At 36.9% G+C, this 66,085-nt stretch overlaps 6 protein-coding genes across 7 annotated transcripts; 4 read left to right on the forward strand and 2 right to left on the reverse strand.

Annotated features, from left to right (window-relative positions):
- Positions 1–200: 200 nt before the first annotated feature.
- On the reverse strand, positions 201–13,316 carry rab22a (RAB22A, member RAS oncogene family). The gene is made up of 7 exons (XM_079627434.1): positions 12,958–13,316; positions 12,232–12,311; positions 10,174–10,255; positions 7,025–7,096; positions 6,470–6,576; positions 5,031–5,140; positions 201–3,841 (listed from the first exon to the last, which is right to left on the reverse strand). Exons 1-7 carry the CDS (start codon positions 12,991–12,993, stop codon positions 3,741–3,743), a joined length of 588 nt encoding a protein of 195 aa, XP_079483560.1. The 5' UTR covers positions 12,994–13,316; the 3' UTR covers positions 201–3,740.
- Positions 13,317–13,795: 479 nt separating this feature from the next.
- On the forward strand, positions 13,796–28,896 carry ppp4r1l (protein phosphatase 4, regulatory subunit 1-like). Its single transcript, XM_079628733.1, has 20 exons — positions 13,796–14,086; positions 14,899–14,943; positions 15,936–16,065; positions 16,813–16,919; positions 17,016–17,158; positions 17,556–17,702; positions 17,953–18,060; positions 19,215–19,280; positions 19,479–19,637; positions 19,939–20,063; positions 20,701–21,149; positions 21,238–21,455; positions 22,307–22,393; positions 22,585–22,770; positions 23,090–23,251; positions 23,759–23,859; positions 23,948–24,068; positions 24,712–24,846; positions 25,239–25,380; positions 26,304–28,896. The coding sequence occupies exons 1-20, from the start codon at positions 14,080–14,082 to the stop codon at positions 26,447–26,449; spliced, it is 2,784 nt and encodes a 927-aa protein (XP_079484859.1). The 5' UTR covers positions 13,796–14,079; the 3' UTR covers positions 26,450–28,896.
- Positions 28,897–30,189: 1,293 nt separating this feature from the next.
- Positions 30,190–33,036, forward strand: rps26l (ribosomal protein S26, like). Its single transcript, XM_079628734.1, has 4 exons — positions 30,190–30,264; positions 31,986–32,163; positions 32,265–32,395; positions 32,938–33,036. Exons 1-4 carry the CDS (start codon positions 30,208–30,210, stop codon positions 32,971–32,973), a joined length of 402 nt encoding a protein of 133 aa, XP_079484860.1. The 5' UTR covers positions 30,190–30,207; the 3' UTR covers positions 32,974–33,036.
- A 4,970-nt stretch (positions 33,037–38,006) lies between these two features.
- Positions 38,007–40,959, forward strand: rplp2 (ribosomal protein, large P2). Its single transcript, XM_079628496.1, has 6 exons — positions 38,007–38,081; positions 38,520–38,644; positions 39,503–39,626; positions 39,956–40,004; positions 40,108–40,209; positions 40,828–40,959. Exons 1-6 carry the CDS (start codon positions 38,022–38,024, stop codon positions 40,902–40,904), a joined length of 537 nt encoding a protein of 178 aa, XP_079484622.1. The 5' UTR covers positions 38,007–38,021; the 3' UTR covers positions 40,905–40,959.
- A 782-nt stretch (positions 40,960–41,741) lies between these two features.
- LOC307007257 (uncharacterized protein) lies at positions 41,742–51,758 on the forward strand. Of its 2 annotated transcripts, none has more exons than XM_079629050.1 (5): positions 41,742–41,885; positions 42,336–42,576; positions 50,175–50,307; positions 50,427–50,549; positions 50,655–51,758. In XM_079629050.1, exons 2-5 carry the CDS (start codon positions 42,384–42,386, stop codon positions 51,145–51,147), a joined length of 942 nt encoding a protein of 313 aa, XP_079485176.1. In that variant the 5' UTR covers positions 41,742–41,885; positions 42,336–42,383; the 3' UTR covers positions 51,148–51,758. The 2 variants fall into 2 exon arrangements, with proteins under 2 accessions (XP_079485176.1, XP_079485177.1); XM_079629051.1 differs by having other exon boundaries at positions 50,196–50,307; positions 50,655–51,729.
- A 257-nt stretch (positions 51,759–52,015) lies between these two features.
- On the reverse strand, positions 52,016–56,306 carry LOC307007192 (uncharacterized protein). Its single transcript, XM_079628947.1, has 5 exons — positions 56,161–56,306; positions 54,849–55,656; positions 54,586–54,729; positions 53,631–53,701; positions 52,016–53,465 (listed from the first exon to the last, which is right to left on the reverse strand). Exons 2-5 carry the CDS (start codon positions 55,645–55,647, stop codon positions 53,130–53,132), a joined length of 1,350 nt encoding a protein of 449 aa, XP_079485073.1. The 5' UTR covers positions 55,648–55,656; positions 56,161–56,306; the 3' UTR covers positions 52,016–53,129.
- Positions 56,307–66,085: the final 9,779 nt, after the last annotated feature.

Consider the following 66,085-nt stretch of genomic DNA (forward strand, 5'->3'; position numbering starts at 1 on the left):
AGACACATACCACAAGTGTCATATGTATATATATAGCCCATGGGCCATGCAGGAGAAACTATATAGCACTCCTGCGAACAGATTCTCAATCCCTCTGAACTGATTCCTAACTAAGACTTAGGAGTAACTTGTCTCCGGTCTGAATCAGCAACAAACCAAACAAACCCAATGTGTATGTTGATAAAGCATAAAAATCAAAATGGATTTTGTATAATTTTATTACTAATAAAGAGCTAAACATTTCCCTTTTGCACATTCACAAATGAACAAATTAATGTTATTTTCAAGCCTTCTTTGCATGACATAACAATAAAAGAGACAAGCTCAATGGCAAAAACAATTAATGATTAGGTTAAATTACTTTTGTAAATACTGAAATACAATGGTAAGTGGTAAAGTAACATTGCCTATATCAATTCATTTACAGAATTCATCCAATGTGTGGTACATACAAGGACGTAAAGTACATAACGAGAATTTCACAACTTTCTTAGGGCCAGCCCAAGACTGTTGGCTCTGTTCTTCCACCTAAACCACACCAGACGGCACATTTTCCTGTCCGACCGACTCAAGCATGTAGTTCCATTCAAAGGCATTAATGCAAAGCCCGTGCTCCCCAGCAAGAGGACAAGCAATTCAGAAAGTCCTTTCCAATTGGCCAGGAATTCAAGAACTTCAAGAGGACTAAATTAGACATTTGGTCTCACTGTGGACCACAGGCTTTGTACAAGACAAACAAACAGCTGCTCTACAACATTTAGAGCTAGCAATGCATTTCCATACATTGTAAAGGCCCTTCAGTGAGTTTATTAACATGTGACATTAGTTGAGCTGCTTCCTTCTTCAATTAGTTTGACATGAGAGAAATAAAATAAAAGAATCAACTTGAATGACTTTCTCTGTGTAAACATCAATAGAGAATGCTTAGGACTGTCATTTTTCAAGTCGTTTCAACTAGGACGAAAGACACACGGGAATTTTGAAAAAAGTGCATTTTTTTCCCCAAGTATTGTTCCAAATATGCCCCTTTTTAATTTAACAAGCGGTCTCCTAAAGGAAAATAGTGTTGTGCTAAAATTCACGGATTAACTACAATTACTGTAATAAGTCTATAAATCTCTCTGCTATTATTACTGACAGCACATATTTTGGAGGGGAAAAGTATTATTATTGCACTTGTGAATTCCTGAAAACATCATAGCGCATTGGCAGCACTGCATATAGAATCACAGGATAAAGGACGGGAATTGAAACTCGAGATTGCCCATAATATCCACTCTGATCCAATAAACACATTCTATGACTCCAATATGCCAATATAATGTGTCAAAAGCACATGTAATAATATCCATTCATTTTTTTTTTTTAAAGTACCATCAAAAGCCACATACTAACTTCTAAAAACAACATGAGATGGTGTCACGTGTTATACTGAAGTGTACATTTAGATGAATCACATTTTAAGTACATAAAACTTGGTCATTGTGGGGTATTCAGTTGATAAATCATAACATATTTATTCTATATTCACAAATGCAAAATTTGTGACAGAAAATCTTACATTTTGGCTGAATCGACTTAAATTCTACATGTGTAGAAAAAGAGCCACTCAACCACATTGTGTTATAACGCTCTTGAACGAATAGTGTGTACATTAATCCAAATCTTTCAAAGGTATAAGTTTCTCAGATTGTCAAAAAAATAAGACTTTTTGTTTCTTCAATGAAACTGACGCCAGAGCTCTTGAGGAAATATTTAGGCTGAAAAATTGAGTGACAGCAAAGAAGAGTTATTTAATTTGGGGTCAATTCAAAGAAGAATATCTGGTATAATTACTTCCCCTTTGCTTGTTTTTTTTTTTTTTTTAGACGTCTTGCTCTTTCTGAAACAAGACTAGTTTCCAGATACGCTCCTTTTTTATCCCTGTCCAGATAGTAAAGGCATGTTGGATGTGCAGGCCAAAAGTTATTCAGTAAAAGAATGAGAAAGATGAAAAATGTTTACGAGACAATTAGGGCATTTGGCAAGACCTCTCAAAATCACTCAATCCAGTAAAAAGAAAAGAAAAAGAAAAGTCATGAAAAAGAACAGCAAGGGAGCCGAAGAGACCGACTGCCAACTAACACAAATGGTTAAAATGCAATTTCAGAAACTATTTGGACATACTGTACACTTCACAAAGTCCAGGACAAAAGCCTAAAGCGCACCGTATACAAAATTCCTGCATTTGGCTCCTTCCCACTAACCTTAAAGCTCTGATATGGAAAACATGCGGACAGTTGGAATAGTTATCACATCTAACACTTTGAAACTGCTATTCTTGTCGGCATTCTAGAAGACTGGCCAACTTTCCCTCAAAGCGTGAGGGTTGAACTTCACTAATGCCCTGATTATGCACTGCAAGCAGCAACAATGGTCAGACACTGTAAAACATTAAAGTCTATTCCGACTGCTTATTAGTCCAAGAGCAGGCTGGATCTGTAGCTAGAAATCTGGCAACAGAGGATGTGGCAAATTGGAGCAAGAAACGTGTTACTATTGTTTATCTCGACTAGCAAATGGATAAAATATGCAGATGGTTGTGTTGAACTCATGCATCAACATCACTGATCTGCTACTACGGAATCGTTACTATGTCACAAAAAATGTACAGGACTACAAAATTGCAAAGATTTGGCACATTCTTCATATATAACTTCATAAACTCATCTCAAAATGGCCAAGGCTCAGATATCTCTTGTTATCAATTATCATTGAACCATAAAATCCCAGAGTTATTTTTATCTGTATTTTTAGTACTACCACTGAATTCAATTAGATTTTTTCCTATTCGAAATATAGGAAAGACAGAAGCGCATTCAGCTTTATATCCTATGCAACAGGAATACAACACTGATATTTCTATAATAGTAAATATTAAATATGGGTTTGAGTAAATCTCATGTCACATTTACCCCCAAAATCACAAGAAAAATATAATGAGGTCTATTTTTAGGAGCATTAAAAAAATAGTCCTAACAACAGACTTTAAATTGACTTACAAAATATAATTTCAGGTTTTCTTTTTTCATTTGATTTGAGTGAAATGTGACCTGGGTATTTTTATGACAGGTTTCATGCGATTCGCCCATTTATATATTTTTTTATTTTTATCATATATATCAAAGATGTGCAAAAATAGTGAGACAAGAAAGCTGTGTTGCTTGCATGGAGTGCTGAAACTCTTCAAATGTACAGAAGGACAGACAATAGCTTTACTTGAACTTTATAGAGTTTTGCAGCGGTTTTTGCAAGAATGAACGAGAGAGAGAGAGAGAGAGAGAGAGAGAGAGATGAGAGAGAGAGAGAGAGAGAGAGAGAGAGAGAGAGAGAGAGAGGAGAGAGAGAGAGAGAGAGAGAGAGAGAGAGAGAGAGAGAGAGAGAGGGGACAGGACAGTATCTGATCTGTTAAGCAGGTGTTTTCTTTGCTGTCTGATTTTGGGCAGTAATCTAGAACAGAAATGGATCCCCAAGGACATCTGAACGGGGGCTGAAGAGCGTCTTTTTTCAAAAAAGTGACCATTGCATCGGGATTCAGACAATAAATCTCATTACATTATTAACAGAACTTCTTATTTGGCTCCAAAAGGAAGTTACATAACTTCCCCTGTAACATCACATTCTTCATTTGCTATTCTCCTTGTTTAGTATTAGAAAGAAATTGAGGCTGGAGAGGATCTGGCCAAACTGTTTACGACGCGTCAGCAGCAAGTACGTTCCCTGGTCGACTCTGATGGTTGACGACGAAGTTTGAAGCCCTTGACTGCAGACCCATCTGCATCTATAACTGGGATCCTTTGACCTGTAAAGGAAATGAAATAAAAATTAAAAGGAGCATAATAACATTAGCCACGTTTACATGGACACCTTTCAATCGGAATTATTGATAAATCCGATCTTAGTGTTTACATGAACGCTAAATGAAGTGATTGCGTTACTTGTGTTGTAATATGTCATCAAGCTTTAAGCTTTTACCCTTTTCATCTCCGTAAGTGATGAACTTTTTGAGTGCCGTAACTCTGTCTGACGCACGGAGATGAAAAGGGTATGTATGGACTTATCTAACTCTACGGTGAATAACCTAAAGTCCCAAAAAGTCACCGTGTTCTTTTCATATTTATCTATTCGGGTCCTAATTAGGAGACGCGAGCACATGAACCGTTGTGCCGTGCTGCTTATTAAGCAGTAAAAACGCCCCTTTCCCCGCCCCAAAACAAGGCGCCTGTGGATGAGAGTCTGAAACAAGGACTGGTGCGACGTTGTCCTGTTCCACTTCAAAGATGATGAGTGGAAGGAGAATTTTAGAATGACACAACAGTCACTATTAAGACACTTTATTCAACAACAACAACAGCTCATTCTGTGCATCATACGTCATTACGCCATTTCTACGTCATTGACCACGCGCAGTACTTCCCAGTTTCAGGTTTCAATCCAACATGTCATCTCAATCAGATTACAAAATGTTTAAACCACCACATACAATCCGAATTAAATTTTAATCGGAATTTGGCCAATTTATTCTGACCCTTCGGATTATTAGGGTCCATGTAAACACAGCAATTGACAATAAAAATATGCATGAGGCAACAATGATTTGCCATTTCAGTGCCTGTACAAAAGTCACAAGCATGGTGTCACGCCTGTTCCTTGACGGGCAACTGCCAAGATCCATGGTAAAAGATCTGTATCCACTGTAACCCATCCACTGCCCTGGGTCCAAGTGGCGAGAACAAGTATCCACAGAAGCACTATTCTCACCACCATCAGGATCAATTATAGATCATGCATTCATTATCATTTTAATAATAAATGGTGTTGCAATAAACAGCATTTATTAAAACTAAACCTGCCTGTGATCAAGCTCAAGCTAGAGAAGATGATAACATTTAAAATCACAGGGCTCTGAATGAGTGCTTCTAGATTGTGTGTTAAATTGGCCTTGTTAATGACACAATGCACCGATGATGACTAGTTAATATTATACTCACTTATTTGAATGAAGACTTCATTGATGTTAATGGCATTTTTGGCACTGGTTTCAACAAATATGGCATGAATGGAGTCAGCATAGTCCTTGGCATCTTTCTCTGAAACCTCTCTGGAAAGCAAAAGGACAAAGCAACAGAAAATGGGTGAAATAAGAGAGTGGAGTAACAAATGTGAGTAATATAGAGCAGAAGCAGTATTACAACTCTAATACCACACTAATAAGTAATCAGTTTAATAAATGAAGAATTCTGATCATTTCAAAACTCTCAAAAAGTGTGGCATGTTATTACTATTATTATTGATATTTGAGACTAGAAGGATTTAAACCGATACCGTGGTTGAGTGAGAGATTATCTGAGTGGGATGATGGTGGTGTATAACTAGCACAGGGCAGCATGTTGGAGGTAAACATTTGTGTGCTGGTTCTCTGTGCACCTGTCACCTGATCACAGGTGCTGATCAGATTGCACCCGTGCTACACATATCAGGGCGGTCACACTGACAATGGATCAATTTTCCATTGACGCTTTGCTCTCTTAGATTAACCGCCAAGGCGGCGGTGATGTTTTCTTTAAACATTTCGATTAACTAGATTTTTGTTGGTTGTGGGTGGTTGCTAGGGTGTTCTGAGTGGCTGCATACTAGCCCTATAGATATATGTGGTGAAAGTGAAAGACTATGGGATTTTTGCCCGCTTTTGCCCGAAGTGAAAAATCGCACATCCAATAAAATATCTAACCCCAAGTATGAGTAAAAGTAATGCTTTTAGTTTATGCTTTATGCTTGAAATACTATTAAGATCTACAAGGGGTGATGTTATCAGTAAGTACATTTCCATGATGATGTTTAAAAGCAACAGATTTTTTCTTTTTTTACATTTGGAGGAAACCTTTTAAACTTGAAGCAAAAAATATGTAAAGAAACAATGATGGCTGTGGATCACCGAGAACAGCACCAGTTGCTCTAGAAAAATAAATATCTAAGCATTATGTGCCAGACAGAACAATTGCAAGAATTTTCCCTGATATTTATTGCCTGAATGGCTTGCGGTGCGAACGCTATTCCTCAGATTCAGTGTCTCGGTCTTTATGGTTTCGAGAAGTAAAATACAACCACAATGACAGCTGACTAACACTGCCAAAGAAAGCAATGGTGAACCAAGACATATCATTGGACCTGTGGGAAGAGTGAAGCAATTTAAAGTGGAAAGATAAATTACAGACCGCTGAAGAGTGGATTTCTTTTTCATCACAAGTTATGCTTATGGTAACGGTACGTGTGCGAGCTTGTTTTCAATGAGTCGAGACAAGTTGACAGCAAATATGCGGGTCTTTTCCCGACGTCAAATTGAGTTGACAGCCATTGCGGGTGCATCCCTTCAAGCTGAATAGAGATGACAGGATGTGAAGTCTTTTGTGGCAAGGACGCTGGAATTCACCTGGCATCAGAGAGATCACATTTGTTGCCAGCGATAGCCACCACTATGTTGGGTGGTCCGTGCTGGCGAAGCTCCTTCACCCAGTTCTTCAACGTCTGGAATGATTCCTAAGTGAGAGATGAAGAGATATTCAAGACAAGCAAACTTTTATGTCATCTACTGCCCCTCATGTTGCTCGAAACCTGCGTGGTCACATTTATTCAGTAGAAAACAAAAGGAGTCACCTAGTCCTAGCGGACGGTCTTCAATTCATTGAACATGAATGGAAGCACAAAAAAAAAGTCTATATGACTTGTGCACTAAATTTCAAGTCTTCTAAAGCCATACGATAGCTTTGTGTGAGGAACAGACTGACATTTAACCCACTACTCACTGAAAGTCTTACCTCAGCCCATAACTCCTTTACTGTTCCATGGAAAAAAAGATCTTACGTAGTTCGAGTGACATGAAGTTGAGTAGATGATGACAGAACTTTCATTTTCGGGTGAACTATGCCTTTAATAGCTTTACCAGCAGAACGATTTGTGTAGTCATAATGAAGAAATGTTTCATTACCTCTTTAGTGATGTCATACACAATGATAGCTGCAGCAGAGCCCCTGTAGTACATGGGAGCCAGGGCACGAAACTAAGAGCGAAACAGATAACATGCAGATGTTAGAGAGAAATAATGGCCGAAACTTTAAAAAGGGGGAAAAAAAGCAAGACTTAGTCATCACTGATAACAACCCAACATCCCTTCTGAGAGGCCGAGCGGACAATCTTTTCCTGCATTATGTTTATTTTCAGAGCTTTAAAAGAATTTGTACGCTTTGGCAGAGGTCTCCTTCGAGTTTCACGCTCACACACACATACACACACACGTTATTCCAACTTGTTCCTTTCAAACAGAACAAACAGGCAGCGGTTAGGGAAACCCGTGGTGAAAAACCCTAGAAGTGAGCCACCGTTAAAACCTAAAGGAGAATTGTGTTTCAGACGGACATGCCAAGGGAGCTTGAGAAGAGGAACTGCAAGGAAAGGCATATCAACACATGTGGGAGCCATCAGGGGAAAGATGAGCGCAACGTGTCAGAAGAAGTTAGCGTTTAATCATTATAAAATAGCATAGTTGGTTTGTTTGACCCCGGTCATCAAAAATAGACAAAAAAAATCCTCTGATTAATAAAAACAAGCTGGATCCAGTATGCCATTCCACTGAAAAAAAGACCTAAAAGAAGGGGGAAAGTGCATTATAAAATGAATGATTAAGAGAGAGGGTAGAGAGAGAAGACGTGATGAGAAACCCTGGCAGGTTTTTTTTTTTTTTTACATACTTTCTAAAGTTTAGGCTTGTGAAATAATCTTAAAATCATGGAGTTTAGAAATTTTACAGTTTTGGTTAAAGGTTATGAGCTGCAAATTGGTACACATTAACATGTTTGTGCTCATTTACGGCATGAGCTGCTAACAGTTTACCATCAATAAAAGTGAATACAGCAAAATGCATAATTGTACATACATTGTAAATAATATACAGAGGACCCAAAACCACTTGGACCCAAAAGCTTGAGGTGCTCAACTGGTTTTGCTGATCAATGAATCACTACTAAGTGAGACAAATTATTTAACAATTATTTATAACTATACTCCACAAACTAATTTATACAAAGTTTATTTAATTTATAAAAACAAATCAAATTGGATTTTAGTTAAGACAACAGGCCAGAGGAATGCTTAATCCATCTTTTTTTGCCAATAAAATTAGTAAATCAAGTTTGACTGACACGGTTTCTCGCATTTAAAGCTGTTTTTGGCTAAGTTTGCAGCACAAGGAAGAGGAAACGCTTCAGTTTAGCTTTTGACTAAAATTGCAGGATGTCTCCTTAGACATATTCCAGGATTCCAGACTGTGTGGTCCCTCTCCAACTCTCCTCCTGCATTTTCTCTCATCCAACTTCCTCCGGTCACTCACTACCTCTTCAAATGTATCTTGCCGTTAAGTCGACTATTCAATTTTAAAGATCTCGTGAAATCACTTTACTAGCTATAATATGGATTTTTTTTCCACCCATTTTGAATCAACCGTTCAAAAGTTTGGAGCACGATAAGATTCTTTCATTTTCTTAAAATAAGTTTCTTATGCTTACCAAGTCTGCATTTATTTGATCAAAAATACAGTCCTTTTAATGTGTTTTGAAATGTAATTTATTCCTGTGCTGGCAAAGCTGAATTTTCAGCATCTTTACACCAGTCTTCAGTCACATGATCCTTCAGAAATCATTCTAATATCCTGATTTGGTGCTCAAGGAACATTTATTATAATTATTTATTGGAAATACATTTTTGTAATAATGTAAAAGTCTTTACGATATCTTTTGATCCATTGAATGCACCTCCAAAGCCACTAAATCAAAACAAGTACAAAACAAGCCATGTTTCTACAATGCTGTTCTGAAAAGCAATGTGCCGGATAATTATCTAATCAAGAGCTTGACAGCCAGTGAAAAGCCAGATCACAGCTCCCGGCGGAGTACAGGAAACTGTGGACAGAACTGTCTTCTCTTCACAAAATCACAATAGAGCTTGAAGTTAGAAAAGAAGGAGGGAGGAAGGAAGAGAGACAGATTTTGGCTTCAGCTGTTTTTCTCAAACTCTTATCTCTGACAAGGCCTAACATTTCATCCCATCAGGCTCTGGAGCATCCCGAACAAAGAAAAGGAAAGAAAACTTGACCTCTTTAACCACTCAAACGCCACAATGATGAACTTGCACCATCTTTACCGGTGGGAATACATCAAAGCGCTAAACAGGTCCAGATGAGGGTAAAGAGGCTCGATAAGTCAGACTTTCCCATATGCTCAGACCTTCATATGCAATGGGAGACAAATATCTAAGACAGATTTTATTTTTGTTATAAATTATATCAGCAAAACAATATGAGTGAAGATTGGAAATATGTGGCCTTGTCTATATTTTGAACAAAGAACTGAACGTGACAAACCCCACAAATTTGTTTCATTTGACCAAGAAACACGTGCAGAATATATAGCGCAAACCTCAGTAAATCACCTTGCATGATTCATTTAAAAAACTCTTCTCCCATAAATTTTGCATCTGAAAGGGAAACTCAAACAAATGCATATGCAATAAGTTAATCTGCAAAAATAACCCTCTATACGCCTTTTCAGCGCAAATTTTCACTGCGTGTCTTTAGTAAATCCTGACAGTAGTTTTTTTTAACAGCAAAAGAGGGTTTGCGTGGGCGCAAGCTGTTAGTAAATCTGGCCTATGGTATGATACTATTTTTTCTAACAGCTTGTGTGGGCCGCTTGGCATTCTACATTTAGCTTCACATAACATCACAGACAAACATGAGAGGAGATCATATTCCAAACAGCCTCAAGACTGCCGTCAAATTGAGAGTGGTGATAAACATCTCAAAATATGAGATGTCATCCGTACTCTTCAGTTGTCTCTCCTAACGTAGAACGTTTTGGGGGAGAAGAGCGTATCTAGCTATACGAAGAAAACCAGCCCCTTTCGAATGACATTAAACTCTCTCTCGCTCAAATGTATGCCTACATAATAGTAAGAGAAGAGCATGCAATACTGCCCTCTGTCTGAACTATAAAGACACTGCAAAAACAAAAAGTGAAACAGCTTGTTTGTCACCCAAGTGTGTGTGTGTGTGTGTGTGTGTGTAGTGATTGTTGCTGTGATTACCCTTTCTTGTCCTGCTGTGTCCCATATCAGGAATTTGTGAAGCTCATTTTGGTACTGCACAGTCTTTGTCATAAATGATGCCCTGAAAATAAAATGCACATGATCAATGATAATTTTGAGCACACACTATACAAATAGGTCTGCATGGAATCTTATACATCTACAGATCTCATGTATTAAATATTTGGCAAATTTTACAATGCATTTAGCTGCCAATAAGACTCTAAGATCTTTTTTTACAATATAAGAAAATGTGTAGATGTCATGTGGACCTACTTATAGACATCTTTAGAAATTTTACAAGTGTTTTGCCAGGTGCACTGCAGATACACACAAGTTGTTTTATGTTCTTTATATGTGTTGTTATGCCCCTGTCAACTTAAAAATCAGGTTTTCTGTTATGCATTGAAACATCAATTAGAATTGGTTAAAATAACAATATGCAAACATATTTTTTAGGGCTGGGAATTGACATAAATTTCACGATTTGATTATTTTGATTTACAAGATTTAATATTGATTAATTGGGGCCTATCAGGTACAGGCACAAATTTCCTCAAGAATAAAATATCTCCTCAACTAATGCAGTAAACTATACAGGGAACCCTAGTTGGTGCATCAATATTAAAGGTTGAAATTAAATGATTTGAAGGCTAAATTACACATAGCCTAAAGAAGCTTTCATAATAATAACATTATAATACATTTCTAATGAATAATACGTTTTTTTTATATATATAAACATTTAAATGGTGGCTGTCATAAAAATATGACATTCATTAAAAATTATATTATAACGTACATTAAATATTGAAGAACAAGTTGAGTTATTGAGTTAAATATTGAGTTATTTTTCTAGCTTACCATAATGAGTTTTTGGACACTGAATGGCTTTCTGAGGTAAATGTAACATTACGTGATATATTGTTTACAAGCTGTTTAATAGACGTCTTTCCGCGGTTGAAACACTGATTGATTGAGCGACTACATGTGACATGATACAGATTTCGGTAAGCTGTACTGTATCTTTCAACATACCTTCTGATGTTCATTCATGTTTAATTGAATTAGGAACTCCAAGGCACTCGAAATGTGTGAAAAAAAGTTAAAAAGCCTTTATTTTATGAATGGCTCTAAACATTAAAAATGGTGACATATCCACCTACGCGTTGCGGCTACATGCCTTCGTCAGGGTGTGTCAGGGTTCATTCATGTTTATTTTGTGCTATAACTAGAAGTCAAGAGGAAGAAATACATTTCATAATAAATTTGACAGAATTAGAAAGCTGAGACTTTTTTTCCTATCAGAAGTAATGAAGCACAAAGCTTATTATAATTTATTGGATGGAAAGCGCACTACAAAACTTTATTCGTTCATCATCTGAAAACAACACTGAAAAATCGGTTCTTCAAACGTCTAGTAAAACTGTGTGTTACGGATTCACAGAAGTTGAATTATTGCTGCATAATATTCAGCTATTATTGAAATTGGAAAACTAAATTTTAGGAACTTTAGAAAAGCATGATTTCCCTTTTAGCAATATTACCATCGTTTGTGGGCTAGCAGGGAACTGACAGGCCCAGAAATTACTGGCAAGACTGGGACAGCAGAAAAATCTTTATTGTTGAGCCCTAAAATGTGTGTCAATTGAATTTAGACTTATGTAACTGAATTAAAAGGGGTCACATGTTAAATATTTAACACACTTGTGATGCAACTTGCATTATACAATCAATGCTGAATATTAAATCACTTAAAGGAAAGAGAATCTGTATTAAATTCAGACTTCTCAGCACCAACAGGGAAGTCCCATATGCGGGTTAACCGATCTTGTTTTCTTATTTAAGAGATTGAATTATTATTTCTGACTCTAATCCAGAGGACATTTCAACACACTAAGTATCAATTTGTTTTGCCTGAAACATCTTCCATTTCAGTGCATGTCATGGCTTGCTGTGTTTGCTATGTGCAAATTCTTCAAAACTTGCAGGTTTTTTCTTATTTCACAGTGCATCACAGTCAGACCTCCCAGTAAGCATGTTTTGCAGTAAACTTACCCAATTGTCGGATTGATGTTGGGATCAAAACTATCCTCCACAAACCTCCACACGATACTTGACTTTCCAACTCCTGTATCCTAAGACACAAGATAAAATTCACATATATAATCATATATATATTATATATATATATAGTTTCTTATTAAACACAATTCACTTTTGATGCAGTTTTCCATAATAAAAAATACAATTAAAAAGTATATATTTGTTTTTTTGTCAAATGTTCTGGGTTTGAGTATAATAAAACAATCACAAAAACTTGTATATGAAGTGTAGAATGTCACACTGCCAGATTCTGCTTGACATGTCATGTTAACTACCCGTTTACAAATAATCATATGACTAAAAGGACACATTTATTGTCAATATATTTAAGTAATTATAGGTAATAGTGCAAAAATTGTCAAATGAAATCCGTAAGTAGTAAATACACCCTATATGTATCTACTGAACAAACAAATATAACTCTCTAGGCATTTATCATCCACTTCTGAATGGGTGGTTAAATACGTCATCATCCCACAAATGTTACTGTTGTAATACTTTAGAAATCTCCAAAGCTTGCACAACAGGTAAAACCACTGACACACTTTATTGAAAGTTATAGCATACAATAACAGTTATGATCGATCATCAAAAGAGAAATAAAAACATAAAATATTGCACCAAAACTGCAATCCATAATAGCAACGTCGAGTCGTAAAAAGTGAATATAAATCTTACCCCAAGAAGGCATACTTTCAACTCTCTTAGCGACATGATGACCTCCAAACTAATGAAAACTTCCCAATCATTCCAAATAGTTTCATAAACCTGATCAGCAACTATTTCTATTTGACGTATGAAAAAAACCCCCACAATCTCTATCTATACACTAGTGTCGGATATCCACTGCTTTATGACTGTATAAGAAGGCGACGTGGAATACTGACATAACGCGTAAAGCTTCTTATGATATGAGGACTGAGATGGTATATTAATGATCGATTAGTTGCGATATTAGCTGCTCGCTGATCGCCATCTTGAACTCCGGTTGACGAGTCTAGTTATGGGAAGTCATTCCCAAGAATCGGTTCTTTCGAACGGTTCGCTTCATTGAACCGTTCAAAAACTGTTTTTCCAACGTAATTACGTCATAGCGTGGAAAAACATATTACACGTTTAAATAAAACCAATAAAACACAAAACAATAAACGCTTAAATAAGGCCCTACTGACCATATAAAGGTACATATGGCTGTTTTTACACGTTCTATTGTGTTTTTAAATCAGTTTTAATTTATCGTAATTTCATGTAGGCTACCAAATTCATGATTACACTTCAGCAACTTTACATATTCATACCTCCATCAATGTGGCTAGGTGAATCTTAATAACATATATTTAATATTAAATAAAATGTACACATTTAAATTTAGTAATAATTGTAGCTATGCCTTCATGATCCTTTGAATAAAAAACTGAGTGCCAAACGAGAATTACCACTGAGAATAATTTTGTTGAAAATTATGTTGTAATCCTGATTCAACGTTTTAAAAACGAACCAGTCCCGTTTTGTGAACCAGTACAATGGATTCACTCAAAAGATCCGACTCATATGAACAGTTCATTGACGAATCGGACGTCGCTAGACTAGTCACGTGATCGACATTGTCTTATTTTTTTTCTCATCGAGCGTTCGGTTGAGCGATACAAATATTTACGGTATTTTCGCGCGTAAAAGAGTTTTGTTTCGATGAGTTTATCCCTGTTTTTTAAGTATTTGATCTTCATATAAATGCCGGGATTGAAATAAGAGCAGGAAATCTTTTGAGGAAGTGGAGTGACAGCCCCGCTGTAAATCAAGATGGCAGGTAACGTGCTTTAGTACATTTATTTAGAGCTTTATGGGGCGGTTTAAAGAGAATCGGCCCTGTTATCGCTGTTGGCTGTAATGACGCGTAATGCCTTGGGAACATTTTTGGTGTATTTTAGACCAAAGGCCATGAGCCTAGTGAAATTTTAAGTGGATTAACACTAGTTGCGAGTTGTGGAGCTAGCAGGACATACTGGGATATTATAAAAGTACTGTGATTAGGAACTTTTGGCCAACAAGACAATATATGTTGTATTAAATACATGATGATGGAAAATATACTGTACTTTTCAGTAAATAGTGAAGAAAACATCGCTGAGTTGACAGGAGCTTGACTGTCAGTTTGTTAGCCAACCTGACCGGGGTCGTTTCCCGGATAACACGTTTTGTTAGCTAGTCACCTTTTGAAATGCATTAATAATGTGCCACAACATAAGACATGTTTGTATTTTACTGCAGACTACAGTATAAAAAGTGTTTGACAGACATAGTCGCCTGGTAAACGGGTAATTTGTTGTAGTCACCTGAGTTGACATTTTAGTCAGATAAGCTAACACTACGACAAATGCATAGGCTGTGTGTGTCAAAACCTAGAGAGCTGTCTACCTATACAGCGTTTTGGGGTATTATGGGAGTGTTTCTGGACTGAAAAGCCCAACAAATGCAAGTCTAGCTGCTAGTTAGATAGCTGACTAGTGAGGCACAGCCCAACTTCATGTGTAACAGTAGTATGGCTAGAAACTGTCAGTTTTATTGAGAATCTACTGTACACTTGTCAGTCTTTAAACATTGTTATTTGTGTTTCCACAGGTCTGTCTTTATATTTTGAAGACGGTCATGATGATTTGGATGACTGTGAGTATACAGAACTCGTCAGCAACTTTACAGATCAACATCTCTCTATCAGTGTGGCTGGGTGAATCTTAGAAAACCTCTCAAGAACATGTCTAGGTCATGTGTCACCACACAACCAAAATAAGAGTTTTTCCCCTTAATCAAGTCCATTTTAGAATCATTGCAATTTTTAGGTTATTTTCAATTAAAATTAAGCTAATTTCCCCCTGAAAATCATATTATAATGGCATACATATTAGTGCTGTCAAATCAATTAATCGCATCTAATAAGTTTGCTTATATAATATATGTGTGTGTGTATATATTATTATATTTGTATATTATTTGTGCGTGTGTGTGTTTAAATATGTAAATGTATATATGTATAATGTAAATACACACACACACACACACACACATGTGTGTATATATATAAACACAAACATTAGATGTGATTAATTGCGATTAATCGATTTGACAGCACTGAAATATATAAAATGTATGTACTTTCTTAATTCTGATTTAAATAGGAAATTGAGTGCACAGTGAGAGAATTGTCATTAAAAGTAATAGGAATTAAACAAATAAAACCTTAATATTTTAATAGAAAATGAGCTTAATTGTCATGAAAATGTCAACAGCAAAACAAAAATCAACAACAAAAATCTTAATTAACCAAATATAAATTTATGTTAAATGCTTTTGAGATCTTTCCCAGTTGTTGTTCACTATATAGTTGAAGTGAAGTCAGTGTGATCTTTGCTGGCAGAAACAGACAGCATGTAATGAAATCCCTTTAACTGTTCTTGCTGTAAAATAAAGAATTTCTCATTAAACAAATTCCCCTTTTTAATATGATCTGCTGTCACTCTGAATTTCTGTCTGTATTTTAAAGGGATTCCTGGTTTGAATGTAAAAGATCTCACATTTGATGCCACCATGAGGCTTGTAGCAACAAACTGAACATTAAATTATACTTGGTCATTAACTGTCGGTATGAATCTGTCTTGCAGTTGGATTCGATGACTATGGTTCAGAGTGTGATGGGATTCGGATTACAGCATTCCTGGATTCAGGCCAGGATAATCTCACCCCTCTGGGTCGGCTGGAGAAATATGCTTTCAGTGAAAACGTCTTCAACAGGTGAGATGTCTTCAACTATGAGGCATGTTATGTGAGACGGATTTCAGTTTCTTTTTTCTCTTGTCATGCCATATTAAATGTTTATTTAGGAGTACTGTAGTAAAAAATGTCCCACTTGAATTTAAGTGAGATTTGATACCAAAAATACAACTTTTTATGGTACAATGGTGGAAAATAACATTTTTCAATACACAATAAAATGTTTCTATATATCCTAATCATTTGTTAAGAAACATGTATTCATTACTTTAATGAGCTCATTGTTTGTGCCTTAAAATAATACATTATTAGCTAACTGTGTGATTTGTAAATGTACATTTATGAAATGCATTACTTTGACAGTCACCTCTGATAACAGATCACTCTAAATTGTAACGTGGACATGCATTTTCTGTAAAGCTGCTTTGAAACTTATGTATTGTGAAAATCGCTATACAAATAAATATTAATTTAATTTAATTGAAAATAACTAAAAAAATTATGACAGAATAAAAATGTTTGGGTGAACTATCCCTTTAAGTGCTTAAAGCGAACCTGACATGACATTGTGCCCGAAATACTTGTAAGTAGCCAGGCATGTCATTGTAAAAGAACTTGGCTTAGACTTGGAAATGCTATAAACATTATTCTAGGATTAAAAATTGAGCTGTCATTTTTTTCCCCAAATAGTTTTGTGCTTCTAAATTGTGAAGGCTCATGTCATGTGGTCTATTATGGTGTACTTAATAGCATGATGTTTATTTTCAGGCAAATTGTGGCTCGTGGATTGCTGGATGTGCTCCGGGAGTTCAGTGATAATGAAAATGACTTCATCAGCGTCATGGAAACGGTTGCCAGGATGTCTGAGGATGGAGGTTTGTTTGTGTGGCTTTTACCTGTATTTGACTTGTCTAGTGTGTTCGTAATACGTAATGTGTACATAATATCATAAACGTATTGTGATGTTACAGAACCGACAGTGCGAGCAGAATTGATGGAGCAGGTACCAAACATTGCCATGTTCCTCCATGAAAATCGCCCCAATTTCCCAGAAGCCTTCTCACGGTACCTTGTTCCCATTGTGGTCCGGTATCTCACAGACCCTAATAACCAGGTAAGTTTCACTTTGAAAAACTGGTTGTTTTTGAGTTGTTCTTCTGAATAGAAGGAAGGTTGACAAACATCATGGCTTTTGAGTAGGAGTGGGTCAAGGTGGTCGACTAGTCTGACAACAACTGACTAGTAAGCAATGTTCCCATTATTATGCTTAATAGGGTTCTGTTTTTTTAATGAAGACTTTGATAATTGTGTGTAGGATTCATTTGTTAAATATCTGTTATTTTCATATTAAAGTGTGGTGTTTTGGGGTCTATATGTCCTTAAGGAATGCATATGATTACTATTGGAAATAAAGCCTAAAGCCTTATTATTCAGGGTTTCCTTAACACTAACTAATCGATTAGTCATTCAGACAACCCATTGAGCCGGTTTTGTCTGTGCTTTTCCCTTAGGTGCGAAAGACGAGCCAGGCCGCTTTGCTGGTGCTACTTGAACAGGGTCTGATGAGTAAGGCAGATATGGAGGGAAAGGTCTGCCCTGTGCTTCTCGAGCTCACTGAACCCAGTAGTGACGACGATTATAAGATCGAGGCTGTAGCGGTGAGTCTTTGTGTTAAAGAGAATGCCTCACTGATTACTGGCAGCGGATAATACTCATCGTAAAAATATGTAAACCATGAGCTTTCACAGAACTGAAGAGATTATATTTCCTGTCATAACTACATTCCTTCTGTGATGGAATGCTTTTCTGTATACCGTCTGCATGTTACTGTGCTACCGGTAATTGTTTTATGGGGTTGGGATGAACTTTCATGTTTTGATCTTGATGGTGGATAATGTCTTGTTGCAGATAATGTGCAAGTTGGTGACCATGTTGACTAAAGACACGGTGGAACACCTTTTATTGCTGCGCTTTTGTGAACTCTGCTGTGACGTCAGGCTATTTCAAGTCCGCAAGGTAATACTCTCAAAATATTCCATAATCCTTTAAAGAACTGTTTTATGAGATGTCTTTGCAATAATTGAGTTAAATTAAAAAATAACTAAATATAATCAATAGATATGCAGTTCAAAATGAAGTCTAAGTATTTGTCATTCTGTGATTTGTTAAATGTCAGTGGAAGTGTGAGTGTGTGTACATTGATGATCACCTTGGGATCAAAAGTAAATGCAAAAATGTAGTTTAAAAAAAATCACACTTTTGCAGCATTTGTTTGGAGATGCCACTTTTTTATTTGTTGCTAAAATACACTATCATTGAAAAGTTTGTGGTCAGTAAGGTTTAAAAAAATTTTTTTGCTAATGTCTGATGCTTGCTGAGGCTGCATATATTTGATCTAAAGTACAGTAAAATTGTGATTTTTAAAATACAATTTTGATGCAAAGCTGATTTTTCAGCATCATTACTCCAGTCTTCAGTCACATGATCCTTCAGAAATCAATCTAAATTGCTGATTTGCTGCTCAAGAAACGTTTATTATTATTACCAATGTTAAAATCAGTTGTGCTGCTTAATATTTTTGTATAAACCATGATACATTTTTCTTTGACTGGAAAGTTCAAAGGTTAAAAAAAATTAACATTATAAATGGCTTTACTTTAACTGTTTTTACTATCAATTTAATGCATCATTGCTGAATGAAAGTATTAATTTATTTAAAAAAAAGAAGTCTTGCTGACCCAAACTTTTGAACTGTAGTGTGAATTTCAGTATATTTCTGTTTTACAAAAGTGTGGAAATTCCAAGTCCATGCATGATTATATCAGTATCATGAGACAAATAAGTAACAATTGAGAACACAATGGATAGAAATGAGCCTTGGCACAATAAAGCTGTTCTCTGGTCAAAACGAGCTGATCAAAACAATGCTGCCTAATGTTGAATGTGTTTGTGACTTCTGTCTTTCAAATAACTTCAGTTATGAAGCTTAGGCCTATATTGTGTAGAAAAGGTTGTGAAAAATGTTAATCTACTTTTGAAACTCATGCTGGGTTGGCAGAAAGCAATGCTGCTTGAGTTGCACCAGGCTTCTGCTTACAACATAACAGAAGACTGAATTTGACCTCATTGCAAATGTCTAAACCCTCTTTTTTTTTCTTTCTCACCACCAGGTCTGTGCAGCAAACTTTGGCGAGTTCTGTTCTATTGTTGGCCAGGAAGCCACAGAGAAACTACTGGTGAGACCTCTGCAGCTTTCCTTTTGTGCCTGTATTTATGACAATATTGCTGTCACAGTGGGCCAAAATGAGTGTTAGACCCCAAAAAACATCCTTAATCTTATTAAAGCCTTAAAGTTAGTTTGGTCTTTATGTTGAACTTTGTTTACACGACATGCAAATGTGTTAAGCAGCACGATCTCTTTGTTCTGACTTCAGATGCCGAAGTTTTTCGACTTGTGCTCGGACAGTCTGTGGGGTATTCGGAAAGCCTGTGCCGAGTGCTTCATGGTTGTTTCAAACTGCACTTCTCCAGAAGTGCGACGTACTAAATTGTCCCCCTTGTTCATCAACCTCATTAGTGATCAGTCACGCTGGGTAAGAGCAAAGACACACACACACACACACACACACACACACTAACACTGTGTTCTAACATGCTGTGCCTCAGCATCTAATTTCTGTCCTCTCTGAAAGTAAACATGGTTATTTTATGTTTAGTATGCAGCTTATGTGGAGTAAGATTTTGGACCCTGTGAGATTTCTGACTTTCTGTTTTACACTTATGTTAGACAATCTTTATTACGTTTTAGAAATTAGATCTGGACAAAGAGGTGTGGAGAATGGATGAATCTGTTTTTTAAAGGGAAGGGAACCTCTCTCTTTTTTCCCTTTTCAGGTACGCCAGGCTGCGTTCCAGTCTCTAGGTCGTTTCATCTCCACGTTTGCCAACCCTTCTATCACAGGATTGCATTTCTGTGAGGATGGAACGCTCTGCGAGATACCGAAGATCTCCTCAGAGAGGTAAGCGCACATGGTTTCTTCACTGTGGTTGTGTTTGTAGGGAAAACTACTTGGGTTTGTTGTCAACTAGTTGTTGTAGTTTATTATCAATCCACTTAACTGGAAAGTCTGTATGATTAGGCTGGTTTTTGGTTCACCTGACCCCTATTGGACTGTTTCCTAGTTACTTCTTTAAATAGTTACCTAATGTTCAAAAGGTAAAGGTCAGTGTGATTTATTTTATTAAGAAAAATTAATACTTTTATTTTGCAAGGTTGCATTAAATTAATCAAAAGTGACAGTAAAGATTTACATTGTTACAAACAAAATAAAAAATTGGTAAAAAAAAAGTGTTTCTTGAACAGCAAATCAGCATATTAGAATAATTTCTGAAGGATCATGTGACAAATTCAGCTTTGCATCACAGGAATAAATTACATTTTAAAATATATTAAAATAGAAAAGTTATTTTAAATTGTAATAATATTTCACAATATTACAGTTTACTGTATTTTTCATCCTATAAATGCAGCCTAGATGAGCATAAGATGCATTTTTTTAAATCTTACCGACCTCAAACTTTTGACCAGTAGTGTAGAGATCTTAGTCACTTTTTTTTTATGTTTACAAAACTAAATGAACCCTCTTGTCGTTGTAGCCACAGACAGGACGTGACCACCAGCAATTCGAGTAACATCCGCAATGCCTCCATTGATGGTTGTTCAGACAGTCTCATTCAGCCCCGTTCAGAGCAGCTACAATCCACCTCAGACACAGCAGTTCCCCCATCACGTCCTCCAGAAGGCCACTCTTATAGCACCAGCCAGAACCAGCCTGAATGCTCAACCCCTTCGTCCCACCAGAAGATGGACGACTGCACAATGTTCAACTCATTCACCTTCTGGAGACCCCCACTACCTGACATTACCCAAGACCTGCGGCTACTACAAGGAGAGAAAAGAGATGTGGCGAAAGAAAAAGAAGAGACCATGAGAGGGGGGAAAGAAAACTTGCCAAGTTTAGATGCACAAGGCCCAGCCACCAGCTCCCAGATCCAGAAAGTTTTGGACCGTCTTCAGCCCCACCTCGATGATCCTGATGTTCAAGGTGATTGTGAAAAGAGCTCATGTTCTTTTGCTCTTTTCCGAGTAGGGAATTGTAGTTATTCACTCCCCCGTTTGCTTTCCACTCGCAGCTCAAGTGCAGGTGTTGTCCGCTGCGCTGAAAGCCGCTCAATTAGAGAGTCAAACAGAAGATGCTGATGAGTCTGTGTCAGAGAGTAATGGTTCCACAGGCTCCCCGACGTCTGATGAGCTCAGTGCCATGAGTGAACTCTCACTGACAGACACACAGATCTCAGACTCTCCCTCCACTTCGCCTGTGCTGGTAGATGACTCTGAACACAGCAGTGAGGTGAGAGGATAATGTCAAAGAAAATCAAATGAATTTTAGCCATTTAACAATTATAACATTTTAAAAAGTGATCCATTACATTTTTACATTTAAAGTTGTATTACATTTAATTAATGTTATTATAATACTTTACTTTTTTTAAATGTTGGCATTCAAATTTATATATTTTGTAATAATAATATTATTAATAATAATAATGCAGGTTCATGTACAGTCATTTCATTAAAATACTCAGTTACACTTTATTGTAAGGTGTGCTTGTTTCAGTGAAATTATACATTTAGGTATTGGTACCGGTAATATGAATTAACTACATGTACTTTAGGGCTAGGATTAGGGTTTTGTTTAGAGTTAGTTGCATGTAAGTATGCACCATTTATAGTTATTACTATAGTAACTACATGTAACATTTAACAAGGACACTTTAAAAAATTTTTACCAAATATTTAATCTTCAGACTTTATTATTAATAATAAATCAATTATTATTACATACTTTATAAATGTAATGGATTTTTTTTAATGTTAGAACTGTCCATAGATTCATTTTGAATTCAATTAATAAAATATTTCCTGAGTAAAGCCTTCAAATGAAGAATCTACATTTAGGCAGGAAAATACAAATATTCCATGTAATCTGTCAATTAATATGAGGTCGTAACAATTATCAAAGGAGAGTAATGTTGTTTTAAATGGTTTTGATGCTGCTTCCACTGTTTGACATGGCAAATCCCCTTCTGCAGTTTTATGTAAATCTGTTTATGCAAATGTCATTAGAAGGAAGTTCTGGCACAGTACCGTAACTACAGTAGAGAGTTCATTATACATGTATTTGTGTGTGTGTGCGTACAGGAATCAGACCTAATAGAAAATGTGGAGGAAGAAAAAGACACCAACTCACAAGTTAAAACATGCGAAGAGGAGAAGTCTAAAGTCCAGGTAATGTACTTTTACCATTACAAATCTCATGGCTTTACATTGGCCTTATTTTTCAACTAGTTGTACAAATTGCAATCATTGATGAAAAAGCACATCAAATGTACAAATAAACTCTTTTTGTAAATAAACAATAAAAATCTAACTGATCGAACTCTGAATTTTCCTAACACTCATTCTTTCTGTCGTCACAGAATGTAATTCCCCAGCAGTTGCTGGATCAGTATCTGTCCATGACAGACCCCGCTCGAGCTCAGACCGTAGACACTGAGATCGCCAAACACTGTGCGTTCAGCTTGCCAGGTGTCGCCCTGACGCTGGGCAGACAGAACTGGCACTGCCTCAAAGACACGTACGAGACCCTCGCTACAGACGTACAGGTACAACTTCCTCTTTATATGCATTACTCGTCATGGGTTTTGTTGGAAAATCAAGGTTTAACAAAACTGTCAAAATGTTAGTACAGTACTGTTGCATAACCTTATATATATATCATATATATATATATATGTGTGTTATATTATATACTATATAATTACTTCTTATTAATTAAACAATGTTTTCACTGTACCATACTCTGATGGATTATAATTGTCTTTGTTTTGAAAATATGTAATGTATGAGGTATATACGCAGTAGCTTCGGTACTGTGAATGTGTTTTGCTTTTGTCAATTGAATGAACTTTGTATGCGTTACAGTGGAAGGTGCGACGGACACTTGCGTTCTCTATCCACGAGTTGGCAGTGATTCTGGGGGATCAGCTGACCGCCGCTGACCTGGTGCCCATATTTAATGGCTTCCTCAAAGATCTTGATGAGGTGCGGATAGGAGTCCTCAAACACCTGTATGATTTCTTGAAGGTGAGAATATGAAATTTCATTAACTGAGAAAACGTGTAGTTTATGCACAGAGCTTTGAATTGTCTATACTGGAAAAAAAAAAAATCATTTCTTTCCCCCTTTTTTTTTAGCTCTATTTTTTTTTTTTTTTGTTATAAGTTTAGTTAGTTTACTGATTTGTTAAATGCATTTCAAAAAGTTTAATTTAAAATTTGACAAGCATGTCATGGCTGCCCCAACCAGTGTAATTTTAGTTTTTTTTTTTTTTTTTTTTTTCAATACGCTTTTATTTATTTCTATTTCTATATGGATTTAATTAATTTTTATTTCATTTTACTTTTATGAATTTAGAACTTCAACTCAAATGTATTTATTTTAGTTATTTGCCTAGGCAATATTTCTCATTTTCATTTTTTAACATTTTTTCATCCAATATTTAATTTTATTTCAGCAACATTCAATAGTTTTTGTTTTAGTCAATGTTCCTAACACTGGTATCAACAGATCGTTCTGTTTTCTCTTTTGTAGCTTCTTCATGCCGAGAAGCGGCGGGAGTATCTGTATCAGCTGCAGGAGTTCATGGTGACGGACAACAGCCGAAATTGGAGATTCCGCTATGAGCTAGCTGAGTATGTACTACTTTGTTACACAAAGGGTTTTTCTTTGAAGCTCTCAATTGTGATCTCACTCTTGTGGCATTTGTCTCTCTGTATTTAGGCAGCTTATCCTGATCATTGAGTTGTACAGTCACAACGACGTCTATGACTACCTCAGACAAATTGCACTTAACCTTTGCTCTGACAAAGTGTCTGAAGTGCGGTGGATCTCCTATAAACTGGTGAGTCAAGTTCCCTTCAGCTTGTTTCCAAAAATAGTGCAACATTACAATGCCTTATACTAGCTGTATTGTTTAAATTTGTGTTCTGCTTTTAGCAACTCCACTGGACTGTTTTAAACCTCAGCTTATAGGCTTTTTAGTCCTGGCATTAACATCTGTCTCAGGGGATCTGCATATGTATTTAGTGCTTAAAATGTTTTAAAGACCTATTATGCTTTTTTACATTTTTCAACTTTCTTTAGTGTGTAATGTTGCTGTTTCAGCATGAAAAAGGTCTGCAAATTTGCAAATCAAAAAGTCCCTCCAAAGGAAGTTACAGTATTCTCTAAATCAGTGCGCACTGTGAGTTGTGATAGTAGTATAAACTTGCTGTTATGGTAAAGGCAGTGACATTTCCGAAAACAAGTGGGAAGTGGTTGACCAATCACAACCCACTGGTCCAGCGACCAATTAGATCATAGTGCTTTTCAGAAGGAGGGACTTCATAGAAACTGGAACTAAACAGAGCATTACTGACAGACTGGGAAGAGAGGTGCTGCAACAATCTAAAATATGTAAAAAATCATGTTTTTTTTTTTGTTTGTTTTACATTTCAAGCATGAAAACCTATTCTAGTTAAGATTTGTCTTGTGAATGTGTTTAGGTGGTGGTGATCCTGCAGAAGCTGTATTCCTGTGAAGCTCATGACCTGGGTCTGAATTACATTAATGAGCTCATTATGAGATTCTGCCACTGTCCCAAATGGGTCGGACGTCAGGCATTTGCATTCATTTGCCAGGTAAATTTTACATCAAATTGTAGTTTCATGCAGTATTATCCAAAGGATTTACAGTCCCACCATCTTTATATAAATTCATGTGGTCCTGCAATATTTCTTAACTTCTTTTATTGTCATATTATTGCTGCAGTTAATTTCAACTTTCAATAAATATTTTGCATAGAATAAGTTATTTCATGACATTGCGGGATGAATACATTTGAAATCAAGATACCACAATAATGGACTAGTGTGCAATTAAGTGTTAGTCAACCAATCAGAACGAAGCTAATGACGTTTTTATTTATTTATACAAAACCTGCTCCTTTTTTCTGTATAATATGCATCAGGCAAAATCTAAACCTCTAACAATGTGGGAGAGTGATTGAGACATTTCCTTTCTTTCCATTCAGGCAATAGTGGAGGAGGACTGCATGCCCATGGACCAGTTTGCACAGCACCTTCTTCCCAGCCTGCTCAGCCTCTCATCAGATCCCGTGCCCAACGTGCGCGTGCTGGTGGCCAAGGCGTTACGGCAGAGCGTGTTGGAAAAACGTAAGACACAAACACGCACAATTTACAGACAAGTTAGAAGATGCGTACAGCATAGGATGTTTACATAGACTTATGTCTTCTTCATTAGGCCCGTCAAGGGTTACAATTAAATTCAAAGTTACTCTCATTTGTCTGCCTGAAAAATGGAACAAAAAGTATTAACGAGTAATATCCTGTATGAAGTGTATACTTATTTTTGTCCTAGAATTATAATGTCCAAAGTACAAGATGTCAAGTGTACTTTTTCCAGGCAGTGATGTAAAATCCATTATTCTTTTTTTTTTTTTACCTTATAGGCTAGTGACCATTTAACTAATAAACTGTGACCTAAATAAAATGATGACCTACTAATAGCACAAAAGATCAAATATTTTGCTAAGTAACTGTTTAGTGTAAGTGTCACAAGCTGTGTTTCCATTACACATCAAATTGCGCAAATTGAGAATACGCCCAGTGAAAACACGTCAGTTTTGCAAAAACTCCCATATAACGTAAACATTTTTTTACACTCGTATGTGGTGGTTTTTCAGCCAATTCGAATATTTAGCAAAACTGCAATGGGAACAGTTTTTTGCATTAACAGGTCAGCTGGCTTACGTAAACATAAATCATTCTTCAAAGATGGTGTGGTATGTTTGGACAGAAACAAAGTTCTTTATTAAACTCCCATAAAGAATTATGGGAATACTGGATTCTAAACAACTAAGAAATGCCACAATTTATCAAGACCTCGAAGCAGATATGAGGAAGAAACATCCAGAAGCACCTCATACGTGGCCGTTCCCAAGTATAAAGGGCTTTCCGTCATTTCGTAATAGTTTTTTATCGAAAATATTGCAAAATTGCACTAATCTGTAATGGAAACCCGGCTACAGTTTAGGCATCAGTTCTGATCACCATCTATGTGTGTGCTCTGATCTCAGCATACTTCAAGGACCCAGGCAGCGCTTATTCGGATGAGCTGGAAGAGGCTCTGTCCGAACTGAGGATGGACAAGGACAGGGACGTGCGGTTCTTTGCCACACTGGATCCCAACAGGAACGTCATGGACACCGCAGCGCTCATCTAGCACCTTTAGCTCAATCCGCACATGTGAACAAGCACCAGCAGGAACAACACTAAACGGATTTGCAGACAAGTGTTTACAAATAGGAACTACTGACCAAGACCTTCACACACACAATGTATTCTTATCCTCTCCTAAAATGCTCCACATATGACACCATATGCATATATTATGCATTTTCTGATTTATACACAAAATGGGCCTCATTTATACATAAAAAAACGACTTGTGTAGCTAAATATAAAATTGGATACTTAAAATATGCAAATGTATGCATATTTATGGTAATACAGCCATGCAAAATATTTTCCACAGTGGTTTTCCATTTAGATGGTTAAATTGGAAGATTGCCTTGTCAAGCAATTAAAAATGAATGCAAAACTTTTCATACATGAGGCCCACGCAATCTCTCACTTACACAACCTCACTTTAAGCCCCTTCCTCCAGCACCCACACACACACAAACACACCTTCAAACACCGAACAACCATCTCACCTCTCTGAATGGTGCAAGATTTCTTTTGCACCTTTGTGGCAGCAGAAAGTATTTGGAGACGCAAGACGCATCTTAAAGGCGGATCGTGTCGTTTCTTCTCAAAACCGTTCAGATGCTACCAGCTGCCCCTCCAAAGCTAACTGTACATTTGTAAGACTTCTTTTTTCTCCATTTCCTTTTCTTGTGGATTTCTTAATACAAAAAGGACTAAGAAGACATAAGCAGACTGACAGTGAAGTGCTACTAACTCAGGGAGACCTGATATTCAGATTTTTTTTAAAGCTGCAATGCCGCAAAATGGTATCGAGCTGAGGCTAAGTGAAATTGTGCTGCATTTTCCAACCACCTGTTTACCTGACCCTCAGATTGCACCTGCATTGTTGTGGGAAACAGCGATTCGAAACAGCAAACAAGCGTCTTCTCGAGTTATTGCAGCTCGGGTGACGAAAACCTCCCTCTTTTTGCTCAAACCTTTTGTAGCTCACAAGAATTTGCTTTTGTCTTTCAGTACTGATATTTTAATGTACATGTTTTTCTGTGTGTTTTGAGTGAGATCCAGCTGTATGTAACCTATTTGTCTTCCCTGATTGGTGAAGAGCGGTTTTATACCTCGCCGTTTTATAAATGAAAGGGGCCAGTATTTTAGAGGGGTGTCAGGAGTAAACCAATGCTTTCCAAGCAACCTTTACAGCCACTAGATGACATTTAGACACTGTACAAGCAAAATTGTTAGACATGCCCAGTCTTTAGAGTTATAGTAATACATCAATGATGGTTATTGGTTAATTATGAGCTGACCTGCAGAGGGCGCTGCTTGGTTGTCTGTGGAAAACAATTGAAGCAAGCACACTGTTAAGTCGCATTTGCACTAGTTGATCAAAGCACTCCACAATTCCCAAATTTGCTTTAAAGTAAATAAGCTACTACGTGCTTGAAGTTGATATGACGGACCATCCGTTTCATGGTTGTGCTGCTCTTGGCATGGGCGTACTTGCTTCTGGCTGCTGATCGGTTATCGCTATGCCTGTTTTAATGGTTTATATATTTAAATTGGGGGACCGGACCCACATCAGCACGTAAGGGCAAACTTTGCCAAGAGCACTTTACTAATCATTAAGGGTTCAATGGAAAGTAAATTGCAGGCCCTTTTTTAATATATAAATAATAATAAATCTGTTGGACTGGATGAATCATGACGTATCATTGGGTCTGATTTTTTTTTTTTTAATAAGGCAACCTTCTTGACCAAACTCTAGTGGTGCTCTGATCCAGTGCATTTATTCTCACAGATGTGTATATGGAATATGTTTATGGACTGTGTAAATGGAATTGTAAAAAAAAAAAAAAAAGGTTTAGTCTAGTTCTGAAATACAGCCTGTGATCAAATTGATATGATTTTATTGACGATATCTACAGGATTCAAGGCCAGTTCTTTTTCCTTTTTTTTTTTTTTTCTCCCGTGGCGATACTTGGTTTGGAATTGTATAATGGGCGAAGTTGTTTTCCTTGTGTTCCCATGTGTGTTTGTGTGCATGCATCTGTGTGTGGCTGTGTGTCCTCTTTGTTTGTTCGTTTCTTCTTTTTTTTCATATGCACCATGTTGATAGATTTCTATTTTGTTAGATTGTTATATTTTCCCCAATAAATTCTCCTGTTTGATTTACTGAGGCACTGACATCACTGATATGTCAACGAAACCACTTCATATGTCTTCATACTGCATATGTACTGATCCACTAGTTTTCTCATATTGTTACAATATTAAGATACAAGATTTGATTTGACCCCCCTCCCCCTCCCATTGTATACTTCTCAATGTATCATGTTCAAAGATTTTATATCCTAACCTTTCAGGTTACAACATTTGTAATTTTTCTGTGCATCTCTTTTAAAAACAGTTTATGTATTGTTATTTTTTAGTATTCGTTAATTAAAATAATATAAATTTGAAATCATTTCTCAGTTGTGCCCTTTATTTTGAAGACGTTTCAGTTAAAACTCACGAAGTCGATTGATTCTTAAGCACTTTTCACAATAAGGAGCCTGTGTGCACAAGTCAACATATTGTATATACATATATCAACATATTGTATGCAATTATAAAAGTAAATAATTTATATTATTTTATACATTTAATGGAGTAAAAAATCATAACATAACTCTATCCCTGCTGGTCTTTTGCGTAACACACCGATTAGTATGATTATATTATAATAATAGTATTTTTATATTGTGTATACATAAGGCTGATTAGTCTGTCTCGTTTATCCTTCTGGGACCCAGGAATAGCCTTTTGTCCACTGTAGAAGACATCATATTTTAGTCAATTTTTCTGACACCATACTTGTCACAGTTTTAAGTCTAGATGTCCTGTAAAGTGTAATTATCATTTAAATCAGACTAATTTTCAAATAGTTTGTCATAGATCAACATCTCAGGAAAATGATATGGGGTTACTAATCAATATTTGACTTTCTGTTACAAAACAGGGCATTGATTTCAAACATGTCTACTGTAGTGGACACCAGTACTTAAATCATGTTTATAAGGCATTTTGGGAGACACAAGAAGTGAATGGGGAAATAAATTATATATATATATATATCAATATTCCTATGAAATATTAGATTTACATTTACATTTATTCATTTAGCAGACGCTTTTATCCAAAGCGACTTACAAATGAGAAACAATAGAAGCAATTAAATCATCATGATATTATGAAAATGTTGAAAAATTATTACTCACATTTTTACACTTCTTTTTTTTTCTTTCTTACATGTTGCCCTAGAACACATTATTGTGCAGATTACATAAAGTGTATAGATGCATTGTATTGAATGGGAATGGCATTTATGGCCAAGTAAAATGGTATATCAATACATTCCGTTATATCTTTCATAAGATAGTAGAGAATCATCATTACAAAAAGTTTGGTTTAAAAAATTCCAAAACTTAAAAACTGATTGGTGAAAAAAAAAGAAGATCTTATTGTTTTTGCCTATACATTTAATTTCTTGCCCTTTACAAGCAACTGAGTCCTGGTGTCCACTACAGTGGACATTGCATAACATATGAATAAAATAATCGTTTTATTCCCCCCTTTCATTCATATATAATATATATTTCAATTTTAAGTATACATTTCAATTGTATACCTAAATTAAACGTTTATATTTCTAGCCTTGCATCACATCAAAGCAGTATTTTCCATATACTGTCTATGGTATTTTCGTTCAGAAGACTTTTGTTGTGTAGCAGAGAAATGTTTTACTTCCGGTTAACCTTTTCCGGTCCTCTTTCCTGCCTCCCGTTCAAGATGGTGAGACTTTAGTGTTCGCGATTGATCCGTGAATATGTTTTAGTATATGAAATCTCCTTTATATTATCAAGAAAACTACGTGATTACCTAGTATATTTAGTAACGTATCTGATTTTATTAAACACTGGCCACTATATCGGGATTATTAAACAGTTTAAGTAAGAAGTTTCTGATGATGTTTAGCATGTGCCTTCAGTAGCACGCGGCATGGACACCCCTGGTATTGTTTTTATGTATATAAAGCAAAATACTGGCATTTAATTTAAACGGCATTATTACCATTAAGACTTTGATGTACCGATTCTAATAGTGTAATTGTCGATACGTTGCGTATAAGTTATAACTTTTACCAAGACGCTGCAACCTGTCAGTACTTGGGTGTAAACTGAAGATTTATGCAGCATCTAACTTACTGATGAATTCAGGACAGGCTTTAGGCTAACATACAATAAAGAGTAGACTGACACTTGGATAATTTAGTATTTTTTTCCAATAATGAATTTTGATTGTTGCAAAAAGATCTCCACTGGTCTTTGTTACAGATAATATACCATAATGTAAAACCATAAGGCGATTTTCACATTAACAAAATTTGAGTTTAAAAGTAAAATATTAAACACATTTTTTTAGGTCTGTTTGTGGTTACTGTATTAATGGACATCCTGAGCATAATTTTTGGGGAAATTTGAAACTGGACATTTCCTGATATTTCAAAGATTTCCAATTCTATCAGAACCACATACAGATCTCAAATTTTGAGTTGGGTATTGTTTGAATTTTAGAGATTCCATTTATCGATTCCCAATTCCAATTTGGAATGAAAAAATAAAAGTCAAAACATGTTTATTCTGTGTTTTTCAAAACATTCTTTTGCAACTGAACACCATGAACAAAATAGAAGCTTAAAGAACAACTAATAAACTAGACTAATATACATTTCAAAATGTCATATTGAAGACAAGTACACGGCCAGTAATATAATAACAAATAAGCAATAGCACAAATAAATACAACCGAAGAACGAAGTTAAGAAATTGAAATCAAATGTAAAAACAACGCTGCATAGGTTTCTTTTCATAAATAAAATATAGATTAATCCTTATTCTAGTTACAAAAGTTATTCAGTCAAGATCAGTGAGTAATTTTTCTTTGTTCTTTGATTAAAAGCATTTTCTTTCTTCATCCATTGACATTTACTTCTGGCTGTGTTTGCGAGGATATTTTGACATAATTTTGTGTGTATTAAAGGACAAGAAGACACGAAAGAGTACTCAATTCAGTATTTGTGCACTACATATGAGAGGCAGCTTCTGCCCAGCACAGAAAACGGTGTACGAGTGCCGAATTTCGCATCATCTTTCACTTGATTTATTTAAAGCCCCATCAAAATGCGCACACAGGAATCGATAAGCGGAATCAAAATTTTATAACAAGTATCAGATCCCAGAATTGGTTTTCAAGTCCCAACCCTACTCGTGTGATATATACATATTATATATATATATATATATATATATATATATATATATATATATATATATATATATATATGTATGTGTGTGTAGAGAGAGAGAAGGCAAAGTAGAATTTTTATAAAATACATTTTAAATTGCTTAAGCCTAAAATACATGGTAATTCATTGGTGAGAAAATGTAGGATGTTTAATTGAATTATGTTCTATACTATTTTAATGATCAATTATTTCCATTTTCAAATGCTAGACTAAGAAGAGAAGGAACAACGGACGTGCAAAGAAGGGCCGTGGCCATGTCCAGCCCATCCGCTGCACCAACTGTGCCCGCTGTGTTCCCAAGGACAAGGCCATCAAGAAGTTTGTCATCAGGAACATTGTGGAGGCTGCTGCTGTGAGGGACATCTCAGAAGCTAGTGTGTTTGACTGTAAGTGACTGATTTAACAACCAAAACATTGACCAATTCTCATTAGTATGCCTTGCCAGATTAAAATAGTGGTTTTCTGTTTTCCGCTTTTCCTTTTGTAGCATATGTATTGCCCAAGCTCTACGTGAAGCTGCATTACTGTGTTAGCTGTGCCATCCACAGCAAGGTGGTGAGGAACAGATCCCGGGAGGCCCGCAAGGACCGAACACCACCTCCCCGCTTCAGGCCTGGCGTAAGTGCCTTGAAATCCTGTAGCTGACTTATCTTAATTACTCCATTAAAGGTAGGGTAGGCAATTCCAGAGAGGCTAGCAATAGCAAGCTAGCCTTGAAAACGTCTCCTTCAAAACACATGAACACACACAACTGAATCTGCAAAGTGTCACGAGACGAGAGAAGGCGTTAAATGACCTCATTACGACATGGCTTGTTGCGTTACGACAACGCAGGATAAGCTCGTTGTTTTGGTTCAAGAGGAACTGTAAAGTAAGGTGAAGTAAAGCATGTAAGCTGCCTGCTGTTTCTTTGTGGCACTCAGTGACGCTGAACCATATGCAATGATTGGACAAACATTTTTGGTCCCGAGACTCCCACATGAATATCTTTTAATATTTAGACCACTTTTGATTGCTTTCAGGATGTGAAGAGACACAAATTGCCTACCCTACCTTCAAGTTAAAGTAACAGCTGCAGTATGTTAGTAAAGTTACAATGCTTGTATTGTTGTTACTTTTATATGGATCTCAGCATTTTCTTTTGTCCTTTTTTCCTGCAGGGTCCTCCTCCCAGAGCTCCTCCTAAGCCCATGTGAAGCAAATCAACTGTCACATTCTGTGCATTGTTTTGCAGAAAAATAAAAAATATCTGAGACAGGTCCTAGATTTTCTTTGTTTTGATTGTTGCTGCATAGTTTGGAGCTCTAAATCTGTAATTTTTCTCTCATATTCAATCTTAATTTTTTATTCTCTGTTATTATATACATATAATTATGGTTAACATATCCACAATATTATTTAACATACAAAAAATCTGAGCGTTTTGGTATTGTTACCTGATTTTTGAACATCAACCACTAGCTCGTAGACTGTTAGCATACATAGTTTTAAATGTATGTCAATGTTAAGGGTCAAAATTTGTGTTGCGTCTTTTGGTCTAAGAAAAACTGGTCATAATATTGATTTAATTAATATTAGCAGTCAGTGGTACAACCTCGATTTACAGATTTTTATAAACGCATTAATAATCCATTGTTTTTTTAATAGCACACCTCAAAGGAATAATGTCAAGGTTTTAATTCTTACATTTCCTCTGTGATCCTAATTATTTTAGCTGAATAATAAGATGATGTATTTAGTGATACCTACTTTAGTTATTAAAAAATAAATCCTTCAATTTAAATAAAATGTAAAAATGAAATATTAAAACGTATTTAATTGTTTAAATGTAACTTTATAAAAATCTATTGATGATTAAAGATAATTCAATAAAATATTATGATCTTTACTGTTCATATGGTGTCTTTCTAGATTTGTGCTAGTTTGAATCATGTTAATGCAAGTACTGGACAGACATGCTTTGACTTTAAACTATGCTTATGCACCTTATAAACGCAGATGTACTAAGTTCAGCTTTTTGTGGTGCTGCTCAAACTTGGTTGGCGCAGTCGGCAGCATGTCTCGATCTGAAGACTGACTTCAAGTTTGGCTTTTTTTGCATATTACAAATAATACACTCATCTTTATATTATAATTATTAGGGCCCAAGCCTTGAAAAGGCGAAGGCCCTATTGTTTTCCATGGGATTATTATTTATTCTTCTTCTTTATTATTATTATATTACTACCTTTTGGGCACTTTTGGGGGCCTTAACGTGCTCAAAAACTCTTGAAACTTTGCACAAATGTCAGAACCCGCGGCCATTAGGGCCCGACTGAAGCTGGGACCCGGGCGTGGCAGGGGGGCTCGCCAGCGCCCCCTGGAATGGGATTCAAAAACATGTCCATATCTCAAACACGCTTGCATGTAATAATATGAAACTCGGTACACTTATAGATCTCATCGGGCCGAACAACTTTCGTGCTCTAAGTTTTACGCCAGTCCAACAGGAAGTCGGTTATTATGGGCTGTATGGAAACGCATGTTCTGGCATTTGAAACACTTGTCCTAGAGAATTCATCGGATGACCACGAAACTCGGTGTGCATGAAATCAAGACATGGAGGATGATAAATTGCGAGGGGATTTTTGATATCTCGAACGGTTTGGCCGTGGCGAGGAAACGAATTTATGGCGAATATTGGAAACAGGAAGTGTGTTATAACATCCTCATACATTAACTGATCTTGATGAAACTTCAGCAGTGTGTTCGCTGTAAGAGGCCGATCACATGGATGTGACTATTGTGAGTCAAAGTTATAGCGCCACCAACTGGCAGCAGGAAGTGTGTCACTTTCAAAATGCTTTGAATTCACCCTCTTATTTTTACCCGATTTGCTTCAAACTTTATGTGTATAATGTAAACACACGGCAGATGTAGACCTGTGAAAGAATTATTGATATCTTAAATACTGTTGCCATGGCAACGCTTTAAACTTTTATATTCTTTTTGGGTGCATTTGAGGCTCTTAACATGCTTCAAATTGCATGAAACTCAACATGCATATCAGATTTATTAGGTACTAGGCATGTGTGAAGTTTCAGAAACGGGCGCGGTGGAGGGGCTCAGTAGCGCCACCTTTAGTCAAAAATGGGGTATTAGTTTTACCTACAGTAACAAAAATCGGTATTTATATTTATCTCCCCGAGCCGGACAACTTTCTAATTTACAGTCATTAGCTCCGACCAACAGGAAGTCAGATATTTTGGTTTGAATGTGATTTGATGGGAATTTTGCCAGTCTCTCTCAGTGTCTGTGTGTGTGAGAGAGGAGGGGGGCTTTATTTTAACCCTTTCTCTGCTGTGTGGGACTTCTCGGGCACTTTTGGGGCCCTTAACGTGCTCGAAAACTCTTGAAACTTTGCACACAGGTCAGAACCTGCGGCCATCAGGGCTGGGCTGAAGCTGGTACCTGGGCGTGGCAGGGGAGCTCAACAGCGCCCCCTTGAACGTGGTCCGAAAAACTTGGTCCATATATCAAACACGTTTGCATGTAATAATATGAAACTCGGTACACATATAGATTTAATCGGGCCGAACAACTTTCGTGCTCTAAGTTTTACGCCAGTCCAACAGGAAGTCGGCTATTATGGGCTGTATGAAAATGCATGCCCCTGGAATTTGATATACTCCTCCAAGAAAAATTATCCTATCGCCACCAAACTCGGTCAGCATGAAGTCAAGACATTGAGGACGCTAAATTGCGGACGGATTTTTGATATCTCGAACGGTTTGGCCGTGGCGAGGAAACGAAGTTATGGCGAGAAAAGAAAAACACAATGTGTTATAACGTCTTCATACATTAATTGATCTGGATGAAACTTCAGCAGTGTGTTTGTTGTAAGAGGGCGATCACATGGATGTGACTATTGTGAGTCAAAGTTATAGCGCCACCAACTGGCAGCAGGAAGTGTGTTACTTTCAAGATACTTTTGACTAAAGTGGGTGGGTTATTTTTACCTACAGTCACAAAACTCGGTCTGTATATTGTGCTTATCGATCCGGACAACTTTCTCATTTACAGTCATTAGCTCCGACCAACAGGAAGTCAGATATTTTGGTTTGAATGTGGTTTTGTCTCTCTCTGACAGAGTTCCCCCTGCCATTCTCTCTCTGTGTGTGTGTGTGTGTGTGTGTGGAGTGGGGGGGAGGGGAGGGAGAGAGGGCACACACACAGACAGCCCCCCCCCCCCTTTTCTGTGTGTTTTTGGAGGGAAGCAGAAAGACTCACACTGATACAAGCTCTAAAGCAGACTTCTTCTCGACAGTCAAAGCGGGGTTACGTTATTGCCCGTCGTGCACAGGAACCCGAAAGGCAACGGGGTGGCGGCTTTTTATATATATATATATATATATATATATATATATATAAATAAATATAGCTGCAAGCAGCGATGGAGGGCCCAAGCCGGTGGCACCGCCACCTCGGTGCCTTTAGTGTAACTAAAGGCACCAGGGTGGCGGTGCCACCGGCTTGGGCCCGTAATCGCTGCTTGCAGCTATATTTATTTATATATATATATATTATTATTTGTATAATTATAATGTGGCCTTGTAAGTATGCATAGTTGCATCCAAACTGTTATGCCACTCTAAGGCATAAAGAAGAAAGTCATGAAATTCCAGTTTCTGTAATGTTTAAAAATCAATTAATGTGTCCCTAAATACAGTTAAAATGGGTAAAGAAAAGTAGTGCAATAAATCACATGGTGTTTGAATGACAGAATTTGACTCAATTTACTCTTAACAAATGTTCTTAAAATAAATAATGTTAGATGGCCTTTTGTTAGCATCTATTCCACTTGCCATCTGTTACTGTAGGATTTCGAAAAGTGCTGAGTGTCACTAAGTCCCAGTGATCTCCTTAGTGAGGTGCGAGTTCATAATCAGCCTGCCATATTCAGTCAGACACACAGCAGCTTTGACGAGGACCGACAAAATTAAAATGGCTACATCTAATTAGTTTCATTCAGTTCATTGGTTCATCCTTTGTATCTTCTCAAACTTCAGGTATTAAAGAAAGACTGAAAACGAATTAAGCTGCTGCCAATTCAATAACTTCAGGCTTTATTCTTCGGCTGTGCTCAGGGAAGATCAACAAAAGCACGCGCTGAGAAGAGGCACGTCTCCACAAGTTGAACATTTCATTTTCAAAGGCCTGAATTTTGGAGAGCATTGAACACGATGGCAGAAAGTGATGGAGCTGTGGAGGAGCAGGAGATGGAGACACAGGAGGTCAACAGTGACGAGGAAGCCCTTTTACATTTTGGCAATTATAGTGAGGCTCGGGCCGCAGTCCCATGGGAACAACGCACATTCAAAGAGAAGGTGCTCCACAACATTGATCGGATCTTTCTCATTTTTCTTGCAGTCTTCCTAATGGTACACTTTGGAGATTTCCTGTATAAGATCTTGTCTGTGATCAGCTGGAAGAAAGTATTGGAGTTTATTCTGAACACTGTGTCATATCTCTTTACACAAGAGAATGATGAAGAGCTTATAGAACTGTAGACATTGCTGAAATTCATTCATTTTCCCTGATCGGAGTTCCACAGCTTTATACAAGATCGAATTGGAGCTGAATCCAATGTTAGGCCTCTTTCAGTAAAGCTTCTGTTAATTAACAGTACAGCTGTGAAAACTTGTTTTATAATGTAAATGTTTTGTGATTGATGTGTTTGCCATTGTGAGGTTTTTGTTCCTGTCAATAAAAAGCTTATGTCGATTCAATTTTGTTCACTTTTAATGTGGTTATGTCTGGAGCTGTTTGTTTTACTTTAAAGAAGTGCTATTCTATATTTTGGCTATGATATATTGTGTCTACATTTATCCTGGCCTCTACTAATAAAATATAGAGAAAAGATGATGCAATTAATCAAACAGAAAGCTTTGTATCAAGGTCAGAACTTAAAGGGATAGTTCACCCGAAATCTTTAATTCTGTCATCATTTAATCACCCTCAAGTTGTTCCAAACCTGTTTGAATTTCTTTCTTCTGCTGAACAAAAAATATTTTGAAGAATGTCAGAAACCAAACAGTGGATGGACCTCATTGACTTCCATAATATTTATTTTTCATATATACTATAGTCTTTGGGCTGTCCCACGTGCCAAGCATTTCACGCAGGTATCTGGGCCCACAGTGGGCTGCCCACAAGGGCCCCAAATGAGCATGTTTGCTGCATATGTTCTCCGACATTCTTCAAAATGTATTATTTTGTGTTCAGCAGTAGAAAGAAATTCATACAGGTTTTGAATAACTTTAAGGTGAGTAAATGATGACAGAATGTTCATTTTGGGATGACTATCCCTTTAATGACGGCTTAAAAAGCCCATACAAATTCGACTATTTTTTAGTTACATATTGAAACTTGTTTAGATTTGGAAGATTTAGCAGTTCATACAATATTTAAAAATCTCTGTATTCAGCATATGAGGTGTTGTTGAATGTGTAGCTGTTGTTAGCTAAACTGGAGGGGATTTTGATTCGAAAAACAAATTAAAAAAAGCCCAAACTTTTAAGACAATTCATATTTTATTTGTAGAATAAACAAGTTCAAGGCTTTTAATGTATAGAGAACTCCGCATAGAGAAAGGGTAAAACTGCCAAACATTCGCAAATATCATGTCTATGGATAGAATCATTGCTAGCACGCCATGAAAGAGGAAAAAATAGTATCCAATCATCGTCTCCCATTTTGACAGGGCGCATCGTGCCTCCAATCAGATCATCGCTTACTGCTTCATTCTTCAGCTACTTTCCTCCACTCGTCCTCTCTTTTCCGGAAATTGCAGCGTGACCGACGTTTCGTGTCTTTCGCAGACTTAAAGTATGTTTTCATTGACATTTCACTTATATGTTTAAAGTATTAAAGTGTGTTTAGGTACAGTTTTTTAAACTAGTATTCATGATTACAATTTAACTGTATTTCCACTCTGTAAGCACATGCTTATCAAGTTATATACATGGGGTTATATAGCCATACTCCATTTTGTTTCCTTGCGCTCTAGTCAAGAGTAGAATTGAAATATAGCAGAATGTAATTATAGTTAATAACGCAAATAATACGTGAAGGTTTGAAAAATGTCCTGGTTATTTGAATTATGCTGTAAAATATAAACCTGTCATTAACCCTAAACAAAGCATAACACGCTTGATAAACCTATTCAGTTGCTTAGCAGTTCAGGCAGAGTAAACATCGGACTATCAATCTCTGCATTACATTATACTATATTTAACTATATTATACTATTTCTTATATACTTAACTGATAAATTATGAAATTAATTACTAATGATTATAATTATTTTCACAATTTATCAGTTAAGTAACGTTATAATAAATATTAAATTTAAACCATGTTTCCAATCGTTTAGCACCCTTCGTGAGACCAAAGATTTCTTTGAGATTTCATATTTGATATTTTTATCTATATATTAGGAGCTGTATTTAATATATAGTTGTTTTTTAGTCAATATTTTAATGTTTGGTCAAATCTTCATTTATAATAAATAATAAAATAATATTATTTTATAAAAAAAGAAGAATTGTGAATTTTGATTGTGATTTCAATATTTTTTTTGTTAATCCATGTATTTGATCAAACGCTTCTTAAAACCAAATGAATAGAGGATACATATACACAAATCCATTAATCAGTTATAAATAAGTGTAACCTCTCTTCTAGAATGCGTTACGTGGCCGCTTACTTGTTGGCTGTACTGGGTGGCAACACCAACCCATCCGCCAAAGACATCAAGAACATCCTGGGGAGTGTCGGAATCGAGGCCGATGATGAGCGTCTTAACAAGGTGAATCCTGGATCTGATAAACCTGTTTTAAAATTGGATATATATGAATTATCATCCTAATACAATTTAAGTGTTTTATAATTAAACATCTTAAGATTCACCATAGCATTATTTTTTTATCCTCCACTCCTTACCATAAATAAATCTTGTGGGTATATTCTATTATTATTAGTAAACAATAAAATAAAAAGGATTTCCATACAGTTCTGTTGTTGCACATTGACCTCTGGTGCACTTTCCTTGTTCTTACTCAATAACACAGATGCTCATGTACAGTAACTAATTCCCCCAATGAGTCAATCCTCAGTTTTTTTGCTGTTACTCAACAGATCATCAGTGAACTGAATGGCAAAGACATCAATGAAGTCATGAATGCCGGTAAGGCTGCATTGCTTTTACCGTTTGACCTACACAATATTAAAATCATGTGAGTTCCTCATAACACTCACTTTTTTGTTGTTTCACTTGTATGTTTCCACAGGCCTCTCTAAGTTAGCCTCCGTTCCAGCGGGTGGTGCAGTGGCGGTTTCTGCTGCTGCCGCTAGTGGCGCTGGAGCCGCTCCTGCTGGGGAAGCACCTGCAGGTGGGTACTTTAATAAACCTGCTAATAGGGTTATTATAGTTAACTAAAACCAAAACCACAGAAAAATGTTTGGTACTTACTTTAAATAAACTAAACTTGACTATAATAAACTATAAAAAATAAAAAAACTTATTTTATAATAAGCTATTTTCATATAGTTTAAATTGTACTAAAACTTGTGTGTATATATACACATTACATTATATACATTAATAACACCAGGCACAACTTTATTTCAGTCCAGTTAATTTTTTGAATAGTGAAGATAATTTTAATGTTATAGGCTCTTGAATAAAACTGCTCATGATATTTTTTATTCACGTCATTTTTTATTCATGTTTACAGTTTTCCAGATGCATTTACTTTTTAAATTTTAGCTAAATTTTCTCTTGCACAATTTTCTAACCCTTTTGCTGGTGTTTTCCGTCACCTGTGAGGCATTGTTTTGTTATGGATGGATCTGATAATATAGTAGCATTTCTTCCTCATTCCCTTTTACTAAGTTGCTGAAGTCGGCTGATTTGCTCCAGTGATAAAATACTTTGTGTCTGAAGTCAGAAATAACCTGGAAAGTTTGTGCTATACATGTAATTTAAAATGTGAATGTTTGGTTTTCAGCGGAAGAGAAAAAGGAAGAGAAGAAGGACGAATCTGAGGAGTCTGATGAAGACATGGGCTTTGGCCTCTTTGATTAATCTTTCTTTTGTACCTGTAAAAATACAATAAAAAAGGAAAACATTTGTGTTTAAAGATGCTTTATGATTATTTGTCTGCGAAATGGTAAACCGTTTTGTGGTTACTGATCTAAGTTGAATAGGACTTGCCAAAACTTGTTGCATCCAACCTTTTGTGTGAGCAATACACAGTATTTATTAATCTTGGTTAATGTTAGTTAATGAAAAATACAACTGTTAATGTTAGCTCATGTCCATTAAGTAATAACAGACATGACTTTAGATTTTAATAATGGTCTTCTAGTAAATGCTGAAATTAGCTGACATTAAGTATTTTTCATTGTTAATTCATGTTGACTAATGAAACCTTATTGAAAAAGGTCACTGCTAAAGTTTAAAACAATAGTCACATTTGTTAGATATAAATCCTTGATCATGAAAAATTAAGGCTCGTTTCAAGTTATAAAGAACAAAACCAAGGAATTGGTCTTCATTAATAATGTAATATTGAAAGATTATCATTGTTTCCTAAACATTCCTACTGCACCTTCTCCATCTCCCGTTGTTCAACAAACTTTGGCTCCAAACTAATTTCATTACTAGACTCAATAGTTGGCATGTCAGAGCACTCGCAACAATCATTTACAGTTGTCTCTGCACATTAAACAGATCAGATCAAATATATTAACACTAAAAATCACCCTTTGGAGGAAGGTGACTTCTAAAATAACAAGTGCCTGGCAAAAGGCTCTGAGCATGTGTTGGTCAGATGTCAATTGCAGTATTGCAGCCATCAATCACTCGTCTCTGGTGTATAAAAATAGGACCAGGTGGCAGAATAGCATAAACTGGCAAAACCCTGTCATTCTGACTGGCCACTGCCTCTCTCTCTCTAAAATAAGCCTGAGTTTAATTTACTGCTCAAAGTAAATCAGGGTTGCATTATAATGAAGAAGCTTCTGCTGCTCTCCACTCCAGGACTTTAAAGATATGAACTATCATGTAAGTAGCCTAAAATTTTACACATGTAAGATTAGAGGTGAACTCGGATTAACTGGTGGGTAATATGGGAAATCTGTGCCATTTAAAAGACATGTATTCTTTAGAAAACGCATGAAATTGATCATTATCAGGGTTTACTGGGAAGACATTTCAGTTTTTAGTCCCAGACTAAAATGCATGTTTGAGCTGTTTTAACTAAAAGCAACTTGCACTGGCGTATCTTAAAATATGTCAGTGCCACTGTTTTGTCTGAAGATGAAGATGCACATCTGTAATGTGTTTTTTCTAAGGCATGTTTATAAATCTTACTGAAATGTCCTAATTGAACTAAGGCTTAATCCTTGCTTAATCTAAGCCCTGTCTGTAAAACCAGGCCTACATGTTTTACATTAGGTTTTAGAATTTGTTTGTCCAAATCTTTTAAAAGACAACATGCTTGCAATCCATTAGCAACAATGACATAAACCAAGCCAGTCTGAATGTGAGGAGGACGTGAACATGAAGAGAACAAAAGAAGTCAGACAAAATGAGGTAGAGGAACAAAGGTGGGGCAAAGGGAAGCATTCTGAAGAGGTACAAACAGACTCTGAGTTACCGGAGGAGTTCTGTCATGGTCTTGAAGATCGACCCTGGAACCTGAACTCAGTGGAGCAGTTACTATATATCAGCCTACCAGCATGGGTACAAAGAGGTGAGGAGCCGAATACACATGATAGTTCTAGATTCAATGCACTTCCAACTTTGTTACTGACACTCTCAGCTGTCACTGGTGATTCTGGAGTTGGGAAAACATTAGTTGTGCAGTTGAAGAGCAAAGCTTTATGAAGGACAGTGGGCAGCCCTCCATCACTCTTACCCTCATTACGCCCCATCACACCTGCTCTACAGAGCCAGAAGCAAATGTCAGGCACATGCTTTTGTGGTACAAGTTGTCCAACTAATGTCGGGGACACACTGATACATTCTAAGACTGAACTTAACACACTTACAGACTGTTACCAACGACTGGAGCAGATTTTAAACACAGACTGAACGTAACTGTCTCTGACTCGGTGCGGATCAGTCGTTTGTGTCAAATTACATTCATAATCGACCTTACAGTCGTTAAGTGTGTTCCCGGCTTTAGTGAAATAGATGACAAACACTAAAAAACATACTCTAAGAACATTATGCTAACGTTGCCTTAAGATATTAAAGCGTTTTCTCCAAACGTTAAAGTCCAGTATTTTCTTAAATTCAAAAGTGTCCAGTTTGCAAACATTATGGCAATGTTACTTTTGAATGTTGTCTGAACATTCCGAAACAAGTAGTAACATTTCAAAATGGTACGAACGTCCAACTAAAATGTTTCAGAAAAAAACGGTGAATAATTGATGTATAAATTCTAAATTTTGTGGTAATGTTTTGAGAACATTATTAAAAACCAGATAAAATCTTGAAACAAAAAACTATGAGAGAACCTTGCCAGAACATTCTGAGAACGTTCCTGTTTAGCTGGATCTCAAGTGACATACAGCCCCGAAAAGTATTTAAACAGTTAATTCATTTAAAATGCATGATACAGTATCATTACACAACCATTCAAACATTATTATTATTATTTTTTTAAATTGATTTTATTTAAAAAAAAATTCATCAAAGAATCTTGAAAATAACTGTTATGGTTAGCACATTGATTCAATGTTTCTGGAGCAGCAAATCAGCATATTAGAATGATTTCTGAAGAATCATGTGACACTGAAGACTTGAGTAATGATGCTGGAAATTCAGCTTTGCCTCTGAAGGGTTGGTCAAAATCCCTTGTCTCTTCAGTCAGTTATATATATATTTCATTCCATATCCTTTTGAATGCGTACATTACTTTTATACAAATCAATAATCAAATATATATATATGTGCATTATCACATAATCATTTCTATATTCTTTTGTGCTTGTGAAATTATATATTTTCTCTAGAGAGCAATGCCATTTCTCTGCCTTTCTTCCTGAGGAGCTATGTTTTGGCTAACTGATAATACGAAGCTCAAGCACTCTTCGGCCTTGGCGATGTTATTTGGTGGTGTTCTGTGTGTGTGTGTTTGACTTTCTACGTAGGCATTTGGGACACAACGCTCATCCTCATCGGCGCTCTCCTCTAACAGTTAGGTCAACTCTGACCTAAATCTAAGGATTGGCGACAGCTATCCTGACTAATGGCGATAGGCACCTTTTATCTGCTCACATGTGTGAAATTGTTTATGGTTCTATATTCTCTTAGCCAATCAGATGTATGATGATGCTATGCTTGCCCTTGCAAAATGGTATAATTGGTGTATGATTTTGTGTAAGGTAGAATTGGCTTGCGACCTCCTCGTGAGACTTTGACGCTCGCTCTACCGATGAAACTGCAAACTATTCTTCAGTAAATTTTTATCTTTTTGATTGAACCTCACGACTCCTGGTCTTCTTTTCTACATATCTGGTCTCGGGTCTTATAACTGTTACCCCCCTAACAGTTTGGTGGAGGATGCGGGCAACCATTCTGTGGTGACATCTCTGGCAAATCAGCAAACAAGGTAGAAAGATTTTATTAAGTATTAGGGCTGTCTGATTGGAAGAGATTTTGAAGGGGAACGGGAGAGCTTCACTCCGACGAGGCGAGTGAAGATTATTTATACTACGAGAGTATAAAGGGTTGCTGTTTTGTTTAAAACAGCAAAAGTGAAACGCACTCTGTGGGGGCCCAGTGGGGCAATACGGGTGTGGTACACCACCCCAGCAGAGGGCGTCCCTGGATTAGGTCCAGTGGCACCGCAAAACCTGATCAATCTCTTCCATCTCAGATAGGGGATCCCCGAAGTTAGTGATTCAGGCAGATAGGGAACAAGATGTTAGTTAAATCAATAAAATAAAATAAAAATAGTAAAATATAGGGTTGTTTGCCAGGGATGCATCAGGAACGGTCCCAAACAAATAAATATATATATAGTGTGACCCAAATTGGCATAGACCAGTTTTATGTGACTTGGGAAGTGAAACATAATTTGCAGTTTCATTGTGTAGAAGTCTCACTATTGTTGCTAAACGTATTTTTCCGCCAAATTTATTGTTGTGGCTGCTAAATCTTTTTCTGTGGTGGTTTTTCATCTGTGACCAATAAGAATGACTGATAAAGAAAAAAGTCCTGACCAAATGGAAGAGAGCGAACGCTGTAAACAGCTCTGCTCTGACGAGCTCAAATCAAAGAAATACGCACAGCTCATTAAGAAAATGGTCAGTCAGGGGTTTGATTCTGATTGGAAAATCACACAGCAGTTAGACTGGCTGCAAACAAAAAAAAAAGCTGATAAAGTCAAATTTTTATCCGTGTTTGCCCTATTCATGGATTTGTAAGATGGGTGGTATACCAATAACTCCTGAAAAAAAAAAAAAAAAAAATCCCTAACATGATTAATGGGTGGTCCAGCTTGATTGCTCAACGTGATAGGATGACAAAAATTATCGGACGAGAGATAGGATCTGATCTGTGCAGTATGAGTGAAGGTCTAAAGGCAGTGTGTGATCAGGCTGAGAGAGCTGCGAAATGTGAGACGGTCTCTCGTGCTCCCTCCGCCCCCACCATCTCTTCTCAGACTGTTCAGGCGGCAGCTTTAGCCGGTCAGACTGAGAACCAGTATGATGGACCCTATACTGAGGTGCGCGGACTGTTGAATGTGGCTGTTGTAACCAATCGATCTTGAAATCACTTCTGAAACTTTGTATATAGAAGGTCTAAATGGCAAACAGGTGTATCACAAATCTGTTTCTGTCCCTCTAACCATTTCTAACTCTGAAAATGTATATTAGACTGAATTTTGGGTAGGAGAAAACACTGTTTACATTTTGAAAAACCTTGAAGCTGATGTTTTGCTTTCTAAAAATAAGCTAGTGCTTGGCTGCAATGAAACAATTCGCTTATCTCAGACTGGCCCCCACCATGAGGAGAGATGTGCAGTGGCTGATTCTATTCAGCCTCTGAGCATTCCAGGTCCCTTGCATGAAGCCAAAAGACAATACCCTTTGAGAAATGAAGCACGAGAGGGAGCTGAAACTATTCAGACTGTTTTGAAGGCCCTCCAAAACGGGGGAGTCAAAGTGAACTTGAAGAAAGCACAGCTAGCATTACCTGAAGTGACTTATCTGGGACAGATTGTGGGGGTGCGTGGCCGACGCATCCCCCCCGAACGAGTTAAAGCTATTATTGAACTTCCAAAGCCAAACACTGTCACTGGTTTAAGGCAAGTGATGGGTCTTTTGAATTACTGCCGCCAGTATGTTTCTGAATAGACTAAACTCTCTAAACCACTCACAGAGGCACTGAAAGGAGGAAGACCTGGATCGGATTTGATCGACTGGACTGAGGAGATGGAGGAGGCTTTCGTGAGTATCAAAGAAACTCTTGCTTCCTCCCCAGCATTACGACATGCCGATGCCAGCAGGCCTTTCCACCTATGGACATGGGTGGGGACCCGGTCTTACTCCGCTGCTCTGGGTCAAAAGGTTCTGGGCCGGAACTCGTATGGGATGGTAGGATATTATTCTGCTCCTATTTCTGTTTCAATGGCAGGGCAACATCCGTGCCTGTTGATATGTGACTGTGCAGAGTGGGCAGTGACATTGTGACACATCAAAAGGTGATACTGCACACCAGACACCAGATTTTGAAACTGTTAACAAATACCCGTTTAGGCTCCATCTCTAATCAACGACGAGCCAAATGGGAGACCACTCTCTTGAGTAAAAATGTGGACATACAAATTGACATTGAAAACTGCTATCAATCCTGCCTCCTTGCTTCCAGAAGAAGGAACTGCACACAACTGTGCCCGACTGATCGAGGCGGACAGCCAAAGCCCTCTTCAATCTGAACCCCTGTCTAATGCTATGAACTTGTTCGTGGACGGCTCCAGCTTTCATGAGCAGGGAACACGCTTCGGCCCCGTATGGAGGCGCAGGGGATTTCTGACTACTGCAGGACTTCCTATCTCACATCAACAGCAGGTACAAGAACTTATGAATGCCTGTGATCTTCCCGCAGAAGGAGCAGTCATCAAAGTCACCGGGCACGCTACTGACAGCTCCCCGGAAGCCAAAGGGAACCACGCTGCAGACGCTGCTGCCAGAGAGGCTGCAAAACTGACTGAATCGTGGGTGAGTGTGATGGCTCTTTCCCTTCAGGAGAATGAAACTTCCAGAGACATTTTTGAACTTTATGCAGAGGATGACCCTGAAGAGATAGAACAGTGGACAAAGTTAGGAGCACAGAAAAATTCTGAAGGACTTTGGAAATTTAATGGACGCTTTGTTTGCCCTGTTTCTGCTAGAAATGAACTTATGTCATTGTATCATGGGTTGGCACATGCAGGGCCTGAGAAATTACATGCAATGATTTCAAAAACCTGGTGGTGGTCAAAGCTGAGGGCTTCTTGCAATGATTTCTGTAAGAGATGTTTAGTATGCCTTAAGGTTAATTCTTCCTCAAAGCTGAAAATTCCCTTAGGACATGCCCCCCGACCTCAGGGTCCGTGGACACACCTCCAAATTGATTTCATAGGTCCATTGCCCCCTAGTGGAGGGTTCACATACATTCTAATGATTGTTGATCTTTTCTCCAGATGGGTGGAGGCATTTCCACTGAGAAACTGCACCGCAGACGCAACCGCAAAAGTAATGTTGAATGAAATTTTCCCAAGATGGGGCTTACCCTTACAAATTGATTCAGATCAGGGTACACATTTCACGGGAAAGGTAATGAAAAATGTCATGAAACTGATGGGAGTGAAGCAACACTTCCACATCCCGTTTAGGCCTCAGTCTAGCGGCTCCATTGAACGTACAAACAGAACACTCAAAACGTCATTGAGAGAGAGATTGTTGGAGTGGGGGAAAGGGTGGCACGCAGCTGTTCCAATGATTCTTTTAAGTCTGAGAACCAGCCCTAACAAAACTACTCAGATCAGTCCTTTTGAAATAATGACAGGTCGTTACATGCGACTGCCTTGGGATGCTCCCCTGCAACATGAGGGACCGTCCGGGCCATTGAAAGATGTTTTACAAAATTATCTGAAGGCTTTGGATAACTGTTTACGCGATACACGAGTTAGTGTCAGTGTCCGACAAGCAGAGAGAGATAATGTTGAGCAAAAAGACATGCCTGCCTTGCCTAAATAGGTGACAATGTAATGTTGCAAAGAGAGATTGTTTCTCCTCTAGGTCCAAAATTTGATGGACCTTTCCAGGTGCTCTTGACAACTAGTACATCTGTTTTACTTGACAGAGGGGTTCTGGGTACTGTCTGGAGACATTGGTCACAGGTGAAACCACTCGATAAAGGTTCCAACCAAATCACCGCATCATAATGACGAACTATCTCGTAAACAGTAAAGGTCTGTCGTTTATATGTGTGATAGTGTAAAATTCTGTAACAATGTTTTATCATTACAGATGGCGGAATCCGACGATATATTGAAGCTGCTAATTCTTTAGGAAGAAGTGCGAAATACCAAACGACTGAAAGTGAGGTGGGCCATCATTCGATTGGCACTCCCTCTCTCGTTTGTGGCTTTGATTATAATAGCCTTATCATTCCTGATGTATTCAGATTTCAATTTGGACCGGTAGACTCCATGCGTTCTCCACTCACTGGGATTGTGAGGAGATTTATAACCGTCCATCATGGGTTCAATACCCATGCCTAAATTCAACTGAGGGTCTAAATTTTATTTCAACCATGTATCAGAACGTTAATGATCGCTGCTATCGCTTGGACGGAAATGAGACGGTGACCTTTTGGCTTGGTCACTCCCCAAATTATCCCTGTAATACCCTCATTATGCAAAATGGTTGGCTCTTCTTTGTTTTTGTGTGTGTATGTGTGTTCGTTTCTTCTTCTCATATATTTGCAGGTCTTCTTGCAGTAAGTTGAATCCTGCCGAGGAGGAAAGCAGACTGATCAAGCTGACAAACCGCCTGATCGATAAACTGAGGAAGAACAACATTGATGCCCTGTTGTGAGTGGAAGGTGGGAGAGCCTTGAAATGGGGACTGGAATTTTTAGTTTCCAGCATGTCCGTAAAGAGGCGAAGAGACTTTTGTGACCCGCCAGGGAAGCATTTGTCACCACTCCACCTTCCGTAGTGACCTCACTTGTTAGACCAGACGTGGCGGTATTGGGCCCCACATAGGTCTAAAACGGGGGACTGAAGGGTTGGTCAAAATCCCTTGTCTCTTCAGTCAGTTATATATATATTTCATTCCATATCCTTTTGAATGCGTACATTACTTTTATACAAATCAATAATCAAATATATATATATGTGCATTATCACATAATCATTTCTATATTCTTTTGTGCTTGTGAAATTATATATTTTCTCTAGAGAGCAATGCCATTTCTCTGCCTTTCTTCCTGAGGAGCTATGTTTTGGCTAACTGATAATACGAAGCTCAAGCACTCTTCGGCCTTGGCGATGTTATTTGGTGGTGTTCTGTGTGTGTGTGTTTGACTTTCTACGTAGGCATTTGGGACACAACGCTCATCCTCATCGGCGCTCTCCTCTAACAGTTAGGTCAACTCTGACCTAAATCTAAGGATTGGCGACAGCTATCCTGACTAATGGCGATAGGCACCTTTTATCTGCTCACATGTGTGAAATTGTTTATGGTTCTATATTCTCTTAGCCAATCAGATGTATGATGATGCTATGCTTGCCCTTGCAAAATGGTATAATTGGTGTATGATTTTGTGTAAGGTAGAGTTGGCTTGCGACCTCCTCGTGAGACTTTGACGCTCGCTCTACCGATGAAACTGCAAACTATTCTTCAGTAAATTTTTATCTTTTTGATTGAACCTCACGACTCCTGGTCTTCTTTTCTACATATCTGGTCTCGGGTCTTATAACTGTTACCCCCCTAACACCTCACAGGAATAAATTGTATTTTAAAATATATTAAAATATGGCAGAATTTGAAAGAACCTTCTACAACCAAAACATAGGTAGAAGTTTGATGACAAAACTGATTACTAAAAAAACAAAGACAGTCCAACGAGCTACACTTCATGATGTGCGCCAGCTGAAAAGTTATTTCTGAGAAAAGCTCAAGCAGCAATTGTTTGCAGATTCCACTTGGTTTGATATTGTTTAATGCCAGAACTTAAAGTGACTTAAGTGTCCGCAACCTTTTTGAGGCGACTAGCACTACATCCAGTCTAATGAACTGTACTATAAATGTAAATATGCACATGCTAAAATGAAATCTCTCTCTTCAGCTTTGCTTTGTAACCTAGCAGAACAGTTTGACATTTGGACCTTTCACAACAGCATCTTGCCGTGTCGTCTCATATCCTACGCCCTCCTGCCGTACACTCTGCCCACTACAGCTCTCATCTCGTTCATCTATAGGTAAGATCTTTAGTCTAAATCAGGTGCTCATATTCTTGTTTGAGTATCGTATCAGTAGAGAAATATTTAAGTACCTATACTGTCACTCCTAGTGTTGTTTTGCATATGTGTGTGAATAGATTTTTGTGCTGGGCGAAGAAACTTCCCCACCAGGCTCTGAATGCAGTCAGGGAATTCAAACAGGAAGTGATCGAACACCTGCGGTTCGCCCTCACACACTTGAGAAGACTGTTGCCGAACCGGTAAAACAATGCTTTCATACATGATTGAACTAGCAATCAACATGAAAATACACATGACGTGACGTCACATTACGGACATAATTATATGTTCCTGAATTTTTCCAGATTCCTGCTTTTGCAAACTCTTCCACCTTTGGTCTCCACGTCTGCTCTATTTCTTGCACCCTGGTCCTGTCTCCCCCCTCTTTCTTTGACTTTCCTTCCCTGTTCCTCTTTTCCTTTACTTTCTATTGCTTTGCGCTTTCTGTCATGCCGTCTTCCTACTTCAACCTGGAAGAAGCATCCGGAGCGCAGGAGCCAGACCCGGCCTCTGTGGTTTAGACAACGATCTTTCCTCTGTTTCCAGCTCGCTGGATCCGGCGGTTTCTGCAAAAAGACCGATAACATCATTACAGATGCAAAGCCACTATCTTCAACCTTCCTCCTGCAGCTCAACTTGGAGTTAGAAATGAACAGCCATTTTGAAACACCACAGCTTCAGAAGGACACGCTAGATTATGATAGAAGCTTATTACTTGACTTGGACAAGCGCAGGAACGCAGAAGTAAATCTCTCTTCTCCTTGTATCTCCTACATGGATGTGCAAGAGGAAGACTGAAGGACAGTGCGTTATTATTGCAGACAAAAGTCTCTCTAATGGCTGATTCAAAACAATGACACTGGCAACATGTGTTTGTTGTTTTGACTTAAAACAGTGATCACCCTGCCTTAAATTTTAAGTTTAGTCAACTCAAATATTTAACTTAGTAGTTGTTTAACTTAAAATTTTAAGGCAGCACGAACACTTACTGTTTTTTAAGTTTAAACAACTTTTTTTTTCCAGTGCATGTGGAGAATAGTTGGTTGATAAGCTGAAAATGGAAAGATATGCATATCCGTGTTGTTATTGTTAACTAGAGCTAAAACTTTTAAATATTATTTCGGGGAATTGATATAAAGCTGAAATAAAATATAATATAAATATTAGGTGAAAAACGTAAACTTAAAAAAAAATAGTAAATAAAATAAGTACTAAATTGAATAAAACTAAAATAAACAAAATTCTTTAAAGAAAACAAAACAAAGACTAATAAAAATGGCAAAAGTACATAATATTACTAAATTATTATTTAAATTTAGTAGTAAGAATAACAAACGTTTTGTGAATGTTAACAGAATGTTTTATGTATGCAAGATTGTTCAAATCTAATAAATGCATTATCAAGTTGGATTTGGGCAGCCTGATTTATTGAAACTGATTATTGCATTTATATATATAAAAAAATGAAGGATGGATCAAATGAAAATAAAAATTTGATTGCACATATCAGCATAAAACTATAGCAGTCAGTAGTTCATATTACTGACATATACTTTTTTAGTCATTCATTAACTAAGTTTACTATGCTCATTAACTGTTTTCTATTTTGAATCATTTAAATTTGGTTTTTGATACAATTTTAGAAGAAAATAAGTGAAATCAACAACCCTTTACAAAACATATTTATTCAATATATTTAATCTTTATGGTGTAAATCTTCTGCATATGCCCGCATACACATTTACAACATATTTCAAATATATACATGCTTAGTGAGTATAGTTTACAAATTTGAGGTATAATATACAGATTAAAAAACATTATATAAATAAAAATAATGAATGCAGTTGTGCAAACATTTGCAGAATACATAAAAATTAACATTAAGATAAGGCTTGTTTTTTAATGTACACTATGCAACATAATATGCAAAAGTTTAGCATGTTCATTAAGAGTGAACCGCTTATGTCAGAGGCTGGTGGTTTTGGTTTCTTTAAAAATATTCACAGTGTTTCCTCCTAAATTTCACATTCATTTATTAATGTTTTATGGTGCAAGCCAACCAGTTGTTTCTGGTGTGTTAGCACACTATTTGGGTTATTGTGCAAAAAAACATTCATAACTTCATTACATCTTTTTTTTTGTGTTGCTACATTTCAAAGGTATATCCAGTAAAACACTGACAACTAGGCCCTGTTTACACCTGGTAGTAAGATGTGTTTTGGTCGATCGGATCTCCAGTAGACGAGGGAGACACATTCCCGTTTACACCTGGTGTTTAAATCCGTCTCTTTTGCCCACTTTTCAACCACATCTTTAAATTAATGTATGCGTAAATGTATGTTTTTTTTCAGATCTTTCGATCTAATGGATGAAATAAGCGCATGCAATTTATATATGAATGCGCCTGGAGACAAACTTTCGTTTCTGCCAGACAATGCCGAACGCGGTGAGTGTGTGTTAGAAATCAGGAATGGTGAGAGAGCATTGTTTGGTACGTTTTTCCTTTTACTTTACGTCTTCAAACCAAATTTGTCTCTGAACCAAAATGCCGCCTGGCTAGTCCGTTTACCATAATGGCGGCCTTTTGTAGCTTTTCTTTTTTTACAGTGTACAGTCCGAACGCATTTGACCACATGAGCACCTACACTACCAAAGCAATCTGGTTGAATGGTTGAAAATGGACAAGCTCAAAACATTTTAGACCCTGTTTACACCTGTATTTAGCGTCATCCACTTGTGATCCGATCGACCAAATCGTATCTTAATACCATAAGCTTCTACAAGCTTATGAATTCTTGATCAGAGTTCTGCGTGGTCTGATCCTCAGCTTTAATGTCAGGGAGATGCGGATGGCTCTCGCTCATGTGAGTGAAGCGATCTTGGAGATACTGGTTCCCAAAGCCCATGATGTGGCCTGTGGCCTGGCGATGTAGATTAGCGACTTGGGCTGTGAAGTCCAGAGAGAAGGCAAACTTCACCAGCTCTGGTGCCACGACGGGCGGGGACGTTTTCTTATTTGGAACTTCTGACTGAACATATTGATCAGCCATTTGCTGGAAGGACCTGTAGGTGATCCCGTCCAGAAAAGTGGACACGGTGACGTTCTCTTTCAGCTGGAGGAACAGGAGATGAGAAAACGTTAGTGGGAAAAAGGAAATGGGTGGACCTCCATTTAACATTTCATATATGTTTGAAACTGAAATAAACACCTGCAAAACTAAAACAAAATGTCTCAGTAATGTTTAGTAGTGATTTCAGAAGGAATGCGATACACTTACCCTGTCATCGATTATGTCCCCTTGATGTTTTATCAGTTCTGTGATTCTCCTGACAACCTCTTCTTGTGAGACTATAGTTGCAGAAATATGATAGAAAATGTAAGAAATGTTATAAAAGATACTGTGCACTTTGAACATCAAGAAAAACAACAACCTGAGACTAATGCCTATTCGCTCATTATTCACTCTTAACGTGGCTTTCAAAACCTGTATACCGGGATTCTTTTTCGCTGAACACAAAATGTTTTTTAAAATATTTTCACCCAGCTTTTCCGTACATTAACAGGTTACGGTGGCGACATCTGTCAAACTCCAAAGGACAAAAACACCATAGAAGAACACAGAAGAAGTAGTTCAAAGACTTCTGAGCCTTTGTGTGAGAATTTGATATGCGGCGCAGAAGTTCTTAATTAAATGATAATTAGTATTACTTCAGAAGTCATGAACTCCTTTTATGGCAGTTTCTGTCCTTCATAGTCACTATGAAGATATGTTGAAAATGTAAAATTATGTTTTGCGTTCCACTAAAAAAAAAACAGCACATGGTTTTGGAACAACACAAGAATGAGCAAATAATTATTTAAATGATTAGTGATTCAATTTCAAATTGCTTAAGTGAAAACTTGCCATTTATTTAACTAATTTAAATTCTGTTAGATTCAGTTGTCCAAACCTGTATGATTTTCTTACTTTGGTGGAACGAAAAAACAACTTTGAAGAAATGGAGACATTTCTCAAAATATCTTCTTTTGTGTTCCACAAAAGAAAGAAAGTGTTTTGAAACAACATGATGGTGAACTATCTGTTCAATCTCATCCTTCTTCAGTTGTCTTGAGTAATTGAAACTGTAGAGAAACTAGCTGAACCCTATAATGGTTTGTAGCATCCTTTCTACCTAATATTTAACCCATCTTATTTGCATAATTCAAATAGAGTCTATTATAATAACACTCACCCTTAACGCCACTCTGGTCTGTTGGCTGAGAAGTGGCATTGTCAACGTCATCAGCTGGATTGTCTTTCACTTCATGCACAATTTTCTCCAGTTCTTCTGACATTTTCTCATAGTACGAGTTGGTGGGTTCCACCATCTTAACAGCTGTGAAAAAAAAAAAAAGTATTTAGAATTTTCTCCCCATATATATATGCAAGCTTCAAACTAATGCAAAGAACATACATAATACAGCTGAACATACATTGAGAAAATCTGATACATACATTTTTCAGTGGACATATCTCCACTTCGCCTCCATTTTAACGATCTCCTGTGCAACGATTTCTTTTTCAAAGACTTTGAGCGCCGCAGGTTGATGTCGCCATCAGCTATAGGCAAACAAAACATTTGGGGTGTTGAGGGTTGGGAAAGTGGGAGCTGTTCTTCAGTTCTCTGATGATCTGGTTCCTTTTCAATGCTTCCTTTGGAAAACCAGTTCAAGAAAGTCTTCCATACAGTGGGTTTCTTTTTCTTCTTGCCTTCTTTGTCCTTTCTTTCCACGGTGGAAGACTTTGGCGTCTTTGAATTTGCCGTCTTTGAATTAATATCTCCAACAGTTAATGTACTTGTTTGGGGGGCAGCATCATTGATTTTCCCTTCTTCCTCCTTGCCCTTATCCAAATTTTGAGACCTCTTCTTGGGTTTGCCATTGGACTTCTGAGACCCATTAGAGCCATCGTTGCGACGCAGACTGCTTTTAACTTTCCACTTTTTGGATTTCTTCTCAGAAGACATCTCCTTTTTTTCCAGTTGTAGTTCAAGGACAGACTCATATCTAATGTTCTCATCTGAGATGGAGGCTTGTGAAGTCAAGTTAAGAGATGCATGTTTGTGATCTCTTATCTTCTGCTCTGTGCTGGGGACCCATTTGCGTGCTCTGTCCTCCAGTCTCCGAGGACACTGAGATCCATCGTTAAGGCTTTGACTTCGCTTAACATACACCTCGAGCAACCGTTTCTTATCCTTTTCTCCAACTGACAGCAGCTGAGGGGTGTGATGGGAATCAGTTGAAATGGATGCCATGCTGTCACACTATAAAAAACAACAATGCAAATTAACATTGATTTTCTAGATAAAATATTTCATCAAAATAAAAAAAAGAAAGAAAAGAACTTAAAACAGGAAAAGTGCATTATACACTGACAAGGTAATCGTCCAATTCTAATAATTCGCCAAATATCGTCCGATTAATCGCTGCATTTTATGCTATAGCATAGGCCGAACAACAGCCTCAGTCACGTTCACTTTTTTAATCTCCTTTTAGCGTTCCTCAGATCTCAGAATTGCATCTTTCTGCAATTGTAAGGGTTTATATGATTTTCTCAACATTCGGTTAAGTAAATGAAGACAAAATTATTCTTTTTTGAGTGAACTACACTACACGTTTAAGAACTGTCACTATTAAAAATACTTTTAAATAGCATGGAAAAGCCACGCGTATTCAGCTAGCAATAAACACAACAACAATACGATATTATGCGACCAGTACTGGAATGCATTGAAATGTTAGAATAAACCATTGATTATTTGACTTACAATTTCTCGCACTCTTTGATGTTTGCTCTATCTCCAGTGGTGACAAACTGTTTGTGTCTTAATAAGGTTTCTTCGACATGTAAGCAAAGTTTAATGACGCCCTTCTTTTTTTTCTTTTTTTTTTAAAGATCCACCAATCAGCAGCCGCTTCTAGAGTGACATCGCCAGGTAGACTGACTCGTCAGGTGATGTTTACAGTTTCGACGCAGTCTATTTTTTCCGACGTACAGCAGGGAAATTGTTTAAAATGAAACCTAACCCATATAATCCCAAGTGGATTTAAAGAGGAGCTATATAGTTGTTCAATAATAGCTAATTAATACAATAAAACAACTATTAATTTTCCCCAATGTTTGGTTTACATGGATTTATGCCTAAACCGTGACGCACAAAAAAAGATTGCATCATTCTGTAGTCAGTAGGCCATTTACTCTAGGTTTTGTTAGATGTCATGTAGCTAGACTAAACTGTTTATGAGATAAATAAATTCCTTAACCTATAGCCTTATGTAGAGTCGCTTCGGATAAAAGCTAAATGTAAAGGATAAAACTAAATGTAAATGTAGAGACATTAGATAAGACATGGAAAATTGGACTCTGGCGCATAATAAAAATGAAACCAAGAAAAGACAAGTGTGTAAGAAAATTCAGGTGTGGCATTTCTGATTTTGTGAAAGTATGTCAAATAATGCACTAATGTTACCTGACAAAAATCAGAAAAAAGTTACAAGTCATATTATAGGATATATACACACCAGTAACAATTTGGTCTTCACTTGGAAATGACAGCAAATTTGACCATTAATATGACTTAACTTAATACATTATGTCACATGTTGTTGCATAAAAAATGAAAGAGAGGGAAAATCCATTCAGACTCAGAATCAAACCAGTTTGCCTTCTGTGTGCTTGCAGGCATGTTAATCAAAAATGACATTAGATCTTTTTCATACTTTCACTATTCATCCTTTAATTAAAACAGATGTAGCCTAATAGAAAGACATTTATATAGTCAGGTAATTGTTTATATTTATTGTATTCAGCAGTTTACTAAATTGGAAAATACATAAATGCATGAATACATAACTTCAATAACATTCGTTTGCATAAGCCTATTACAGTTATGTCCTTACTTTCAAAACATAGGTCTATATTGAGTTAGTGATGATAACAAGAATACAAGTATACCAAGGTGATTTCTTTTACTTTGTATACAGTACCAATAGTGTAGGTGTACATTACAGTGGTATCCAGTAAATGATGACAGATGCACTTTTTTATAGCACATTATATACACTACTTCCTGTATGGCTTACATATGCCATGTCATGTAAAGATACAGATCCATTCTGTCTTTATAATTCTGCGGGTTTTCTTTGTGGTCGACTCACACTAAACAGTTCAATACGATGGCCACTAGAGGTCGTCTGAAGGATGTGTGGGGACCGTGGCTGATTTACTGAAATCATGACAGTTTCCAGGAAGGCATTTGACTTGTCACCTTGTTTTCACTCAATACCTTTTGCATTACTGTAACTGCACGCACATGCAAAGCCTATCAGTCTGGGAAATTATGCTTACTCATACATATAATTCAGTTTTATTAGAGTAATTGCGAGCGACACGGCAATCAGCAAGACAACTTTAAGGAAGTATCTGTCCATGTACAGATGGGATTTTGATCCCATAGGCTGAACATGACCTTTGTTGTCAATTTGGCATTCAAGTGAGTGTGAGTGCAAACAGAGACACACATCTATTCTCATTATTTTAAACCGAGTAAATGTTTGATTTGGAGGTTCCAGGACTTAAGTAAGATAAAGTATTCCCTTCTTTGTTAACAATGCTGGCAGTGCACTGTCCAAACACACATATGTTCTCAGACAGAAGATTAATGTTGGCTGCATATGGCTTATAAAAATACAAATGTTTTCAGCATTTATGGTTATTATAACTACTGTATGAAGTGAATCTGTTTTTTTAATACGCCTTAATGATGCAAACATTACAAACCACTGTATTCAACATATTTGTTTGCGGTCTGTGTATGTGGGTAGCTTTGCAAATTATGTGGGTACATAGGTTAAAATTGTTATGAATGTGTAAGGGAAAATGTATTTTAGATGTTGTGACTGATTCCCATTTCTTTCACATGTAGTTTAACTATCATGAGAGTGTGTTCATAATTATTCTTTTTTTTTATTCTTTTTTTACTCTGAACTTTACTCCAATTATTAGACCATCATGTGACTATTTTGAATTATTGAGTGAGACCAAAACATCACGTAAATAATGAATGAACTGGGTGTAACAAAGCTGGGTAATAGAGTTAGAGGGACAGACGTGAAGCAACAGGGGAAATCCCTCATGGGATGAGTAACATTCATTAGTTGATTTTACAGCTTAATTGAGATGAGAGGAAGGGAGAACCAGTACGTTCAGCGTGTGAACTGATATTCATGGAAGTAATGTTACATAATTGTTTTTTAAAACATTACAGATCATAACTGCTTGATAAAATAATGAATTTTTGTTCAATAAATATAAACTGTCATTAAAATATGTTCATATTAAAAATACAGAAGCAAAACCATTTTTTTTAAAGATTCTGAAAGCATTGAACCGTACGTGATCCAATATAATTTAATAAAGCTTTACAGCTGTATCAAATAAATAGCCTATATTTTATTATGATTAATATTATATTTTTTAATATGACGGTTTCATTATAAATATGGTGATTATCTCTAAGGTCGACACCAAATTTGATATGATATTTCCCATCTGATTCTAACCATGTCATGTCAACAAAAGGAAAAGTCAGCCAGCTGTTTATTATCATGTTAATAATTGTGCCTTTCACAGTGTAGCCAGAAAAGCGTCTCTGGGTGTGCATAAGAAAAACTGGGTGTGCCACATTTATTGTCAGATTAATGTGCAGAATAGACTGGACTGATGTGTAAAACTATACTCAGGCTCGCCACATAACCAAAATACTAGGCCTATAAAAAACATATAAATTTAGGGCTCAACATTAAGGCTTTTCATGTGCTTGTCCTTCGAACAAGTAAATCGGTCATTCACTTGTCCAAGTAAAAAAATAGCTTGTCCAGAAATAATTATTTTTTTTTTTTTTGGTGTTGTAAATATAATTTATTCTGAAGCAATATTCTGATCTGTGTTCAGTCAGGTTTTACATATTTAAATCTGCATATTTATGAAATATTAACCTTTATAAAGAGCATTTCCCCCTAATGGTTTTAAATACATGCTTCATCTTTCATTTTAAGTTCTTAAATTTGATCAATCAATTTAAAATGGAATAATAAGACACTATATGGCTGTTAGCAATCAAATTAATTAATTTACACTGAAAACATAACAACTGCATTAAATAATGTTATGAGATTGTTTTAAATGTTTTTGGAATATACAAATATGACATATTGGAAAGAATGATAGCCTACTTTTAAACACGAAACCAAACCACCAGTAGAGGGCGGCAGATGACCTTATTGAGTGAGTTATTGAGTCATTTTATTCAAATTATTTGTTCAAATGGCTGAATCGTTCCGGAATGAGGCAGTTGTTTAATGGGTCATTGAATCTTTGACTCAACCGGTTCGTTCAAAGCGCTGAATCAGTCTCATCATGTGTTCCGGTGAGATGCGCTGTGGTTCTGCTGTGATCTTTGCTTGGAAATATTTTCGCTGCTGAAATAGAACAAAAACAGTCAATATTGTGTCTAAAATGTAAGTGACTTGATATTAATTACTTAACTGTATCATATCATATTATGTTATAAATTTAAAAACTCATGTTCATTAAAAGGGTTCATTAAAATAAATCTTTGATGTCCCCAGAGTGTGTGTGTGAAGTTTTAGCACAAAATACCCCACAGATATTTTTATATAGTTATATAGTTGTTAATTTTTGAGGGTTTGCAAAAACGCACCGTTTTGTGCCTGGCCCTTTAAATACAAATGAGCTGCAGCAGAGGGCGGGGTTTCAAGAGCTCGCGTGTGTTAGCATTTGCAATTACCTCAAGCAGACACACACTAAATAAAATGACAAAAAATTTTTTAGTGCTGTTAAAACGGCGTCAGACAAAGATGGAGATACTCAAGGAGAAGTGACAACATGTAGAATGCAACAGGACATCTCTCTGAATGGTCAGTTGATGAGTATATGTTTCTGATGTGGAGTTAACTATCTTCAATTAGGATATTCTGTCATGGTAATCTATAAATCGCTCGTATAGGAACTGTTGTGAGATGCACACAGAGTGACTTTCTATTGCATGTGAAAAGATGGATGCTAAAGTTTGAGCTGACTCACAAATGTACTTTTATACAACAACTTTTCCTCTTTTCAGCATGGACTGCGTGTTCCCGGAGGTGGTTTATGTACATTTTAGGGTTGCTGATGTCACTTACCCCGGAGGAATACCAGTGTTGTAGTCATTTTGTTTAAAAGCAAATATCTTCCTAGAGTTTGCTTTGAACTCATTTGTTTCCATTTCTCCTCATGAGGCTCGAGCCTCAACAGCGCAACCTAACCGACAAGCATTTAGAGACTGTTTGCGGATTGGTTGGCAGTCCGAAAGTCGGCATATATTTTTTTTATTTGATTAAATTTTAAATGTACAAATATTGTAAATGTGACCTCTAGGGGGCGCTCCCACGCACAATTTCCATATTTAGAGTAAAGACCCCAAAAACCCACGCTCCCCTTTTAGATAACTAGACAGGTTGCGTCCAATGAAGGAACAGAAATGGGACTGATGTACTCAAGTATAAATTTATTAAGCACTCACAACTATCAAAATTGGCAATCAGGGCAGACAGATAGTCCCCCCAGGTAACAGTAAACAACTTTACAAAAAATAGGTCACAGTGAATGAAAGCCTCATAGTAAATGAGTTACTGGGTATAAAGTCTAACAATATCGAAACTACCGTGCATAAAGTTGAATAAATAGGTACTGTTCACAAAACACTGCAAAAACACTTCAAACCAATTCAGCCGTGCAACCATACACTAACACAGCATTTCACACTTCACTAGTGAACATTTCATCACAAAATAGACACTGCTCACCCACCTGCTGTTAGCATTCCATTGACTTCCATTCATTTTGGCGTCACTTTGACAGTGAATAACTTTACATCTGAGGCGTTTAAAGACTCCATTTGTCCATTGTTTATTTCTAAAGAAACACGAAAACGTATAAAAGGCTCCATTACCTTGTATCTTACGTTATGGCCCCGTAGAAGCAGTTTTTGTAAAAAATAGGCTAACGATTGCGTCATAACCACGCGACTCTGTCGCACAAGTCGAGAAATTACCGTATAGACAGGCAGAGAGGCTCGCAAGCAATCGGGGGGACGTGGAGGCATAAAGTCCGATAAAGTCAAGGGAGAAGCCCATAGAGAGTCCTGCTGCTTGCTCATGGACAGCTAATGCTCACGCTCTCCGTCTCTGCGAGATTCGGAACGGGAATGATTCAGATTTCTCTCGGCACATCTACTAGAAGACCTACAGCTGTCAGACAGGTTGCGCACGTCACATCTACGTCGTCAAACTCAGTTTGAGCCTGCGCAGTTCGCCCAGCCATCAGGAAGTGATGCTTCTAATTGACTTCACTTTTCTCCGTTGAAACCTATGGGGTCGCTGTGTCCAATTTATATACGGTCTATGCTTGAGACACGAGACATCACTTAATTTGTTTTATTTATTGTGGTTTATTAATAAATAAATAAAAATGTCTACACTAAAAATTCTATCCGACCTGAGTTTTTGACTGAACAAATAAACATTGTTGATAAACTGTATAATGTAATATATGTCAGAAAATACGAATTGAGTGTTTTAAAAAAGAAAAATTCTACGAACCTTTGCACACAAAACTCACCAATTTTTGTGAGCAATTTGGATTTTGAGCTTGATTATGAATCAAATGTGAAAGTATTTGATATCTGAGTGAGTTGTTTACTGTGGTTACTCATTGAACATGAGAGGCTGGCGTTATGCAAATGACTGGGTGATCACTGATTAGACAATAGTAATGTCGAGGCAATGCCTCCTCTCATCCAAATTAGTTTTTTGCCTGTATATTACCATTGAACTGAAACTGTTGTCCTCCTTACTGATATCAACATTTTTGTTCCCCTTTGTCATAGTTGGATAGTGTTACTTTAGAAGAATTAGTGGTTTACAGTACACACTATTTATTTTTGTACTTTCACTTACACAGGCTGCAAATGCCATCTTTTCATGTAATATTATATACACATACACAGGGGTTGGACAATGAAACTGAAAGACCTGGTTTTAGACAACAGTAGTTTATTAGTATGGTGCAGGCAGGGCCTCCTTTTGTGGCCAATACTGCATTAATTCACCTTGGGAATGACAGATACAAGTCCTTCACAGTGGCCAGAGGGATTTTGATCCATTCCTCTTCCAGAACTGTGGCCAGGTCACTATGTGATGCTGGTGGAGGAAAACCTCCAAAATATTTGGCTATGGCCATGAATATTGACTCTGTGGAGCTCCCGATGAACAGTTTTGGTGGAAACAGGAGAGTCGAGGTGAACATTTACATTTACGCTTTTTGCATTTAATATCACTTCAGTAACGATCACTGCTGTAAAGAGTTTGACACTTAAGGTAGTCTCACCTCTAAACATAAAACACACATGGCCATTGGCCATACACCACAGTAGACTTATCTCTGACATACAGAATTATAAGTACACATATTCTCACTGGTAACTAATGCTCCATTCACACCAACAGCGATAAAATCACTGGAGGGCAATGATGCTACAAGTTGGTGTGCTGAATGTGGTATCCGGCGGGTAACTATTTGGAGTCTCGTTGTTAGTTGCCACATTATTTTACTGCTCATTTGCATGAAGTTGAGATCTGCATGTTTCGCTCTCATTGAAAGTGGGACCAAACTGGCTGAAAACTGCCATTCAGATCTTCATGTAGTTAGCAATGCCCAACTTCCAACGACCCAATCAATTCCCGAAGGATGAAATCAAGTCCTGCCCTACATTTTTCTCATTCAAAAAGCCATTTCACTCAGATATACTTCACAATAGGAAAGAAAAGACAATCACAACTTCCGTTTCATGCACTCTTGCAGTTCAAACAGTGAAGCATGATGCTTGCAATGCCAAGATTGTGGGTCAATTCTCAGGAAATCATTATTAAAATGTATTCCTTTAGAGGAATTTAAATTGGCATTTTCCAAATTTATGATTCAGAATAAGTTAATGTTACATGCAGACTTTTATATTTTAGGCACTTGCAATGCAGTTTTATCCAAAGCAACTTAAAGTGAGTTCAAAATAGACATCATCCCTGGGAATTGAACCCATGACTTTTGCCATTGCAGGGCACAACCACAAATATCGTCTAGTCTGCATACTAAAGTTACCGCAGTAATCAGGATTGCGTGAAAGTACAAATTGAACCACGCTCGGGTTATAGGGGTCAGTTTCTTTCACTTTCTGCCTGTTGTAGATGTAATCAGTCTTAACTTGCTATAGTAACTTGTTCCAGCCACAGAGCTAGAGAGACCTGAACGGTCTTAACAGTGCAAGACTAGAACAAAATGGCTGGCCATTAATTGTTTATAACCACGACTCTCTCCATACACTGCTTGACCTTACCTTGCACCTGACCAGTTAAGTATATATGAGACTGAAGGTATCTCCAGGGTATAAAGGCGATTGCAGCCTTTGAGTGATTTTTCTTTCCTCAATCTCCTAATTGGTCCTATCAGGGGTTATCAGTCTAGTGTCGGGTTTTAGAGATAAAAGCAGATAAAATTAAGGACACATCGTTTAAGGCACCTAGTCTGGCCTGTGGGGTGACCGGTGTGACTGCTGAGGAGGTTTTCATATTTTTTAAGTAATGTTATTGATTTTTAATATATATAGTAGGGATGGGCGATATGGCCTAAAATCCATATTGCGATATACATTGCAGCCTCTTGCGATAACGATATATATCACGATATATAAATTATAATAAAACTATTTCAGAACAGGTTACACAGACCCTAAGGAAAGCCAAACAACTGCTAAATGTTTTTTTTTTTTTTTAAAGAAAGAAAGAAAGAAACAGTTTATGTAGTTTTGAGAACATTTATTGTGCAAAACTATAATTATACAACATAATGTTGCAGATTAATAAAATTCAAGTACACTAGACTTTAAGTAGTCCTATGTTTATATTATGGCTAGCTTATGAAACCCCAAATTCAAAATTAGAATATTGTGAAAAGGTTTTCATAAAGCTGTAAGCCATAATCATCAAAATGATAAAAAATAGTCTTGTAATATCTCACTTTGCATGTAATGAGTCTATATAATATATTAGTTTCACCTTTTACTTTTGCATGATATTCTAATTTTTCGAGTTTCTCCTGTTATACGTCAACTAAAGAAAATGCTTCAAGCATAAAAGTTTATTTACAGTAGTGCCATGCCATAGACAGTAAAAAGTGCAGAACAGTGCAGAAGGCACTCCAAATCAAATGTAGTTTTAGTTTGGCTATTTTTTTAAAGGACACAAAAGATGCAAAGAGCAGAAAAACTGATGTCTTCTCAGTTAAAAAGCAACACAACAACGAATCTTAAAATCGGGCACACACAGAGATGTTGTGTTTACACCACTATTTTGTGAATACGCGCTGGTATTCAGTGACATGTTTCGTTTTGAGGTGGTAGAACAGATTAGTCGTGTGTGTTACCGAACTGTTGCCCCATTCAGCCATGTTTACTCAAGATGACGACGAATATGATGCGGTTCAGCCGGTTGCAGCTCGTGGCTCTAAATTTCGCGGGTAGATTGCGTCATCAACATGCATTATCGCGATAGTGCAATAGGATTAAAATCTCTATCGTAGGCCAATTTTGTATCGTTTATATCGCATATCGTTTATATCGCCCATTAGTATTATATAGACCCATTACATGCAAAGTGAGATATTTCAAGCCTTTATTTGTTATAATTTTGATAATGGCTTACAGCTATGAAAACCTTTTCACAATATTCTAATTTTGAATTTGGGGTTTTCATAAGCTGTAAGCCATAATTATCAAAATTATAACAAATAAAGGCTTGAAATATCTCACTTTGCATGTAATGAGTCTATATAATATATTTCACCCTTTAAGTTGAATTACTGAAATAAATGAACTGTTTCACGATATTAAAATGTTTTGAGTTTCACCTGTAAATGGCAATACATATCATTCCAAAGAAAAAAAACACTAGTGAGCAAGCCAAGGAGTATGCGTTTCTTTAGTATTTCATTTTGTTTTTGTATTTTGATCATTTGCATAAACTGAAATTTTAGGGATAGTTCACCCAAAAATAAAAATTCTGTCATCATTTACTCACCCTCTTGTTGTTCTGAACCTGTATGTTTCTTTCTTATGTTGAACACAAAAAAAGATAGTAATGAATGATGGTAACCAGACAGTTGACGGGAGCCACTGACTTCCATAGTATTATTTTCCTAATATGGAAGTCAATGGGTACCGCGTCAACTTTTCTGATCAGTGGTTAAAATACTCTTTAAAATATCTTATTTTGTGTTCAACAGAAGAAACAAGCTCATACAGGTTCAGAACAAGTAAATGATTAACAAGTATTAAACGATACTTACAAACGTTTTAATGGCTTTGCTTGGGAACTATCGGTTTGCTTATCTCTAAAAACACAGCGGGAACTATATTTTTATGACAAACAAATATTGCGATATCATACTTCAGAAATGTGTCTGCTCAGATGACGGTTATATAATACCTAGGATTCGTCTTACATAACCACAAAACATTACCAGCATTCTCTTACATACTATATACATAGTTTGGTATTTGGTTACTTTGCTGTCTCACTGCT

This window comes from Phoxinus phoxinus (genome assembly GCF_949152265.1).
Source record: "Phoxinus phoxinus genome assembly, chromosome: 11".
NCBI lineage: Eukaryota > Metazoa > Chordata > Actinopteri > Cypriniformes > Leuciscidae > Phoxinus > Phoxinus phoxinus.

Excerpts from the sequence above, each read along its gene's own strand:
- rab22a (XM_079627434.1), bottom strand. The coding sequence starts at position 12,993 with ATGTCGCTAAGAGAGTTGAAAGTATGCCTTCTTGGG. Across the intron at positions 10,256-12,231 it reads AACATCAATCCGACAATTGG|GGCATCATTTATGACAAAGA; the intron begins GTAAGTTTACTG and ends TTTTATTTTCAG. Across the intron at positions 7,097-10,173 it reads ACACAGCAGGACAAGAAAGG|TTTCGTGCCCTGGCTCCCAT; the intron begins GTAATCACAGCA and ends TTTCGCTCTTAG.
- ppp4r1l (XM_079628733.1), top strand. Across the intron at positions 16,066-16,812 it reads AGTGAAAACGTCTTCAACAG|GCAAATTGTGGCTCGTGGAT; the intron begins GTGAGATGTCTT and ends GTTTATTTTCAG. Across the intron at positions 22,394-22,584 it reads AGGAGAAGTCTAAAGTCCAG|AATGTAATTCCCCAGCAGTT; the intron begins GTAATGTACTTT and ends CTGTCGTCACAG.
- rps26l (XM_079628734.1), top strand. The coding sequence starts at position 30,208 with ATGTTTTACTTCCGGTTAACCTTTTCCGGTCCTCTTTCCTGCCTCCCG. Across the intron at positions 30,265-31,985 it reads CCTGCCTCCCGTTCAAGATG|ACTAAGAAGAGAAGGAACAA; the intron begins GTGAGACTTTAG and ends TTCAAATGCTAG. Across the intron at positions 32,396-32,937 it reads CTCCCCGCTTCAGGCCTGGC|GGTCCTCCTCCCAGAGCTCC; the intron begins GTAAGTGCCTTG and ends TTTTTCCTGCAG.
- rplp2 (XM_079628496.1), top strand. The coding sequence starts at position 38,022 with ATGTATTATTTTGTGTTCAGCAGTAGAAAGAAATTCATACAGGTTTTG. Across the intron at positions 38,645-39,502 it reads GTGTCTTTCGCAGACTTAAA|AATGCGTTACGTGGCCGCTT; the intron begins GTATGTTTTCAT and ends CCTCTCTTCTAG. Across the intron at positions 39,627-39,955 it reads ATGATGAGCGTCTTAACAAG|ATCATCAGTGAACTGAATGG; the intron begins GTGAATCCTGGA and ends GTTACTCAACAG.
- LOC307007257 (XM_079629050.1), top strand. The coding sequence starts at position 42,384 with ATGAAGAGAACAAAAGAAGTCAGACAAAATGAGGTAGAGGAACAAAGG. Across the intron at positions 42,577-50,174 it reads ACCAGCATGGGTACAAAGAG|CTTTGCTTTGTAACCTAGCA; the intron begins GTGAGGAGCCGA and ends CTCTCTCTTCAG. Across the intron at positions 50,308-50,426 it reads CTCATCTCGTTCATCTATAG|ATTTTTGTGCTGGGCGAAGA; the intron begins GTAAGATCTTTA and ends GTGTGTGAATAG.
- LOC307007192 (XM_079628947.1), bottom strand. The coding sequence starts at position 55,647 with ATGGCATCCATTTCAACTGATTCCCATCACACCCCTCAGCTGCTGTCA. Across the intron at positions 54,730-54,848 it reads AGATATGTCCACTGAAAAAT|CTGTTAAGATGGTGGAACCC; the intron begins GTATGTATCAGA and ends TTTTTTTCACAG. Across the intron at positions 53,702-54,585 it reads AGACCAGAGTGGCGTTAAGG|TCTCACAAGAAGAGGTTGTC; the intron begins GTGAGTGTTATT and ends CTGCAACTATAG.